Here is a 72,089-nt window from a genome sequence, read left to right on the forward strand (position 1 = left end):
AGAGATAAGATTCACACACACACACTTACACACACACACACACACACATGCACACACACACACACACACACACACACACATATATATGTATATGATACACATACACACACACCTGAGTCTGTCCAATCAGAGTCCCAGACAGACAGAGTCTCCCCATGTCAAGCGCCCACACATGTAACCTGGCACGCCCCATATAGTAACATGGGCTTCATTCAAGCACCCACACATGTAACACACACTCACACACACACACACACACACACACACACACACACACACACACAAACACACACACACACACATGTAACCTGGCACGCCCCATCTAGTAACATGGGCTTCATTCAAGCACCTGTAGACCCTTTTACTTCAAGGACTGGAATAGAACTGAACAAATGAACACCACACCCTTCTGGTAAGAGTGGACCGAGGCAGGCCAGTAGTAATGGACCACACCCTTCTGGTAAGAGTGGACCGAGGCGAGCCAGTAGTAATAAACCACACCCTTCTGGACCGAGGCGGGCCAGTAGCAATGGACCACACCCTTCTGGACCGAGGCGGGCCAGTAGTAATGGACCACACCCTTCTGGTAAGAGTGGACAGAGGCAGGCTAGTAGTAATGGACCACATCCTGAGCCAGCGACGCATAGTGTCATAGGGTTATAACGCATAGTGTCATAGGTTTATAACGCATAGTGTCATAGTGTCATAGGGTTCTAACGCATAGTGTCATAGGGTTCTAACGCATAGTGTCATAGGTTTATAACGCATAGTGTCATAGTGTCATAGGGTTGTAACGCATAGTGTCATAGGGTTCTAACGCATAGTGTCATAGGGTTCTAACGCATAGTGTCATAGGTTTATAACGCATAGTGTCATAGGTTTATAACGCATAGTGTCATAGGGTTCTAACGCATAGTGTCATAGGTTTATAACGCATAGTGTCATAGGTTTATAACGCATAGTGTCATAGGTTTATAACGCATAGTGTCATAGGGTTCTAACGCATAGTGTCATAGGGTTCTAACGCATAGTGTCATAGGGTTATAACGCATAGTGTCATAGGTTTATAACGCATAGTGTCATAGGTTTATAATGCATAGTGTCCCGCTCGGAATAAGTAGCCGGACATGCTTGGAAAGGGATGACACCATTCCGCTCGCCTAATCGGACATTAGAGAGACGGATGCCTCGATTGTGTTTTAGTGTTTATGAGTCGACTCCAGGGATTCATTAGGCCCCACACTCCCTTCAAAATGGAATCTATGGCTTAATTAAAGTTAGATAGGTTGGAAATGGGAACTGTGGCTCCGAGAGAGAGGGCTTTGTTGTTCCTTCATTAGGGGCGCTGTTTAATGAATGCGTGCCGCAGACCGCTCATCATTTCCATGTAATTAAGGTTGTTCCTAAACCGTTTCTGAGGCCTAGAACTGGCCGTCATGGACCATAAGTCAAGTTTGTTTCTCCTCAGTGGTGTGTGTGGCAGTAGTGTTGGAGTCTGGTGAGAGACAAAGATGCCTGAAAAAGATCTGAAAGTTGAAGAACAGAGATAAATGTGCTGATGGACATTGATTTGTGGTTCATGTTTGTGACCTGCTGGTTAGAGACAAATGAAGGCTTATTACTTCATAACGCTGAAAAAGCATTTACAAAACCTAATAATGTCCCTCTGTCAGAATATGCAATGTGTGAAATTGTGTTGAATGTAGGTTACAGAATTGTATTCATTTATTTTTCTTTCAGATGTAGAAAGTGCAATTAAGCATGTGTGTGTGTGTGTGTATGTGTGCACATGTTTGCAATGGCTGGGTGTTTTTGTGGAGAACTTTTTGTGAACAATTTTTGAGAAAAAACATGCTTGGTTCTATTGTGTGATAGAATCACAAACAGACAAACACACACACACACACACACACACACACACACACTGTCACGTCAGAGCCCGGACCTGCACCAGCCACGCCCCCGTTGGTTTCCACTCGCTCACTCTCACCGGAGTACTGATCACTTACACCTGTTCTCACTCACCTGCACCGCGTTTACACTCACCTGGTTCCTAATCACCCACACCTGTCACAGCCCCTATACCTCACTCTCCCTTCACACGGTGTCTGGTATCGCACTTCAAACGGAAGCACTCCCACTGGATTTCCCGCGGCCTGGCTTTTCGAAGGATTACGTTACCTGCAATCATTGTTAGTTTCAGTTTAGTTCCGCTCCTTAGTTCCTGTTTTGAGTACTACCTTAGTTATAGTTTAGTTAAGTGTCTTGCCGAGTGTGACTCGTGTTTTGTTTGCCGCAACGGCGTGTTCTGTTATAGTTTGTTCATTAAGAGGTTGCCTCTGCTTTATTTAGTTTGGCGATTAGATCGCGAGTGCCACCAGTACCCAGCAGTGCTACGCGCCTGCGCCCCTCCGAGGGTTGAGACTGTGTTGTTGAGGATTCTCCCGCAGCCTCTCTGTGTTTGTGTGTTTGTATCAGCATCTCTGTGTCTGCAACCTGTTGTCTGTCCTGTGTGTTCCTGGCTGTCTCCGTGTGCAATAAACTCTGTTCCAAGTATCCAAAACTTGAAGTCTGTTCGTTCCGTGACACAGACACACACACTCAAACACACACATTCACACACACACACACACACGCACATACTGAAGATGACCAGATAGCAGGCGATGCTGGAGCAGCCATGATTCCACCTTCTAGTGGTGGATCGGAGTCAGATCGGGCCAAATATGTCCAAGAATAAAGTCAAGATGGCGGAGGAAGACATTTGGATATGATCTAATGTTTGTGTACAAATTCAAGAGATGCTACACAACTTGTAAAGACACACACACACACATATTGTGGAGCTCTGGATAATACCTAAAGGTCATGTGTGCTTCTAGGTTTCTGTTCAATGCATCAATCCATGTATTAATATACTGTACGTGTGTCTGTGTGTGTGAGTGTCCTTATCCCTAAATAATTTACATTGCATTGATTTCCTCACTTCTGTTTGCAGTTCCCCCCCCCCCACTTTACCAGTGTCATCTTTCTGCAGTCTTCTCTCTCTCTCTCTCTCTCTCTCTCTCTGTGTGTGTGTGTGTGTGTGTGTGTGTGAAACCACCTTTCATGGTCAACAGACAAAGACATGGTCATGAACACGAGAGAACTTTTCAAATCAATTTTGAAGTTTAACATCTTTGTAGTTCCTATGAGGTGAGGCACAGTGGCATAGTAATGGTCGTAAAACATCATCATGTCTGTAGATTAAGTATATAGTTTAAATATAAGTATATTATTTTAAATGAGTTGGGCGAAGGTATTAGTATTCCGCTACTGTCAATATGCTGATCGGAGAAAGAAAGAGAAAAAACGTATCCTGCCATCAAATATTTATACCGTCTAAACTCTTAACTTGCTCAGAATTTAAATGATTCCAAAGAGTTCAAGTTTGCGACCTTTGATGGAAAAGGAAGGAAGAGAGAGAGAGAGTGCTTGTGTAAAAGAGTGTTTACTATATCAGAACATTTGGGAAAGCTGCTCTGGCAGAAAGCAGAGAGAGTGGTTATCCAATGTGGTATTTTCTGTTTATTTCATTTGAATTTTTTTAGAGAATAATGACATGATGGGGCTGTTATTTAGGCTGTGGTGTATTCTTCATGTTGTATTATAAAAGCCCCCCCCCCCCCCCCCCCCCCGAAAAAAATAGATAAATAACAAAGCACCCTATCGCTTTTGCTGTTATATAGACCTAGACAGCAATCACATCCAGACCAGATTTTCTTTTCTGCTGTTGGGACTTCAGCAATGCATCATGGTGTTGCTGCCATCTAGTGGACTGAAAGTAGAAGTTGTGCTGGATGTCCAAGGAATTATTTTATTCTCATGTGGAAAAATCACATTGTTATACTCAGATAGGTTGTCCTATTCTTCTCATTTGATCTCGGAAGGCATTTCCTTGTCTAAAGGAAAGTTTACGCTTTAGTAAATTTGACGAAAGGAAACTTTACACTATAGTAAACTTGACGAAAGGAAACTTTACACTATAGTAAACTTGACGAAAGGAAACTTTACACTATAGTAAACTTGACGAAAGGAAACTTTACACTATAGTAAACTTGACGAAAGGAAACTTTACACTATAGTAAACTTGACGAAAGGAAACTTTACACTATAGTAAACTTGACGAAAGGAAACGTTCCACTATAGTAAACTTTACTTAAGGAGATGTGTCCACAAAACCTTACACTACAGTAATTGCTACATCCTAAAATGCATTGCTGCCCACAAGCATGCGCCCATATGTGACATGAGGACAGACATAAGTGTATACAAGATGAGGGGGGCAGGTAACTAAATACACAAATGTGATATACAAGATGAGGGGGGCAGGTAACCATAAAGTCAAAGTCAAAGTGTTTATTATCGCATACATCAAATTTCTTCAGCGCAGCGAAATTCTTACGACTTGGCAGCCAACATCTACGCAGTAGACGGCATACAACAGGTAACAAAAATAACATATACCAACATAACATATACCAGAAATAACATATAACACTATAACATATAACATATAACAAGTAACAACAGTTTGAAATACAAGAAGGGCAGTTTCCAGGGTGGGGAATATTAAATTAAATAAGATAAAAAATATGTGCTTATATATATATGTAGCAAGTGTATTTGAATGGGTGTGAAGTACAAGGTGATGGCGACTGTTCAGTGTTGCTGATTCAGCAGCCTAACAGCCTGGGGGTAAAAACTGTTTGTGAGTCTGGTAGTCCGTGCTCGGATGCTCCGGTAGCATCTACCAGACGGCAGCAGTGTGAATAGACCATAGCCTGGGTGGCTGTGGTCCTTGACATTGTTCCGTGCTTTTCTCAGGCATCTACTGTTGTAGATGCCCTGCACGGAAGGGAGATGGCCGCCGATGATACGCTCCGCTGTCTTCACCACCCTCTGCAGGGCCTTGCGATCGGCAGCGGAGCAGCTACCATACCAGGCAGTGATGCAGCCAGAGAGGATGCTCTCAATGGTGCATCTATAAAAGTTTTTCAGAGTTTTAGAAGACATGCCAAACTTCTTGAGTCTCCTCAAGAAGTAAAGCCGCTTCTGTGCAGTTTTGACCGCCGAGTCCGCTTGCATGGACCAGGTGAGGTCATCCTTGATGTACACACAGAGGAATTTGAAGTTGGAGACTCTCTCCACTGCAGCTCCCTCGATGTGTATGGTGTTGTGACCCCCCCTCTGTAGCTTCCTGAAATCCACAATCATCTCCTTGGTTTTGCGGACGTTGAGAGACAAGTTCTTGTCTTGGCACCATGCTGCCAAGCCCCTTACCTCATCTCTATAGGCGGTCTCATCGTTGTTAGAGATGAGACCCAGGATGGTAGTGTCGTCTGCAAACTTCAGGATGATGTGGGAACTGTGTACTGAGTACTGGGGGCCCCCGGTACTCAGGGTCAGTGAGGAGGAGGTGTGCTTGCCCATTCTCACCACCTGGGGTCTGCTCGTCAGGAAGTCCAGGATCCAGTTGCACAGGGGTGTTTTAAGACCCACGCTCCGGAGCTTCGGGACGAGCTTGGCAGGCACAATGGTGTTGAATGCTGAGCTGTAATCCAAAAAACAGCATTCTCACATATGTGTTACCCTTTTCCAGGTGGGAGAGAGTGGTGTGTGTTGCAAGGGCGATGGCATCATCTGTTGATCTGTTTGTGCGGTATGCAAACTGAAAGGGGTCCAGGGTGTTTGGAAGGGTGGAGCAGATGTGGGTTCTGACCAGCCGCTCGAAGCACTTCATGATGGTGGAGGTCAGTGCTACGGGGCGGTAGTCATTTAAGCAGGTGATGGATGATTTCTTTGGTATGGGGATGATGGTTGCCTGCTTGAAGCAGGTGGGGACAGATGTAGTGAGAGGTTGAATATGGAGGTAAATACCTCCGCTAGCTGGTCGGCGCACCCCCTGAGGACGCGGCCAGGAACTCCATCGGGCCCGGATGACTTCCGAGGGTTCACCCTTTGGAGCTCTCGCCTCACGTCAGCCACAGTCAGGGACAGAGTGCAGTCGTCTCGGTCCTCGGCCAGTTTTGCAGAAGGAAGGGGGTTGGTTGCCTCAAACCTTGCGTAAAAGGTGTTGAGGTCATCAGGTAGAGAGGCGGCAGGCTGATCATCACTGCTATTTCTCCCTTTATAGCCAGTGATGTTCCGCAGGCCACCCCGCATGCGTCGGGGGTCGGAGCTAAGGTAGGTGGACTCCAGCTTGTCTCTGTATTCTCTCTTTCCATCTCTGATGGCCGTCCGTAGGTCACATCTGGACTTCCCCAAAGCCTCCGGATCACCAGAGTTGTAGGCAGAGGACCGTGCTCTGAGTTTGGCACGGACATTACCATTTACCCAGGGCTCTTGGTTTGGGAAAGATAGAATGTATCTGAAACACCTGAAAGCACCATAGGCTAAGTATTTGGTTCTGTCTATGAAACATGCATTAGGTATTTGTTTGTTTGTTCACTGAATAAATTACATGTGCTCTTGGCACAATTAGAAATTCAGTATAAACCCTCTTGACCTGTGAGTGAGCAGCCTGAGACTTATTCACTCCCATCTGCTGGTGACAAATGGTACTGCAGAACTTTTTTTGTGCTGGATGAGGACTTTTTTATTTGAAAATATTACAGATATCCAATTATACAATATCCAAAGTAGCAAAAGAATTTCATTACTTCCATCCACCCAATTATAATGTTGGACTTAAAAGCAAAACGTGGCAATTACCTGCATACAAAAACGATTTCACGTCTCTGAGTAAGACAATAATGGAATAAAACAAACATGATTTGTAGAAAGAGAATATTAAAAGCATGCAACCATATAACAGTAGTTGTGCATACCAAGAACATACAAAAACAATTTCACGTCTCTGAGTAAAATGATAATGGAATATAACAAACGTGATTTGTGAGAAGAGCATTAAAAGCATGCAAAATTAGTACAGAAGTTGTGCATACCAAGAAAATACGAATACAGAAAACAAAAGGCATAGCGAACTTTGCTTTTGCTCCCCACCATTAGCTTTGCAATTTTGCTGAAACTTTTCTACAGAAGTTTGGCCCTCCCTCAGGATGAGCTGCAAATGCCTACATGTGTCACTGCTGCTGAACCAGTCTTTCAGTTCCACCTCCATGGTCTTGGCTTGGTCCTTAAATGACAGAGTCATGCTGGTGTTTGTCTGTGTGCAGTGGAGAGATTCTGCAGACATGGAACGGAGGTACAGGACATCCGTGGCGTTGTCGTTAGCGCAGTTGTCAATGACAACGGTACCTCTGGGGAAAACCATCATGTACACGTCACTTCCGTCTCCACCAATTAAGTAGTCCCCTCCTGCTTGAGACACGAGGACATCATTGCCGTCTGATCCCTTGAGGAGAGCTGGTTCATAGCCTGAGACCAGTATGTCGGAGTAGATGGTGCCAACCACGTTCTCAACGTCTTTCAACACGTCCCCCTCTGCGTCAGCTTGCCGGCACTCACCAGTAAGCAGATTGACGTAGACCCCCTCGCCTCTGTTGTGGTCGCCCTGGTAAAACACTGTGTCTCTTCCTGCACCGCCATCCACTAAGTCTGCCCCTGGTCCTGGGATGAAGGCATCGGAGCCGAGCCCACCCATCATGGTGTCATCCCCTTGTTCGCCGTAAAGGGTGTCATCGCCACTGCCCCCTAGGAGGATGTCGTTTCCCTGGCCACCCATCAACGTGTCGTGCCCAGGGCCTCCATTAATTGCATCCGCCTTCACGCCACCAGTGAGAGCATTGTCCAGATCATTACCCTCTAAATTATTGGATTGCTGGGAGCATCCTTGGACTGTGTGAACAGCTGAGAGGTTTGTGTGTGCATTTAGATCTATTCGGCAATCGGTTCGTTTGTCTTCTAGCTTGATTTTGTAAGCCTTGATCGTATCATCCAGTCGAAGTCGAAAGTGTACTCCATCGGATGTCAGGAAAGACAGATGTTGGTATTGCTCCCCTATATGATAGTAAATCAGACGGACCTTTATGTTGTGACCCTTGTCTTTGGCACTGATCCATACATCATATCTTTCAGACAAAACTGTGATCGATCCACTGAAAAAGTCAGCCTCGAAGAGAACTGTGTCTTCCCTCTTATCCCTCGAAAAGTTGTTAATCTCGATATTTGTTCCATAATCAGATTTCACCACATAGGTGTCTTTTCCATCTAACCCCAACATCATTCCACCACCTGTGTAGGGGTCCAGTGTGTTGTCTTTTGCATTCCCAGTCATTTTCTCAAATCCTGAGGAGCCAAACAGTTCTAACACAGATACAAATTCTTTTTCATCCATAAACATGGGTGAGGCACTTTTCTTCAGTCTGTTGTCTGCTGTTTGTGGGTACTTTAAGTTCAACGTGTACTTGCATACCATTTTGTAAATCTCATTTTCTCTTGACATAGACCCTGAGTAGAACAAAGGCTGATCTGCGTAAGGACAGCCGTGATCCTGAAACTCTTCTGTGCCTGAGAAAGAATGAAACACCACGGTGGTTGGTTCGGCAAGACACATCACCTCCAGGACTCCGTCGTTCTCATCAACATCATAGAAACAAGGTCCTTCACGTATTGATTGTTTGAGACCACCATTTGCCATTGTATCAGACATCTTGTTAAACATTTGTGAATCCATCACTTCTTGGAAAGTTAAACTGTTTGGAAGTGAAATGAGTTGGCAAATACTTTTGCTGGATGGCAGTTTAAAAGTCACCCCATCAGATGATAGAATCTGAAGGTGTTGCGACATGATCGAAACAAACCACCCCTTAAGTAACACTTGCTGAGTGCCATTTATTAACACTTTGAGATTTTCTCCATCACACTTGCACTCGATGAACTCATATTGTTCTCTTATGTACAGTTTGTCTGCTGAAAGATCTGGAGAGTAATTGTCAATTGTTTTCAACCCATTACCTGGGGTAACAATGTACCAGTCTTCCCCTCCTCGTCCCTGAAGAAAATCTCTGCCTTCCCCTGGTACCATAACATTTTGCCGGCCGTTACCTTTGATATTGTCATTCAAATCTGACCCTCTCACCTCTGTGACACTTTGGTAAACCTTGTCCTCTTCCAGATCCACCAGAAGAGGATATTTAGATTTGCTGTAATCCAAACGTTGACTCAAGATGCACTTATTTGCAAAAGGGTTGGGCTTCATACAAGAGGACCGGTCTGCTGAAACAGTGAAGGTTATAAAATCCTCTGTGACGATGACCAGGTGCCGGTCCGCCGCTGAATGAAACCAGTTCACCAGAGTGATGTCAGAACGTTGATCGGCAAAGGGCAACAGTATCAAATCGTCACCATTTACCCTGACTTTGATATCATGAATCTTTGCCTCAAGGATCATCATGTCCTCTTTGTTGTCACTGGAGTAGTTTATAATCGACACAGCTGAGTTTGTTCGCTTTTTAACCATGTAGATATCCTCCCCTTCCATTCCCCTCAATCTGTCAATGCCTCCTCCACCATCAATGAAGTTATTCTCTGCATTTCCTGTCAGCTGGTCATTGTGGGTTGATCCAAGGATATTGATGACCGTGTGGAGAGGAGGTCTGGACGCGTCAACTGTTTGACCTTGAGTTTTAGACATCATATTTATACTCTGAGCAATTAGCTTGACAGAGGATACCACGACACTTGAAATCTCAAAAGAGACGCCATCCTCTGACATCATGTTAATGTGACGATAGTCCTCTCCAACAAACCAATTCAAGATTCTAACATTATGGCTCTTCGAGAAACTTAAAATCACATCATTCCCAGATTTGCTCACAGATAACTGATGGAAGTAAACGTTGAACACCAGCAGGTCCATTGTTTTCACAGGGTCATAGTTGTTAATGATGGTACTGCCTCCATCACTGGGAATAATGTAGGTGTCTCTACCCCCCTGACCTTCCACATAACTTCTCTGAGGCCCCAAAAAGAAGGTGTCATCACCATTCTGTCCATAAAGTTTGTAATAATAGCTGAGCATTAGCTCCATAATATACTTATCTTCATTAGTCTGAACAGCGAAGAAGTTATTGTCCAGACGGTTTCCTTTATAAGTTCCATATCTGGTGTTGGGGATGGCTTTATAACCAGAGATTTCGTCTTGTGAGCCAGCTGGTATGAAGAGTAATACTTTTCGATGTATGGTGCTGTACTGTAATTCTTGTGATTCCCCAATTCCAAGGATTATATCTTTTGTATCACTTGTGTCAATTTTCCAACATTTTAGACCAATGGTTCTTTCAGAGGAGACAAACTTTTCCATGCAAAATCCTGAAGACCTTTGGTCAGAGAGACAGAAGGTGATATTTCCTCCACTCCATGACATTTCTCCACCTGTGAAATCAATAGCTCTTCTTCCATCCTGTACATCTCTAAAAGAGTAGTATTTCCGGTAGTCAGATATTTCTCGCACAAGCCTTTGTCCTTCCTCGATCTCACGATGGGGTATGGTATAAAAAAAGCTAGCGAGATCGAAGACATATAACACGACCCCCTTTCTAAAGCCACGATTAAAGGCTACGATTTTGTCCAGCACTCCAGCATTTGGTGGAAGGCTGTTCAACTCAGACTCTATGCTTAAATAGACACCATCAAAGAGCATCCGTATGGCACTGATGGCCAAGTTAAGAGGAACTATTATTGGTGCTAGGTGTGGCACAGCAAATTCAATCACATCCAGTCCAATCATGACCAAATCAAATCCAGCACCAATGTATCCAAGGGTATCTTCTCTTTTTAAGTCTTCATAAAGGCTATATATTCCAAATCCGATTCCAACCAATGGCATTGCTCGTAATGCGACTTTTGAGAATGGGTTTCTCAATATTGTGTTGATGACTCTGAAAACCATTATGTTTTTAGTGACTGCCATTTGTTTCCCAAGCACTGCCAAGCTCAGTCCAGTGACTCCATGAGCTGTCTCCAGAGTTCCCATGACTCCGTGCTCTATGTCCCCTCTCTCAAAGGACTGCACAGCCCCCTGGGCCCCCAACATGAGTCCAATCACCCCTAGGGCCGTCCCTGTGCGTTCCAAGTGCCCAGAACCCTTCTGGACCTTTCCAGCCTCTGGAATCTCCATCTCTGAAATGCTCTGCATACTTTTTTTGATCGTACCCATGTGAAGTTGCCCCTCTTCTGGTAATTGAACTTTGGAACTGTACTTTTCGTGGGGGTTTTTCTTTGATATTACCTCGAAGAAGCAATCCCCATCCTTCATCTTGATACTGTCGGGTTTCACAACAAAGTCTCCCAGTGAGACTCCCAACTGCTTTTGCAGATGATCTTGAATCGTTTCAGACAGAACACTGGAGGAACGAGAGTAATGGGATGAGAGCTTTATCGTCTGCTCTATGTTTGCGTTCGCATGCAGATCCTGTGCTGTTACAGCTCCATCAGTTGATCCTCCTAAGCCTCCAGATAAATACTTGCTTTGCCCTTTGTTTGTTTCAATGAAATAATTATAATCTGTTGTGACTTTTTTTGACAATTTGTTTAAGTTGGGCATTTCTTTCAACAAGTGTGATATCATGTCTGGGGTAAACGTGTCTGTGCCATGGTGAGTCCGCCAGGCTTTGAAAACTTCACCTTCCCTCTGAATTAGATTCTTAAGTTTATTTCGCTGTCCATCATTTTCAGCACTGCTTGACCCGTAAAATCCTCGTTTCTTTGGGGATATCCAACTACCACCCTGTGCCATTGGGTTTTTGTCCAGGAGAAATTTAAGTCCCGTATGGTCAAAATTCTCACACATACTTAGTGCCATTAAGATGATTGGAAATGCACGGAAATTTCTGCTCGACTCTGAGACTATAGAGGCTAAGAAGTATGTGCTGCGCCAAGCTTCAGTTGATTTAGACATTTTCAACTTATATTCATCAGAACCCCTAAGAATGTTTCTGACAAACGAAACATATTCAGTTCCCTTTCCAATATTGGATCGCATAGCTGTATAACTTTCTTTCCCAACCTGTTCTGTAATACTTTTTGTGATTTCCTCTATTTTAGCTGAATTTCCTTTCTCATTATTATTAAGCCGTTTCCCAATAGGAAATACATAGAGTGCTTCATCTATTTTGAAAATCCAGTCATGCAACATAAGATATGAGACTTTTTCTTTAGATCTTGCATAATGATTGATTATATTCCTTACATCATTGATCGACTTAATCTCATAGCACTTTTTAAGAATGTTCTCAATGTGACTTTTACTTCTATGACTCTCTCCAAATCTTTCAGCACCTTTGTTGTTGTTTTGCTTTTTACTTTTGTTGTTGATTTTCTTTGTACCTTTGTTGTTATTTTTCTCTGTACTTACTGCACCATCTCTTTGGTCCCAGCTGGAAAGCCACTTTTCATTTTGTTTACTACTTTCTGGATGCTTCACAATGTACTCATCATTATTATTAAATACAATATTATTTAATCCAACTGCTTCAGGTTTTCCAAAAAAGCCCCATGCCAAACCCTCAAGGACATCAGTGTGGGACTTGCGCACATTTTGATCGACAAATCTCATTGGTTCAGATGGCTGGGTGTTTTGAGACTCACTACCAGCCAAAAAGTTGATCTCATTTGAAAAAATCTCCTTTCCTTTGCTGTTTGACTGAAATCGGGTGGCTATTTCCCCATTGTTATCCCGCCAAGCTATGACCTTTTTGCTGTCATCTTTATGCCTTCTGACCAGTCCACTGGGTGTGATCTCCACCGTCGTCTTCTCTCCTAAGTGACTCACTTCCAAAAGGGAGTTCCTCAAATGAAGCTCTGTGTCGACAGACCTGGCATGGAGCTCCTTCAGCAATGTCCTGATGAAGGATTCATCCGAGCCCACCTCACAGGCCACAACACTGGTGGTTTTAATCTCCCCTCCCACCCTTGGCATTCGCGAGGCGATCTCAGCCACTTCCTCTGACCGGTACCCAGCCAGTCTCATTTCTCCATCGCTGTGTTTCTCTCCGTGACCTACCAGAACCAGTCGGCTCTCAGGCGACAAACGTAAGGGATCTCCTTTGATTAATTTGGGACGACCGTTCTGATCCAACATGTAGACGGAGCTCACTGTGGGGTGTTTCTCGTACAGGAAGGTGGCAGCTTCTCGTACCACAGGGTCGTCTTGCATTATTAGGATGCTCTGTGCATCATACTGGGTTGTGCGATCCATTCCTCTATGTGAGATTTTGGAAGTGTACTTGACAGTTAAGTCAGCTCGATCAAGTATCTGGTAGTCATGTTTGTCAGTTTCCAAGACGGCACTAAGTTCATGCGTTTTAAATACTCTCATGAAGTTCCTCTGAAAAGAGATGCTCGTGTTGCCATCGATAGAGAAAAGAGATGCAGTCTTAAGCTCTGTCTGAAGCAGTATTGTGGCCAGTGTTGAACCATCATAATCAGAAACACTACTGCCGTTCTCCGAGGTCTGACCAAATATCCTCACTACTGTGTCCCTGTGAACCTTCGTGAGGCATGAGTCATTGCGTAGGCAGGCTTGGCCAACCTTCATGGAGTTCAAAGGGTCCTTTAAGTGTTCCTCTTCTGCTCTCTGTAGTGATTCTGCCTCCTCGTCCATCATGAGGAGAATTTTGTTTTGATAGTTGGATGACAATTCAGATGCAGACAGCAGTGTATCCTGAAGCTTCTGTCCCTCAACATATGCCAGAAAACCTTTGAAGTCCTGTGACAAATTTTTTAAAGAATGCAATTAAATCTATGTAATTTGAGGACACACATTACACTTATATTAAGCAGTTTTGTCATGAATGTAGGATACATACGTTTTTGTCCTTTTTAAAAACACTAAAATGTTATTTTATTAGACCGCTTCCGTAAATCAGATTGTGATCCACAATCATATTCTAATTGTGTTCCGAAACACTAATATTCTTTTGACTCCGGAGTCATAACTTGTGTGAATAACTTGTGTGAATTTTCACCTACACGTAACACTTTCTATAAAACCTGCATCTATAAGCCCATTATAAGGGCATTAATAATGTCTTATAAAGTAGCTATACGTCATTGCAGCACTCATTATAACTATGTACAATGACTCATAACCACCTTTATGATACATTATGTCAGTTAATTATTAATGGTTATAATTTAAGACAGAATAAATCAATCATAAATATGTGATCATTAGTCTGTTTAGCTGTCAAATGTCATAAAGCATCCTAGCTAACTTATGTAACTTAAGTTATGTAGAGATCTACATTGAGACTTGACTGCTATTTCTCAGTGTTAAACCATAAGACATAGCCATGAGTCATTGTAATACACTTTATAACCATGTACATAGGTCTTCACAGCACTGAATAACAACCTTTATGATACATTATGCATATTAATTTATGGTTATTAGCATGGCAGCATGATTCATTACAATAATACAACTCATCTCTCAAATCTCGGCGGTGGTAAGATGAGTGTTTGTTATGATCAGTTGATTTGATAGTTTATTGTGGTGATGTTTTGTAGACATTTATTAAGGATGTTTAATATTCAATCTACAAGGCCTATGAGGTTTTCAAGCGATACAAACAGGCTCAAACACGGTTCAAGTGAAACAAAGGTGTGTAATCCGTCCAATATTTAACTCTTCTCTACGTACGCCCTGTTGCATTTTCCTGTTACAACTTCCTACCATTTATATAGGATAGCCATGTTAACTATGTTGACAATTTATGGTTTTGCGATACAACTGAACGTTTAGCCCACTTCGTAGAAAATACAGATATATACTCTATAGTGTATCGTATTAAGCATAAAAATACAGGGACATGATTTTTGGTCCATATTTCCTAGCCCTCCCAGCCTCAATCCATTTTCAGTGCTGGATGGAATTCACGAAAGGACCTAGGTAAGTCTTTTTTTTTTGCCTTATTTGAGTGTTTCGGGAAACAATATGCACACAGTTTATGTCAGATTTGAATGTGTATTCATGTGATTTACTTTTAATGTCTGTTTGGCCATCTTATGTGGCCTGATCTTTCCCATTCATTTAGGTAGGAGCCTGATCTTTCCCATTCATTTAGATAAGAGCCTGATCTTTCCCATTAATTTAGATAGGAGCCTGGTCTTTCCTGTTTATTTAGATAGGAGCCTGATCTGTTAGTCATATACCGTATTTTCCGCACTATAAGGCGCACTTAAAAGCCTTTAATTTAAAAAAAACCCGACACTGCGCCTTATAATCGGGAGCGCCTTGTATATGGATTAATTCTGGTTGTGCTTACTGACCTCGAAGCGATTTTGTGTAACTACAAAGCCGCACCGCTTGCAGCATTACGGCTACCGTAGTCAGGAGCATTGCGAAGTAAGTGTGTGTGTAAAAGGACCCCAAAATGGCACCTGTCAAGAGACACGCGTACGACGCGGACTTCAAACTTAAGGCTATCAGTCACGCAGTAGAACATGGAAATAGAGCAGCTGCAAGAGAATTCCACATTAATGAATCAATGGTACGGAAGTGGAGGAAGCAAGAAGATGACCTGCGCCAGGTAAAGAAGACCACACAGAGTTTCCGAGGGAACAAAGCGAGATGGCCACAGTTAGAGGACAAAATTGAACAGTGGGTTATTGAACAGAGAGCAGCAGGTAGAAGCGTCTCTACAGTCACTATTCGACTGAAGGCAACAGCGTTAGCACGGGACATGAACATCAATGACTTTCGAGGCGCTCCTTCTTGGTGCTTTCGTTTTATGAAAAGACGTAATCTCTCCATCCGCACACGAACTACCGTCTCGCAGCAACTGCCAAAAGATTACCAAGAAAAGCTGGCCAATTTCCGCGCATACTGCAAAAAAAAGATCACTGAAAAGAAGATTCGGCCAGAGCACATCACCAACATGCACTGTAAACCCAAACAGTTCTACTAACTTATTAACATTATGTATTCAGTACTTAAAACCTGGTATTTAGTTGACCCAACTTTAAATGTATTAGTTTTCTGAGAAAGTGAAGACGTTTTAATTGTATTGGAATGTATTTGTTTGAGTAAACATTGCCTGATAACTCATATTTTTTTAGTTTCATTCAAACGTGACGTCTGACGTCATCAACGTCGTTGCAGGACTAGTTCAGAACAGAATCAGAGATCTTGTGATGAGAGACGGAGACAGCAGACTTAATAATTGTATAGTATCAGTTAGACTTCTATAAGCATGTTCCTCCTGTAGAAGAGGAGTCGACCAACTTCGTAGGGTGACCATATTTGAGTTTGTGAAAAAGAGGACACTTCGTCGCGGGGAGGGGCGTGGTAGTGTGTACAAGCATACAGATGACCCCGCCCCCGCCCCCTCCCCCCGCGACGGAATTTTGACACCTTTTCCGCATGCAGATGTCATGTGCTGTTGTAAACAATGCAACTAGTGGAAGCGGCACGGTGCTCAGTGTTGCCAGATTGGAAAAAGTATCGTATTAAATGCTCAAAATGATCGTCTTTGGAGGATAATTATCGTGCATCTGGCAACACTGAGAGGCCGGTCGACCAATGACAGTTCTCGCTACAGTTAGCGCTTGTGCTAGAAGGTGGAACGTAAAGGAGATACCCTTTCCTAAACTTGTAAGGGCGTAAAAACTAGTTTGTGAAGGACCCAGAGAAACACAAATATCCGACGAGGCAAAATCCTGGACGATTTTGAATCACTGCCGGACGCATGTCCGGGTAAAAGAGGACGTCTGGTCACCCCACCAAAGGAGATATTTTTGTAATCCTGTCGCTGCTAAGCGTCCTTATCTGGTAAGTAAACAGTGTTTTTTAGGTGTTTGTTGCGACAAAATTGCGGGAGCAAGTGAAATTTTGATAAGAAGTGGCGAATTTCCCTCTTTGTAATTATTATTGAGTAATCACGTTTTGGCTGTCAAGTAGCAAGTTCAGTTGCACGACTGTTGGCGCTGGCGGCTAGGAAGCTAAATAGCTAGTTAGTGGGTTATTGTTCATGTGCAAAGTAAATATATACAAATATATGTTCATGTGCAAAGTAAACAACAATCAATTGTTAATGTTGAAAACAACTCATGTTCTACAGAAACACCATATAATTCATATCAGCATGCTAAGGTTATATGTAACTTTTTAGCAGCTAGCTAGCTAGCTTCTATGTGTTTTAATGGATCTGATGGATAAAAGTGTTAGCAGCAAGCTATGATGTAGACATAAAAGAAGAGGAGTCAACCAAAGGAGATATTATTGTGTACAGGCATCACGGACTGGCAAGACAGCAGAGGTGCTACGGGTGATCCTCGAGGCTTATGACCTTCAGGTATGTCTAGGATTAACTGCACAACAGTGATGAAACTTTAATATTGGTTGATACTATGTATTATTAATTGCCAGTTTTTTTGTAAGTGTTTCCATTGAAACTCTCCTGGTAATTGTATTGATGGTGTTTTGCAGGAGGAAGAGAAGCCATATTTTGATGATGCTCCTGTTGCTCTCCTTACATCTGGTCCCGACCCCTTCAGCTGCGAGAACATCTTTGAATTGGGTGCAGAAGATTTCTGAGGCATTTATGTGGTTGTTTGGCCTGACATATGCTTTCAATTTAGAATATCCCCAAAAACTCACGCACACCTTCTCATACAGAACCTTTTTATGTGTCTGGATGACAACAAACCTCTGAAACCGTCCTTACTCACCTTAAAAAATTATTTGTTGAAATAAACGATTTGTTGTTGACTTGTTAACTTTGTAACGCTGTTCTTTAAAGCTTTGATGTAATCTTTTATTTTGTCAGTTGTTTCACAAGAAATATAAATGATGTGATACCTCTTAAGTTTTTCTCATCTCACTCTTTTTAATAGAAATCTTACATAGATTTGAATGTTTCTTGTAGAGTAACTTTCAGTTTAAAGTCAGTTTGTAAACAGAATCAGAAAATCAGTATATGTGGTCAATACTTGAAAATAAGTAGTGCTCACTTGAAAAAAGTTAGCTATTTAAGTATTACCTACTCAGAATAATCAAGCGGAGTTAACTTAAAAAAAGTAAGCTTATAAGGTATTATTTACTGAGAATAATTAAGTTGAACTCTTTCACCAATATTAAGTGCACTGAACTTGATTTTTAAGGCTTAAAACTTAATTTTATTTTGTGTTGTTGAGTGAAAATTATTTAGTACATAGAGGTTAAAAGATTTAAGTATAAAAATATTTGAATATAAGTTCAGAGAACTTAAAAATTAGGAAAACGATAACAAAATAAATCAGTATAGCCGATGTGTCGTTTTTAAGTTAAGTTTACTTAAAAATAATAATATATGTACTCAAATTTTATTATGTAATCGGTTACATCAAAAGTTTTAAGTACTCTGAACTTGTTCAGGTTTACAGTGTGGATGAGGTTCCCCTCACCTTTGATATCCCCGTGAACCGCACCGTGGAGAAAACAGGGACCAGAACGGTGTCTATACGCACCACAGGGAACGAGAAGTCATCCTTCACTGTAGTTCTCGGTTGCCAGGCTAATGGCCAGAAACTTTTACCCATGGTCATTTTCAAGAGGAAGACTTTGCCAAAAGAAAAGTTTCCAGCCGGCGTCATCATCAAAGCTAACCCGAAGGGCTGGATGGACGAGGAAAAGATGAGTGAGTGGCTGAGAGAAATTTACGTCAAGAGACCGGATGGCTTTTTCCACAAATCTCCGTCCCTATTGATCTGCGACTCCATGCGCGCCCATCTCACCGATGCTGTCAAAAACAAAGTGAAGCAAACTAATTCGGAGCTTGCCATCATTCCGGGAGGATTAACTAAAGAACTCCAGCCGCTAGATATTGGTGTCAACAGGGCGTTCAAAGTTAAACTGCGAGCTGCGTGGGAGCAGTGGATGACAGAAGGCGAACACACATTCACCAAGACAGGGAGACAGCGCCGGGCGACTTACGCTACTATCTGCCAATGGATCGTGGATGCCTGGGCTAAGATATCCGTCTCAACTGTTGTCCGAGCTTTCACGAAGGCCGGAATCATCACTGAACTGCCAGGTAACAGCAACGACACTGACTCTGACTCGGATAATGACGAGAGGGATCCGGGCATGCTGGATGCCGTAATCGCCCAACTGTTAAACTCGGACACTGAAGATGAAGAATTTGAGGGATTTGTGGATGAGGAATGAACTGAATGAACTGAAAAAGTTGTGTTGTATTTTGTATTTTACGTGTTATAACTGAACAATTTTGAGAGTTATTGCGAATACGCTAACGTTTGATTTAGCGGTATCAGACTTTTTTTTTTTTACGTGTTACAACTGAACAAGGTTGGGAGTTATTGTGAATAGGCTCATTAACGTTTGAACAATGTTGAGAGTTATTGTGAATACGCTAACGTTTGATTTAGCGGTATCAGACTGTTTTTTTTTTACATGTTACAACTAAACAAGTTTGGTAAATTTTGACTGACTGACTGTTTTGTTTCGCTTAATGCGCCTTATAGTCTGGTGCGCTTTATATATAAAAAAAGATCGAAAATAGACCATTAATTGACAGTGCGCCTTATAATCCAGGGCGCCCTATAGTGCGGAAAATACGGTAAATGTTTTCATGTTGACTCCACCTCCTCGGCCAAACCAGACAATTTTTAAATATTGGCAAATCCGGAAATCATTTAGCTCGCTAGCTGTCAAGTCAGGCTTACAAGACCTATGTAGAATATTAATACAATCAACATCGTATTCACCAACATATTTTTATTTTAATCAAATAAATAAAGAATATTACCTAACTATAACACTGTCGTCATTGTCTTGTTGTGTACAATCTTTTCATTAGGCTTAAAATATTACGCTACATAAAGTTTAACCACAGTAAGCCTACTCATTTTGGGATCCTCAAATTTAATGTGAATGTGGCTTGTTGAATACATCAGTATTCAAATATACACTTGGTGTAGCCCACTCATGGTGAAAAAAGATTGCGCTATTTGGATTCAGCATGTCTGTGAGAAGAGAAACCAGCCTACAGTTAAAGTTGTCCATGTAAAGCAAGCCTAGCATTTAGCCTAATTCACACCAAGAAGTCCTAAATGACACATAGGCCTAGATAAGTGAAAGAAATACATAGCCTACAGGCTGGCCATCTGTGTAATGGATGTAATATCGGTCTAATGCAAGGGGGAAATGTTCTAATCTTTCCTTAAAGGTGCTGTGTGTAAGATTAAGTGACATCTAGTGGTGAGGATGCTGAATTGCAACTAACCGAATACCCCTCCTTTTCCAAGCATGTAGGAAAACAAATTGTGACAGTTAAATGTGGTGTTTTGGGTTTTCCGTTCTTGGCTGCAGGAGAGACATGGCGGTGTCCGTGGAAGAGGACATGCTCCCTATATGAAGGGATCATTCTGAGCTAACAATAACGATTCATAGTTACAGGTGATTATACACTAATACAAACATAATTATGAATACTATATTCTATTTCTGCTAATAGATCACCCTAAATCCTGCACAATGCACCTTGAAACGATCAGGTGTATGTTAAAATCATTAAAAATAAATTGAGATTTCATTATGACACAGCACCTGAAATCATCCTGAACCTGAGCTACAGATTAAACAACAGGTGCTTATGACTCATTGATAGGGCTTAAGAAACTATGTGATTTCTTCCGCAACATGCCAGTTTAAAACTGTATTAAACTAAAACACAACTAAGCTTTCGACAGAGCAATTGCCACTGTGTTTTTGCCTCAGGGATTTTAAATTGCTTGTACCCGTGTTTATACCTGTACCTGTGTTTATTTATGAGCCGCCTGGATTTGGATTTTGACTCATGCCTTCTGTCTTAGACTGTTTATGTCCTGAGAGGCCTGCCTGGACTGAGTCCCTGCCTGTGCCGTGACAACATGTTTGGACCAATTAAACTGAAAGACATTTTTGCTGATGTTATTCTAAAGTATGTTGTAGAAACATACCATGAACTGGACAAAATCCATGTTCCTACAACTAAAATAGAGTGTCTCAGGAAATAATTAAAAATGGTTAGCTGGGTGGTTACTCATGACAACCACCCTCTTGTGTAGGTGTAGCCACTGTGGGTACTTGTTGTTTATGTTCCTACCTGTTCCTTTTGGAGAAGGCACTGTGGCAAATCCTGGCAACCTTTCAAATCTTCAAATATGTCCTTCTCTGTCGCTTTATACGACAAAACACTATAGAACACAAGCATACATGTTGAGTATTTAAAATCTGTAGTTACATCTCAACTTGTTGCACCATTTCCGAGAGCATCCAGTTTTACCTTTCAGGGGCTCCAATACGTCCCTGGAACTTTGCTGACCTGAACAAAGGGATGCTGTGGCAAAAGAAGAGAACAATTGTCACTATGCATTTTCCCTGAGTCGTATTCTTTTACCACTATTTACTGTTATGTTACATTGCTTTATTATAGCATTGCTTTCATTTATCAGAAGGAATGTCACTGAAGAGGCATTCAATGAAAATAATATGTGTGTATGATATCAATATACAGTATGTACGTGTATAGAAACGTTTGGTAAAGGTTTACTGTGTGTCAGGTGTGGCCTCATGGGTAAACTGGTCGGGCAGTCTCCTCAGCCTATGAAGAGAGACCAGGCTTGCAGGCAGCTCCTCCCAGTCCTCCTCTGTCAACTCTGTGGAGACCATGGAGGTAATGTATAGAAATTGAGAGTGACAGGCTACTACTCCCATTAATTTCCATGGACAATGCTAACCTAGCTATTTCAACTCAGGAAGTACGAAATTGACTGCCGACATGGTGGCTACACCACATTCCAACTAACGACTGGCTGACCTAGTCGCTAGATCCCTCCAAAGTATCTCCCTCGGCCTATCTCTTGTCTCTGCATCACAGCATCTTCATCTCAATATATGTCATGTCATACTTACAGTGTAATACAATAGTATTAATAGTTATGTGTTTTGGCGATGCATACTGGCCATTTTTGCTATAGAAGTACTAGATAGTTCCTGGTTAATGAGGACAGTTCCTTTTTCCAGCCATGTTGTGTTTAGTGAAAGCATTTTTTGTGCCTGTCTTTTATATCTCTTGCATCTGTTCGTCTTAGGCCTTGGAGAAGCTTTGCTTGTTATCAAAATCTCATAACCTTGTGTAGTTGTACATTATTGTTTTTATAGTATGGCAGATAAGCTGTGTTTTATGCTGTTTAAAACAAGCAGCTCCCCAATGCATTTGCCATGTTGTTGAACTAGCTAGTTGCAGGCGCTATATACTGTAGTCCATTAACTCATCATTCAATGTGATTTGTGCCTTTTATTTACATTATTTACAGTATTTACATGTGGCATAGTTAAAAGATGATCGTATTTACATTGACTATGTACTAGTTCAAAACTAAATATTATTTTATCGGTATTTCAGTTCCACAGATTCTCTAAGAGAAGCTGTATCAATGCTCCAGATACAAGTAAACAGCACCGCGTCTGGGTCTTCATTCAACTTCCCCTATTGACTGTTTAGTTATCTGTCAATGTGTGCTCAGTGACTCCACACAGTGTGCTCCACACTGGAGGACAGAATAATATGCCTTCCAGGCTAACAGCCCATTTTGATGGACTTGCTATTACACAATACTGTTTGAATTATCATATCGCTCCTTTATATTGATTCTATATTCATTTCGTGATTTTACATTTAAATATCCATTATAACAAGTTTAAGTCTTAAGAAGAAGACAATGATTAATCAAGATCAATCACAGCAAATTGTGCAATGAAGCAATTTTTCATCACTAGTTTAAACTCTTACACATCAACACATGATGTCACAGTACTGATTAACTCATAAATGAGTCAGTCCCAGCAGGAGCCATTTTGTTTCTTGGAACATACACTTATATAGTGCATAGTATGTACTTTAAGGATAATAATAATACATGACCCACAGAGAGAAGTGGTAAAGTATTGTGTAATAGGAGGAAAGAGCAGTGTCATGGTGTCTTACCAAACTCCACAGACTGGAGCGCGAGACACACAAACAGCAGTAGCCACAAAGCCCTCCAGCGCTCTGTCTGTCCAGCCATGGCTGCGTCTGTTTACCAAACAAGCACAGATTTACCACAGCAATATACTCCTACTTACTCCAAGGTCAGCAATTCACAGTACATCACTACACATTGATGTTGATAAATGTAGCAGCAGATATTGTACAAAATTATTTCTATTACAAACTTAGTTGCATACACTAAACATATTCATCAGTAAATGTGCTACTTGGGAATCAAATCTATGACCAATAAATGTTGCTAGCAGCTCACTCTGACTGAGTCACAGAAACACAAACAAGAATGCTACATTTCAAGACAATTATCTTTTAATTATGCCAACACACCACTCAATTTATAATTAAGCAATGTCACATTGTAATGTCAAGTTTTAGTGGTGAATGCAAGAATATACAATAATACATAATACAAAAAAATATATATATATATATATATATATTCATATACATTAATTATTGTGTAACATTAAATAGACCAGCGTATATAATCAAAGTATTTATTTACACAATGATAAAAAATAACACAATATGTAATCTAACTAAAGCCCAATGCAGACGGACTCTAGTTTGTCTGAACCTGGTGAACCCCGTCTCCAGGTAGCCCTATAGTGCAGACAAACGCACTGTATCCGCACACTGTATCCGCACTCCCTCGAATCGGGGGTCCAAAGTGAGTAACCTCTAAATCCGATTGCTGTTGGTGTTCGTCTGCACGCTATCCGCATACCTAATCGGATTGCCCCACGTGATCGCATCATTAAACCAGCCAGAACAACGGACACAACAGGCATTATTTAATGACTGAATGGGTTGCCATGGTGCAGTGAGTTTGGCAGCCAGTTATAACAGCTCTCCAGTTTAAAAAAAAAAATTCTTCCCATTACCTTGCTCCTTTTCCACGTGAATTTCCCTAAAGGGATTAATACAAATGTATCTATTTTAGGAAAGGGATGACATTAACAAGCCACACTTTAATCTATCACTGTTTAATCTATTTGCATCAGACCATTTTTCAAAAAACAGTTTTTAAAAGTGTCAGCAATAGCCTATATGAGCAAATCTGACGTGAAAAGATTTTTTATTATAGACGGAAGTTTCAAAACAGATGAATGTTACGTTAGCTTCAGAGGTAGCCTACAGTATGTGAAGGACAAAGCCCTCAACAATAGCCTACATTTGTTGTTAGTAATAAAACCATGAAATTGGAAGCAATTGTAAACCATGAAACATCCAGGATCCACAGCACTTGCATTGTGGTCTCTCGTGCTCAAGCTCAGCATCTCCATAAAGCACAGGCATTTAAACAACTCAGACATGTCATGTTGCACATTGCTTTGTTGCACTGTTCTAAACTCTTTATTATCAATAACAAATATAATTATTTTTCGCTTAACTACAGTCTGCTCCTACCACTGATTTTATAAACCACCATAATGTGTTACTGTGCAGATTAAATGTAGGCTATGCGGCTAAGCTAAACATTGCTAGTTGGAGTTCAACTACTGTCATATGTTACTTTGATAGCATGCTCCTGTCTTCTTCTCCGTTTTCTTCAGTTGTCTGTAGCACCAAAGCGCCACCAACAGGCGTGGGGGATGTACTACAGCTGAGTCAATCGGATTCGCTGGGTTCATGTGCACGCGATTTAAAAAGTTGATATGTGTGAAAAATGAACCCGGGTTCAGGCAAACTAGAGTCTGTCTGCATGGGGTCTAAATGTGACTAACTAATGAATTTAAGGAGTGTGTGTATGTGTAAGAGAGAGGGAGTGTGTGTGTGTGAGCTTGTGGACTCGGGGCTGCGCTTTTAGGAGCGCGCCAGAAAGAATGTGTGTGTGTTCCTTTGTTTGATCACCGCAGTTCCGCTTGCATATGTGTGCACGTTCACGACCATACATGTAATGTGAACAAGGACGAGCCTATGTGCAGCGCGAAGTTCGAGTATTCTCTTTGCGTGTGCGTCTATGTGAAGGACAATGTATATGTAATCATGTGTGATTACGATGCCATGTTAGAAGAGTGAAATGTTAGTGATGCATGCAAGACCCTATGTGTCTCAGAAGCGATCCTCTCTCCACTGGCTTCCAGGGCGGTTCAGGGTTGATTTTAAGGTGCTCCTGTTTGTTTTTAAAGCCCTGAATGGGCAGGCCCCTTCCTATATCGCAGTCCCCCAATCAAAGCTTGAATCCAGGGGTTACCGCGCCTTTGCTGCAGCCCCTACACTGTGGAACCTCATCCCCCTCTCTATAAGATCAGCCCCCTCTATTGACTCCTTCAAGTCCAGGCTTAAAACCCACTTTTATTCTTTAGCATTTGGATCCTCCTGATCTGAGTTGATAATTTGTATATTTGCTTTCTGTGTATATAAATGCTTAGTGAAATGTTCTTCGTACCCAGGTTCCTCTTTGAACACTGAGCTGCTACAAGGCCCAGATCTTACGAACACCTTGTTGGGTGTACTCCTTAAATTCAGACAGGAACCAGTAGCTGTGATGGGGGACATCGAGGGAATGTTCCACCAAGTGAAAATTCCTGTAAAGAATGTGGACTTCCTGAGGTTCTTATGGTGGCCAGGTGGTGACATTACACAACCGCTGAGAGAGTTCCGAATCTCCCAGCTGTGAAAATTTCACCCTCAAGCAGACTGCCAAGGATAATGAAGGAAAGACTGATGTCTCAGTACTCAACACCATTCGTCACAATTTCTATGTGGACGACTGACTGAAATCTGTCCCAGATGACAGCCAAGCCATTAGTCTGGTTCAGAACTTGAAGGACAGAACAGAACAGAATTTAAGAACGCTAGCTAGCAGTCGTAAATCGGCCAGATTGTTGTTAAGTGAGAAATTGTTGGTGATTGCGTTCACATCAATTTTACAGACATACATATCTCCTATAAATAATTATAATAATAATAAATACGAGAATATTTTTATGATTAACAATTATGTTTCACATTTATGTTTCTGTATGCAAATTCAGGTGCACGAGAACGCGCATTCAATTTAAGAATCAGCGCACAGCTAAAAACACTTTGGCGGTTTAAGAACACATATCCAGGCGTTCATGAATCTGGCGGAGATTCTATTTTAGGTTAGTCTTTCGAAGTTCGTAAGGAGATATTTAAGAAGAAACTTAAGAAAATTTTCGAGAATAGGTCCATTGACCATGACATGGACAAGCTTCCAGTAGAGAGAGCTCTGGGCATGCGGTGGGATGTTGAGTCGGACACTTTTTTCTTTGACATTACTCTGAAAGAACAACCTGTAAGCCAAAGGGAATCCTGTTTGAACTTAATTCTGTCTATGATCCTTTAGGATTCTTGTCACCAGTTATGCTGACAGGAAAATTGATACAGCAGGAGCTATGTAAGATCAACTGTGGGTGGGATGAAGAAATCCCAACTGCCCTTGCATCCAAATGGAAGGAGTGGCAGAACGATTTTCACATGATCTCCAAATTTAGAATTAAAATATGCTACAGGCCTGCGGATTTTGAAGTAAGTGGCGCCCAATTGCACAACTTCTGCGATGCCAGTGAGCGGGGCTATGGAACGTCAGCTATTTAAGACTTCTCCGCAGAAGTAGACCACCTCACATTGCATTTGTGATGGGGAAAGTGAGGGTTGCACCTCTGAAAGTAGTAACAATTCCTAGGATGGAGCTCACATCAGCAGTTTTGGCTGCCCGAATGGACAGCATGTTTAAGAAAGAACTGGAGCTTGCCATTTCAGACTCCTTCTTCTGGACAGATAGTATTTCTGTCATTAAGTACATCCTGAATGACACTCAGAGATTCAAGACTTTTGTGGCCAACAGGGTTACTGGGATCTGTGATCTGTCACAGAAAGCTCAGTGGTGTCACATTAAGATTGATCTCAATCCTGCAGATAGTGCGTCTCATGTAATGTGAGCTGAAGCTTTTATGAAAGATGGAAGTTGGCCTAATGGTCCAGATTTTCTATGAAACAGAAAATGGCTTGGACTATTTTGGGCCCATAGAAGTCAAGTGCAGCCGAAGCAAGATGAGGAGATAAGGAGCCTTTTTTACATGTCTTGCTAGTAGAGCTGTACACCTGGAGATGGCTTATTCCATGGATTCAGATTAATGTATCTAAGCCTTATGAAGATTCATCTGCAGGCATGGGACCAATTTTGTGGGGGCAGAGCGAGAACTAAAAGAAGCTCTTTCTCACTTGAACATGAGCAAGATTCGGAACTCATTGCACACAAAAGGTGTCAAATATGGTTCTCACCACGGAGTTCAGTGGAAGCGTCTAATTCGGATCATTAAGAAAATACTTTTACTCCATCACAAAAGAACAAAATCTGAATGATGAATGTCTTCAAACTGCCCTGTGCGAAGTGGAAGCAACTCTCAATGCACACCACTGCAGATGATCCAGAACACGGCGGTGCGTCTGGTGTTCAACCAACCAAAGAGGGCACACGTCACCCCGCTACTCATTGAGCCCCACTGGCTGCCTGTAGTTCAAGTCACTTATGCTTGCTTACAGAGTGATTGCTAGTTCTGCTCCCACCTACTTAAATGCTCTTGTAAGGGCAAATGTTACACCCAGGATTCTGCGCTCGTCTAGTGAGCGTCATTTAGCATTGCCGTCTGTGCAGTACGGCAATCCAGACTATTCTTATTTGTAGTTCCACGTTGGTGGAACGAACTGCCTAGCACTACCAGAGCAGGGGCGTCCCTCTCTACCGTTAAGAAGCTCTTGAAGACCAAACTCTTCAGAAAGCACCTCCCTTCCTAACTTGCACTTGACTAGTACTTAACTTGCACTTACAGCAGTTACATTCCTGCACTTCCTTTTTTCTTTTCTTTTTTTTTTACATTTCTTATGTAAAGTAGTATTTATTGTTACACTTGGTCTCTATTGCTCGTGCCTTGACTGTTCTCCCTTCTACGTCGCTTTGGCAAAATGACCAATTATAGTAACATCTGGAGACTGTAAAGATCCTGAACCCCTGAACCCAGATCACCTGCTGCTCTTAAAAGGGAAATCCATCCTTCCGCCTGGGCTCTTTGACAAGCAGAACTGCTACTCCAGAAGAAGGTGGAAACAGATTCAATACCTTTCAGACCTCTTCTGGTGGAAGAGATGGACATGGGAATATCTCCCTCTAATGCACAAAGATGGAATGAGGTCAAAAGAAATCTGAAACCCGGAAACATAGTTCTGATCATAGACAAGACCTCTCCTCGTAACTCCTGGCCATTGGGTCATTCAAATCATTGAAACCTTTCCTAATACGAAAGGGTTTGTACGTCGAGTCCATGTGAAGACTCAGACAGGCATCTTGGAGAGACCTATTTCCAAGTTGTGTCTTCTGAAACACATGTCCTGACTGACAACTGACCAGACTGACAAACTGACCAGTTGACCTTCTGATCAGTAAAAACACCACATCACACCACACACTACTGAAATCCCTTTTTATGACACCTTGAATGAGTATGAATATGAATCTATTGAACCCCTCATGTTGATGCTTCTGTGTGAAAAAAAGAAAAAAAAGGATTACAATGATGTGTAAATGTGAAATGATGTTGTTTTGAACTTTGAAATCCCGCACATTTTTCTTTTAAAGGGGTAATATTTTTTTAAAGAAAAACCTTTTTTGATGGACTTTATACGGACTATTATGTGAACTAAGAAGAAAAAAAAACTTTGAATTTGAATGCTGGCTGTCATAGATTTAAGTTGATGAATTGCCATGTAATGCTCAATTAGGGGCAGAGGAGTTGGAGCCGTTTTGTAATTTAAGTTTCTAAGTCCTGCCGACTGTCTGGCTTTGTAATTTACTGATGGATTGATGTCTAATTGTCGTGTGATATAGGGACGGGCCACGCCTAGCCAGGGAGAGCAGAAGTGGCAAACAATTTTTCAACCGCGTTAATGCGATGAAGAGCCTTTGTTTGAGTTAATTTAAGACAAATAAACCACTCTCAGAAGCGGCCGCAGAAAAGCTGCCACTACACTCACACTTCAGCCTAGCCACAATAACAACCACAACAACAACAACAATGTTTTTAGCATTGTAACAAAAACATACAGTAGTAGTTATTTTGCAGCTCTGTCAACAATGGGCCTCATTCTCGAACATTTTCTGAAGTTTCTTCTGAAATTTTTCTTACGGACTACGGAAAACTAACGTAAGAAAAAGATCTCCGCCTGATTCATGAACGCCTGAAAATGTGTTCTTACGCAGCCGAAGTGTTCTCAGCTGTGCTCCCCTGAATGAGGATTCTTAAATTGAACGCACGTTCTCGTGCACCTTGATTTGCATACTTACACTCCCCGCCAGCTCCTTATAAGGGCACTCAACCGTAGTGACATGTGCAGCGAGAATCGACCGAATCCACGTGAAAGCAACTCGAGGGCGAGTCATGTCAAAGCGGAAAGCGAGCACCAGTCGAGTAAACGCAGATTTAACTTCACCGGTGCAGGTGGAGGTGGAGGTACTGTTGCAGGATGTGTCCATTAGCCCAATAGTTGTCAATAGCTAATGGGCGGGTCGAAACCTCACTCAGAGCCTGAAATGTGCAAGGGATTAGTTATATTCTCCTTACAACGTGATTATTTATATTTTAGTTTCAAACTATACATATTTTTTACGGGGCAGCTTGGGGCTGGAAGAGTTAACCCTTAAGAGGCCCAGGCCTGTTTGACTTTTTTAGGAAGTCTCACATGCCTTGATGTTTTTGTATATTTCCCCTAACTAAAAGTATTGATGCACAAGTGGCATATATGATTATATTCTAGGAGACCTCAGCAATAATAAAATGAGAGTAAAAGGAATGTAGTTAAATAAAATGTTATTTAAATCAAGTGTAAACACACCCATACAAAAACCTTCATTCAGAGGTGCTCAGAATTTGTACAAAAAAACATTGTAAAGTTTTTGGAGCAAGACTTTTGAACTCTGAACCTTGTAAACATAGGTGTTAGCCATACATATGCGAGTTTAGCATTCAGAAAGTGTGTGTTGTTTCACTACTACATATTTATAATTTCAGAATGACCTGTTCCTCTCCAAAAAAAAGTGTCCCTATTCAATGCATATTGATGAGTTAGGTGTAAACAGCCTGGGACACCTCGGTCAAAGACAATGGCCATTACGTAATGGCCCTGGAATGTCTTTGTGGCCCTCTACCCCCTACAGGTTTTCTTGACACATCATGACCCAATAGTGATCACTGAATTACCATCCCCTTATCATATAAATAGTTGTCATTTGCTAATGGGCGTGTCGTAGGAGCTGAACCCTCACTCAGAGACTAAAATGTGCAAGGGATTAGTTATATTCTCCTTACAAAGTGATTATTTATATTTTAGTTTCAAATAGTATATATATTTTAAAAGTAAAGGGTTCAAGGTTGCTGTGGATATTCTTTTTATGTCTCTAGGACAAAAACTCGCGGAGCTTTAAGGGCTGAATTTGTGAGAAATCGTTGGTGATTGCATTCACATCAATTCTACAGACATCCTCGGATTTAAATATTTATAATAATAATAAATACGAGAATATTTGTATCATAAACAATTACGTTTCACATTTATAGTCATGATTCTTCGAGGCATCGTGATGTCCTAACATAAATAATACCCTTGAGTATCATTTGCTATGTGTCTAATATAATTGATGTACACTGTAATATTTGATTGAATTATGACCCCTGTCATTTTTTATTTGATCATCGAGCAGAGGAGCTTATGGCCACTAGAGGTCAGTTTTCACCATTTTGATCTGATACTTAAAGGTGGCATAGAATGCATTTATTCAGTATTTTAAATTGTTCTCTGAAGTCTACATATATGCTATGTGACTTTGGTCTGGGCCAAAAATGGCCAGATGTGCTTTTTCACGTCTATTTACAACACTGTGATTTGGCCCTAAAATTAAACAAGCTGTTTTCCCTTTTTTGGTGGGGTCATTAATAATGAGAATGAGCTTTGCTCTGATTGGCTGGTTTATAGTGAGGCACTGTGATGGCTTAGACAGGCAGCAAAATGAAATAACAATCTTCCACACACAAGTTAGCTGTAATACTCACACTTCAGCCTAGCCACAACAACAACAACAACATCAATGTTGTAAGCATTGTAACAAGAACATAGTAATTATTTTGCAGCTCTGTCAACAATGGTTTCACAATGCTAGCTTTGACATGCAGTTTTCATTAGGAACTCCAGACAGTATGTCATACCTCGAACCTCGGAGATGCCGCCAGAACCCACAAGCCCCTGAGATTTGGCCCAGGAAACCCCGGCACATGTCCCAAGCCCTTGCCAAACGGACTAAGACCCCATTCACACGGTTGCGTCCAAATGCGTTGATCCGTTAAGGGCGACGGATCCCCATTCACCGAACTGAATTGTGGCTCCGTTCAGTTCGGCAAAGGATGACGTCACCCCATTCAAAGTGAATGGGGATCAGTCGCCCTTAATGTTTGGTAATTGTTTGGTAGTTATCTGACTTCAACTTTATCAAGCCATGTGACCGTTGTGAGAGGAAGTGAACTATCATGTAGGCACCAGTTGTTGCAGTGACTCAAAAATAGTTCAGCTGAGCAGTAGCTGATGTAACACACACACACACACACACACACACACACACACACAATATCTGCTCTGATGTATGAAGATACATTTTCCCATCATTAAAGGTTCAGTGAAAAGAAAAGCTGATTGCTGTCACCGCAGCGCAGTGGAACAAGAGGCTCGCTCACAGAGCTGTCAACCAATCGGGCCAAACCTCTGCGAGAACAAAGCCAAGCCACCTCCCTGCTACCTCGCCAGCACCACCACAACTCCATAGAATCAGAGCCAGTCACTGACCTTACACTCCTCAGGTAGCCTCGAGTAACTGGGGCAAATAAATATTAAAGAGTGGCCTGAAAGCTCAAGCAGTGGACATGGTCTACAGAGGTGATCACCGAGAGGCACGGTGGCTCAGGTGCTTGCACTGCTGCCTCACAGCAAGAAGGTCCTGGGTTCGATTCCCGCATGGGCCGCTGTTGGTCCTGGGGGGTAAGTTCTCCCCAGGCCTCCAGTGCTCAGGTGGGCTATCTCCCGGGCCTTTCTGTGTGGAGTTTGCATGTTCTCCCCGTGTTCACAAGGGTTTCCTCCACATAGAACCACAACACAAAAACATGCAAAAGAACAGAAAAGATCGCTCCCTGTCCCTCCCTGACCACACACATGCGTTTGAACACTTGGCCTGGTCCCCGGGCGCCGAAAAAAAGGCTGCCCACTGCTCCTGGCTGCCTTGAGGAAGGACAAGGACTCCAGGATGGGTTAAAGGCAGAAGGCAAATTTCACCGGCAACCTCATTAGCATGTGTGTGTGTGTGTGTGTGTGTGTCCTGTGTCATCGTCAAACGCGTGTGTGGTGTTGTGTGACAATAAAACATGACTTTGACTTTGAGAGTTACACCATAGACATGTCAGGGCCGAAACACACCAAACACTTGGCCTGGTCCCCGGGCGCCGAAAAAAAGGCTGCCCACTGCTCCTGGCTGCCTTGAGGAAGGACAAGGACTCCAGGATGGGTTAAAGGCAGAAGGCAAATTTCACCGGCAACCTCATTAGCATGTGTGTGTGTCCTGTGTCGCCGTCAAACGCATGTGTGTGGTGTTGTGTGACAATAAAACATGACTTTGACTTTGAGAGTTACACCATAGACATGTCAGGGCCGAAACACACCAAATGCGTTTTTAAAAACTGGAGGCAAGCAAATGCATTGTTTCCTATGGTATGGCGCGCCTTGCGTGTACACCTTTTCTCCGCGACGCGTTGCGTCTTTCTAGCGTTTTTTAGGTGCGCTTAAAGGTTGAAATATTCTCAACTTTCCAGCGCAAGGCGCGGAGGCGCACTGCTCATCAATGTCACACTCGGCCCAGACAGGCTCCGCTTACTAGGCGCCGGGCAAAACAGCCTGGTGCCCCTGCGGCTGCTTTGCCCGCCACACTTTGCCAAGATGTTTTTGAAGCGTCTGCGGTTTTAAAAACGCGTTTGGTGTGTTTCAGCCCTCACTGTGTTGCATGCAAAGAAAGAAAGACAGAAAGCAACGATAGCGTTACAGTCTTGCGTGTGTGTTAGGGCCAAGGGCAGCTGGCAGTGTTGCTGCAGAGGAACTCCCACTAGATGCTTACCGTAGATCCAGGGACATATCTATGATTAGAGGAGTCATTTTAATATTAATATTTCCATACTCTACTTTTTTTTCTCTCCATTTTTTCTCATTATCCATAGCCACTCCTGTTCACTCTTCTTTCCTTTCTTTTTTCAATTACTCTGTCCATCAACTACTCTTTTTTTCAACTTTTTTGTCAGCCTTCTTTTACTTTACAGTCCTCTATCCTCCCTCACACTCCATTTTCTCTCCTTTCAAATGTTCCCTCTTCACTCTCTCTTTATTTCATTATCCATAGCCACTCCTCTTCACTCTTCTTTCCTTCCTTTTTCCAATTACTCTGTCTATCAATTCCTACTCTTTTTTCAACTTTTTTGTCAGCCTTCTTTGACTTAACAGCCCTCTATCCTCCCTTCCATTTCCATTACTTCCTCCATGCCATGTCTATATCTTCCACTTTATCCATCGATCATTCAAACATCTCCTTCCTCCAGTCCATTCTCTTTCCTGTTTTCACTCATTCTCTTTCTGTGTAAAACCTCCATCCACTTGTTTTTTCCTATCCCTTTCCAACTCCTTTTTCTCACAATCCATCTCTCTGCTTCACTCCCTTTTCTCTCCTTCTTTCAGTATTTTCCCTCTTCACTCTCTCTTTACTGTCTTTGTCCATAGCCATTCTTGTCCACTCTTCTTTCCTTTTTTTCTTCCTCTTCTTTTGCATTTCATGCACTGGTATTTCCTTCAGGAAATGCAAATTCTAGTTATTTTTACCGACTTCTGCGCTTAATTCAGTTCAAACCACTTAACGTAGAAACTTCGTTCGCGTAGATCTTGTAAAGCAGGGTTTCCCAACCCATGGGCCGCGGAGCACCATCCACTGGGCCGCGGAAATGTTTCAGGTTTTTTTTTTTTTTTTTCCTGTCTAGCTGCAGTCAGCTAGACAGGAGAGGCCGAGACGGTAGTGGAAGATGGAGAGAGCTGAGGGATTATTGGGCGGAAAGTTTCTGTTTAAGAGCCAAAATGACGGAACAATCGAGAAAACTAAAGTTGTATGTAGCATTTGTCAAGCTGAATTTAGCGATCACAGAAGCAGCTCGTCTAAGTTATCACCTTAATGCAAAGCACCCGACAGAAAGCAGTCCCAGGTTAGATGGTCGCCAACCCACACTCCACGACTTCTCTAGGAAAATAACTAGACCAGTCCGTGAAAAGGTTACCAACGCTGTAGCAGTTTGGGTTGCCGGTGAATGTCAGCCCATCAACATAGTTGAAGACGGTGGGCTGACTGAGGTGTTCCGAATTGTTTTAGGGTACAATTCTTACGATTTACCGTTGAGGGGCACCATTGTGTCTCGCATACATTCCTTGTATTACGGCGAGAGAGCACGACAAAAATACCATTAAACAACAGTGTCTAAAATACACGCTCTCTGAAGTGATTTCTCGTTAATTTATAAGATTTAGTCTTAGTCTAACAAACTTTTAAATCGCGATTAATCTAGATTAATGAATTTCAAAATGTGAGTTTAATTAGTTAATTTTTTTTTATCTATTGACAGCCCTAATATTAATACAATTTATGATTTAAATTGGATGTTTTAAACACAATATAAAATATATAAATAGGCATAACACACAGATCATGAAAATAATATCCTATCTTGTTCAAACTTTACAGCGTAATCAAGTTGAGGCGCTCAGTTAAGGTTTAGTCTGTGGCGATATTAGCGGAAAAGTTTCTTAAGCGAAAGAATGACAGCACTGGTAGTGTCATACTACCGAAAACTACTCAAATTCAGCGTAAATGCAACCCTGATTAATTTAGATTTGGTTTTGTGAATGGAGGTTGAACCCAGGGCGCAGTGTGTTGAGTGCGTTTTAAAGCTGTCTAATGAGGCGCTCAAACCTTCAAATCTGAATCGACATTTGGAGACACGACATCCACCACTCACGTACAGAACCAGGTCCTGGAAAGGATGAAAGGCAGCCCGTTCCTTTTAAAACAAGTTAGACGAGTCGACGGACATCAGTAAAGCTGCATTAGTGCTGTTTTTTGAGCGTTATCATGGGAGTGGTATTTTACAAGAGGACATGCTTTTCTGTGGAGAGCTACCGAACTCGAACTACTGCCCAGGAATGCTCGGTGCTATTTATTTTGATAATAGATTGCAGCCACAGCTTTAAATCATCATTTCAATTATTTGAATAATTATATTGACCTATTTGAACCTATTTATTTGAACATTATTTGAACCTATTTGTTTGCATGTCTGAAGCATCACCTATTTTAATTAGGCCTAGCTGAGTGGTCTTGTTTGCATGTTTCATCACTTGTTTTGAGTGCATGCTATCTTTTGGGTCTATTCTGGTTTTATTTCCTTGCTTGTTTGCTGTGCACAAATAGGCCTAGGCCTACTGCAATCAAGTTCTCTGTGTGGTTTTATGTTGTTTTCTGGTGCACAATACAATTTTGATGCAATATCTAGAGTTAGATTTTCATTCATTTCATTTCTAGGCTTCCACCTGTAGCAGGTGCTGATGTTGCTTTTTGTGACGCATAACAATCGCTTATTAATTTGAATTAATGGATTATAGATTAAATTAGCCTAATGGAATATAAATTAGCTGAAATAAGCGGGGTGTCTGTTGGGCCCCGACCTGTTACAAATACGAAAAGTTGGGCCTCGGAGTCGAAAAGGTTGGGAACCCCTGTTGCAAAGGACACTTATGCTATGTATTTTTCATTTTTCTTAACTTTATACTTTTTAAGATATTAAAGAAAAACTAATCAAATTTCTCCCATTGACCTACATTGGGCCATTGTGACATTATAATAGGGTCATTAAACTGGCTTGCACCTGTGCTTCACTGACACCTGCGCCAAGGTTCCAAGGCTCCTCTTCTCTTTGTCCCTCTCAGTTCAACTGTATAACTAGGAATATTAAGACACATCTTCCATACTCCACTTTTTTCTCTCTCCATCTCTATCTCTATCCCTCTCAGTCTACTTTATCCCACACTCCATCTCTCTGCTTCACTCCATTTTTCTCTCTTTCTTTCAATATTTTCCCTCTTTATCTCATTATCTCACTTTTGCATTTCATGCACTGGTATTTCCTTCAGGAAATTCATAGTTAGTTACTTCCTGTCTTTGTTTCCCAGCGTTTGACGCTGGGGATCTCAGTTCTGTTCGAAACCCCCTACTTTGTTTTTTCCGTTGTTGAGACACCGTGTACTATGGTTTAGTTTTCATTTGGCTTTTAACCCCAAGTTATTTAAGGTTAGACCCTGTGTCCTGTTTGTTATCTTAGTTTGTGTTGTCTTATTGTAGTGTTCCTGAGTGTGACTCAATGTTTACGTTTAGTTATTTGTAAATTTAGACTTCGGAGTGGCTTCCCTTGAGTTAATTAGTATTCCCTGTTTTTTTGTGTGCCTTGTTCCCTGGCTGTGTTCATATTAAACTCTGTTTCATTGTAATTCGTCCGTCTGAGCGACATGTTCCGTGACAGTATTAAGGTTCACTAGGATACAAACACATGCACTGTTATCAGTGTTTAAATGCATTTACCTTCTCAAGATTATTGCTCCTGTCTTGTGCCTGCTTCCGTTCAGCCTCCACTTTGGCAAAACTGAGCTTCAAGTTCTTATTGTCCTCTTGCAGACCATCTGTGCTGCGAAAACAGCACATTATAATCAACATCGCTACCTTTTGACCGACCCTAGCTCCAGTCTGCTGGGCCTGCGGTGCAAGCCATTCAACCGAACAGTGCTTAAAAAACAGTTTCAAACGGTTTCACCTCTGAGAAAATCTCTCCACCAACCTAGCAAAAAAGCACAATAAAAAAGTAACATGTGCAGCACTAGATATAAACTCTTTATCGCAAACAAATAAAATCCTTTTGTGCAGTCGCCACTTTCTTGTAAATGGCACATCACACTTGCATTCAATGAAGTATAAGAGTACCCAACACTGTCAGTCAGAAGCCGATCTTAATAACTTAATAACGACAACGAGTCAAATCATTTTTGGTCAATATTGCATAACTATGTTAATGTGCAAATAATAATCACATACAACTTACAGTGTGTGATGTTCACAGAAGTTGAAATGTGGTGTAAGACAGAGTAGATATCTGATCAGTCCTCCTCGCAATTTTGAAGGGTGTGTGTGATCAAAATGAGCCAAGATTACAGATTATATGTGCTACTTTTATGTTTGTTCTAAAGCACTTAAACCTGCCTGTATGAGATATCCTGTATAAACAATAGTACTCAATAGGCGGACTCCGGTCCGTATCCGGACCCAGACGCAATCAAATTTGGACCGAAACCAAAATCAAGATTTTAATTTAATCATGATCCAGAATCCTTGAACCGCTTAACGTAGAAACTTCGTTCGAACTTTGTCACGTAGGTCTTAAAGGACACTTATGCTATATGTTTTTCATTTTTCTGAACTTTATATTTTTTAAGACATTAAAGAAAAACGAATCAAAATTTCCCCATTGACTTACATTGGGCTATTGTGACATCATAATAGGGTCATTAAACTGGCTTGCACCTGTGCTTCACTGACGCCTGCGCCAAGGTTCCAAGGCACCTCATCTCTCTGTCCCTCTCCATTCAACTGTAGAACTAGGAATATTAAGAGACACCTTCCATACTCTACTTCTTTTTCTCTCCATCTTTCTCTTTATCTCTCTCAGTCTACTTTCTCTCACACTCCATCTCTCTGCTTCACTCAATTTTTCTCTCCTTCTTTCAATATTGTTCCTCTTCACTCTCTCTTTATCTCTATATCCATAGCCACTCCTGTTCACTCTTCTTTCCTTTCTTCTTTCAATTACTCTGTCCATCAACTCCTCTTTTTTTCAACTTTTTTGTCAGCCTTCTTTGCCTTTACAGTCCTCTATCCTCCCTCACACTTCATTTTCTCTCCTTTCAAATTTTCCCTCTTCACTCTCTCTTTATTTCATTATCCATAGTGTTACGACCCTGGCGGATCTAGGCCCCGCCCCATGATATTTGCATGCCTGTTCTGTCTCTGTCTCCTCAGCAGGTAATGGGGAGCAGGTGTACAACAGGTGTACCCCATGATTGGATGGCTACAAAAGCCTTGATCAGATGGCAGTCGGGAGAGCGTTGGATTGGTCGTTGGTGTTTGAATAGAGATTGGTTTTGGATTGTCGTTGGTTTTGGATTATCGTCGTCGTCGTTTGTTTATATTACCATTTAGCTGACTTTACATTACATCTTTTGTTTCTCCCCACAACCCTGACATTCACCACACGTTTTCCTATAATTATTAGATAAGTATATACTTGTAACCCTTAATAAATAACTTATTATTATTATTATATCATAAATTCTGCGTGGCCTCCCCTTTTATGTTTCGTGCCCGTGAGCTGGGTTCGTTACATGTGGGGGCTCGCCGAGATTGTTTTCGGAATCAGGTAAGGTAACTTTTCAGCCACTCATTGGGAAATAGTGGTGGTAAAGCTTCATTTAATTTTTTAGATCGGGATATTAGCCTTTGTTGCTGACGGGCACAAAACTGCCGGTGCAGCAGGAAGGGTATTGCAAATTGGGGGAGACACGCGGAAATTGTAAGTGTTAAACTTTTGTTGTTTTCGTTGGGTTGCCGTGGAGGAGGGAAGTCACTTTTGAAAGTGACGACAGCTGTGGGCTCTCGTTGGGAGAGAGACAGGCTGTGCATACTGGTTAAATTGGGTACAGGTGTTTGTAACTGGATGGTGATAGTAGGTGAGTACCTACTGAGCAAACGCAAACCCCTGCGCAGGTTAAGAGCGCTTACCGCTGTTTGTCGTTTTTGCCGTGCTTATAAGAGTTTGTTGTTTTCGTGGGTGTGTCGGACGCGCTGGGGTTGCTTAGCAGCTCAATTGCAGGTGGACACACGGAAGATTATAGGTTTGGAAATAGCGAGGACTGTGTTTTGGAGATAGATCGGGGAAGCTCTAGTCTAGTGGGTTTTTGTGAGTGGGTGGTTATACACATGTGCGTGATTACTGGGGTGCACAATCGCGTCAGGGCAATTTAATTAATTCTGACGATCGAAAAATTTGGCCCAGTTCAAAATGGGGTGGATGAGTATGTTAGATTGTGAGCAGCGTAGGAAGCTTCTGAAAATGCAGGCGGAATTGGAGAACGGGATGCAGCTGAAAAGAAATATGAAAGCTGAGTGGGACGCATTGGGGAGAGAAAAAGAACGTCTATTTGAAATCGTAAAACGGAGATTTAGGCAAGGAATGGTTGAACAGGATTATCTGTTGCAAAAAGAGCAGGTAAGATTAGTTGCCCAATGCAAGGTGATGGAGGACGATCTCATTCGTGGGGAGAGATTGGTTAAGGGAAATCGTGAGGAGGGTGTGTCTGATGTAAAGGCCTTACTGAGGGATCGGTCTGAAATAAAAACTGTGAATGAGAAATTAACGGTGGAAAACTGAGAGCTGCTTGCTCGAATTGCAGAAGCATCTGAGGAGTTGTCAGCCAGGGAACATGAAGCAAACAGGCGTGCGAATAGTTTGCAACTTCAGCTCAACGAGGCATTCCGGTTGAATAATTATTTGACGGCACAGATTGACGCACAAAACGCGGAAATGGTGGAACAACAAGAGAGGATTAAGGCAAGACAGAACGAGAAAGCAAGTGTCTCTGAAATGTTCCAACAACTGCAGAGTGATCATGAAACGGTCACCAGCAAGCTGAACAGGGCATTAGCTGGAGCTGAGGAAAAGGAAGCCCTCTCCAAGTATCAGTCAGAGCAGGAGGTCGCTGGTAAGCTGCACAAGGAGATGGAGGTGCAGAGAGAAGAGTTGGATACAGTACAAGCAACTATACAGGCTAAGTTTGTGCCACTGGCAGTCATGAAAGGGAAAGAATCCCTTGTGACACAGTTGAGAGAGGATATGGCTATGTTACAGAAGGTGACTAAAAGTGATGCTGCTTCCAGTGAACATAACAGGAAAAAGTATATTGAGAAAATTGCCACACTGGAAAAAGAAAGCAAAGACAGAGGGGAAAGGATGAACAAAATTAAAGCTGTCGCTGTGAAGGCCAAGAAAGAGTTGGATAATAGCAGAAAGGAGGTTGTTGCTTTGACCAAAGAGGTGGGGGCTTTAAAAACAGAGCGAGACATTGTTTCAGTCGCAATGAAGGACATTATCCACAGGGCTGCAGACTATGAGAAACTCAGGAAGGATTATGATGGGCAGACTGAGCAATTGAATGAAGGAGAGAAGCTTGAGGAGAAGGAGAGACCAATGAGAAAGTTGACCAAACGTCTGCAGACTGACACCCAGCAGCATGAGCAGTGTGCCTCAGAGAGAGAGGACCTGATGGTTGGACTGGACACTCTGCAGAATGATGTCAGGCAGATGGAGGAACTCCAGGGTCAGCTACACAAACCAGAGCAGCATCTCCAGCAGACTGCACAGGAGCTCAAGCAGCGTCACAGGGATGCTAATCAGAGCTCTCTCATGGACATGGAGTTGACAGAAAATGAGTGTCTGGTTAAAGAGCTCAACAACAAGGTAGCAGAAAAAGACACTCGGATTGAGGGTCTGAAAACGCAGCTACGGACCCAGAGAAAGAAGATTCTGGAGGGCGAGACCCAGTATCTATGTGAGAATGGCCGGACTAAACTGTTCCACAGTGGGTTTACACCTCACAAAGGAAAAGGAACTTTGGCATTTGCGTTGTCCCACACTACAGATGTGGGGATAGGTTATGCGGTGATTGTGCTTGCCTGCTTAATTAATTTATCTCCTCTCCTGTCTCCTCCCCTGTCCCTCTTAGACTGCTTTTCCAGGCCCACTGGAATTGCTGAGGGGAAAATAGGTTGTGTGACTGGTGAGCTGGATGGATGGTGAGCGTGTGAGTGAATAGGTGAATAGGTGAATACGTGAATACGTGAATAGGTGAATAGGATTGTTTAGGTAAATGGGGGTTTTGGATGGTGCAGAATCCCACTTAGGTGGGCTTCTGTCTTAAGGGGGGGGATGTTACGACCCTGGCGGATCTAGGCGCCGCCCCATGATATTTGCATGCCTGTTCTGTCTCTGTCTCCTCAGCAGGTAATGGGGAGCAGGTGTACAACAGGTGTACCCCATGATTGGATGACTACAAAAGCCTTGATCAGATGGCAGTCGGGAGAGCGTTGGATTGATCGTTGGTGTTTGAATAGAGATTGGTTTTGGATTGTCGTTGGTTTTGGATTATCGTCGGTTTTGGATTATCGTCGTCGTTTGTTTATATTACCATTTAGCTGACTTTACATTACATCTTTTGTTTCTCTCCACAACCCTGACATTCACCACACGTTTTCCTATAGTTATTAGATAAATATATACTTGTAACCCTTAATAAATAACTTTTTATTATTATATCATAAATTCTGCCTGGCCTCCCCTTTATGTTTCGTGCCCGTGAGCTGGGTTCGTTACAATAGCCATTCCTCTTCACGCTTCTTTCCTTTCTTCTTTCAATTCGGGGGCGGCTTCTCCATAAGGGCGATTGGGGCGACGCACTGCCTAGGGGAAAAATAAAAAAAATAAAAAAATAAAACCTCCTGATGTATAAACGCAATATCCTTGTTAGTTGCGTAAATGACAACATGTAAATTTAAATGTAATATTTTTTTTTCTGTCGGATTCTACCACTAGACCGTCTGATCTGCCTCTGTATGTCATTGTCGAATCAGGTAACAGTCATTCAGTCAGCCTAAAGTCGGGCTTCAAATGGCCCCGCCCCTTCTGGGGCGATTTGGGGCGAAATGAAAATCGCCCCAGACCTCTCCCATTGACTCCCATGTTAAATCCATTTTTTTCACAAAACAGAGCTCTCAATGCATTCTCTATGGCTTCCGGGAGGGCTCGCCCCTCCATGTCGTGTCATAAGTAATGGACGTAAAAGCCTATACGAACGTCATACAGGTCGACAGAGGCATATTCTGTCAAGATGGCGCCTGTTCAGTGCAATAACTCGATTCGCTCTTTGACAGAAACAAAGGGAGGGAAATCCTACATCCAAGAATTGGAAAGAAAGAAAATCGCGGTCGTGAAGTGGCTAACGAGGTCTGTATTTCATATACCACTGTCACTTTTCATAGGTTTCACAGTTCGCTTCTTGCACTAACACTGGATAATTTTCTATGTGATGACTTATTTTGCTTTTGTAAGCCAATACTTTCAAGATCAGTCAATAAATATTGTTGGTTTTGACTTATGTTACCCCTTCTTTATGTTGTTACTGGACATATCATGTGTCCTGTTAAACTATGTTATATCATACAACATTTGAGACACGTGGATAATGAAAAAGTGGGATAATTTAATGTGGAGCCACATCATGTTTGCTTATGAAGGCTCCTGGATGCAACTTTCTTCCATAGCTTTCCACCTGTAACTTGCTACTCTAGCCAGTGGCGGCTCCTGAAAAAATTCTCGGGGGGGGCAATTTTTTTGATAATGATTAAGGTGACCCATTCAGTAGGTACATTAAGTTAGCTGATTAACTCATACAGCAATACCTTTTTGTCCACTATTGGCAGCACACAACAGTAATATGTCCCCACGTGTGTGTGTGTGTGTGTGTGTGTGTGTGTGTGTGTGTGACACGCTCCTATGTTCCTCATCCCTAAATAATTTACATTGCATTGATTTCTGCACTTCTGTTTGCAGTTCCCCCACACTTTACCAGTATTGTCTTTCTGCAGTCTTGTATGTGTGTGTGTGTGTGTGTGTGTGAAACCACCTTTCATGGTCAACAAGCCCAGACATGGTCATGAACACGAGAAAACTTTTCAAATCAGTTTTGAAGTTTAACATCTGTGTAGTTCCTATGAGGTGAGGCACAGTGGCATAGTAATGGTTGTAAAACATCATCATGTTTGTAGATTAAGTATATAGTTTAAATATAAGTATATTGTTTTAAATGAGTTGGGCGAAGGTATTAGTATTCCGCTACTGTCAATATGCTGATCGGAGAAAGAACGAGAAAGAAACGTATCCTGCCATCAAATATTTGTACTGTCTAAACTGTACTGTCTAAACTTGCTCAGAATTTAAATGATTCCAAAAGTTTAAATTTGCGACCTTTGATGGAAAAGGAAGGAAGAGAGAGAGAGTCCTTGTGTAAAACAGTGTTTTCTATATCAGACCATTTGGGAAAGCTGCTCTGGCAGAAAGCAGAAAGAGTGGTTATCCAATGTGGTATTTTCTGTTTATTTCATTTTAATTTTTTTAGAAAATAATAACATGATGGGGCTGTTATTTAGGCTGTGGTGTATTCTACATGTTGTATTATAAAAGCCCCCCTCCCCCCCGCAAAAAAAATAGATAAATATAGCTGCAGGCAGCAATGGCGGGTTCCTCCTCAACATTCCAATCATTACAAAATTGACATGACACTGACATGTATTTCATACATGTACACAACATTGGACAGATAATTGGATCTATGGCTGATTTGAAGTCATTTTTTTTAAATTATTCACAAATTGTCACTGTCGAGAAATATCCATGCTGGTGACATTATGGGTTCTTGAGACTTTTTTGTTTCCCATGAGCAATAAGTCATGGGTACCAAGTTTTAGACATTTTGGACTGACAGGGTTAAAATGCCACCCTTTTGAAAGTGACAAGTTTGAAGCGTGTTCTGTCAGGCCACCTGTGCTCTGGTCAGGCCCTTAATGCAGAGATCCATTCTTTAAAAGCTTTGATTACAACAATAACTGTATGAAAGTGAGGATACACTTCACTAAAGGACGTTTGTAGGTTATGTACTACTACTGCTTGCTCTGCCCACACACTTTCCCCATCCATGCTGTTTCCCTCTTTCCCAGTGCAGGTCACGCCAAGGGATAAATGCGGCGGCCGCATGAGGATTAGAAGTAGCCCAAAAAACGTAGTCCCACACAATAACACTGTTTTCAAAATTTCCCAAAACTGGTTAAAAATCCATGGTTATAGGAACTCTCCCTGAATTGACATCTCTCTAGTCTCAGTCATACACAACTGACAAGAGGCATGCAGTGAACTGGACCAAGGTACAGCTAATGTCCAGCTGTTTGCAAGTGTACCTTGTGATGGTACAGCAGCTTGACAATACTTTATCATGGTCAGACTCTCTCATTCCATTTAACTACACAACATGCACAATCAGGGTGACCAACAGGATTATTAACATGAAAGCTTGTCTCGGGGGGTCATGCATCTCACTACAAGCTTTTGATTAAACGTGAGGACCCTGTTAGCAAGTTATTTCTATTCATGTTTTGTTTGTGATTGAATGGTAATGTCAGCTAGCTAAAAACAATGTTAGTTAGCTTGGCTAAAATGGTTTTTATAGCAACAGATAGCAACAAATCAGATCAATGGAACTTTATTCAGAAAGGGGGGGTGGATGGAACATATACAGTAAAGGTGAAATGGTAGGCATTGTTCTGCCTTGAAGCTGCATGCGCATCCTCATTGTTTGTAACCACCAACCCATCTAAATGTAAAGATAATATCCAAGCTAGCAATTTTGCCAAATTTGACTGCAACTTTTTAGCATTGTAGGGCAAACACACTCACTGCAAAGTGTACTAAAACGTGTCACCACAGAGCTGCCAACTTTTCAAAAAACCTTGGAGTGAGAAAATGTTGCCGCACTCGCAGCTACACACGTTGGGTGGCTCAGATATCAGGGAATTGGAATTAATTTGGCGTTGTACCCATGTTGTGCTCTGCATTCTGTTGGTTTTTGGGGCCCAAAGTCTGCCTACTGTGGGGCCTACTGGAAATGGACAACATTGGTTACATTCTGTGAAGCAAAGACATAGCTGAAGGTCCACCCCCAGGACATTTTGGTTTAAGTAGATGTTATTTCCTGCATTCTAGTGGATTTTTGGGTGGTATGCTAAAGATGTGCAATACCTGAACTTATTCTGATTCATGTTCATCTGATCATGACTTGTAGGGCCTTTTAGACTTGAGCTGAACATTCAACCAGAAAACTATTCTTGTGCCTCAATGACTGTCTATGTACCACAATATAGCCTAATTAATAGACCTGTGTTTAAGATTTTACCAAGGTAGGTTGATTGACATTTTGATTACAATGGTATTCAACTAATTCTTAACTGGAACCTAACCTATATTGTTAATAATTGTATTTAATGATTTATGAGCACTTAACGATTTATGAACAGCAAAAAATGACACAAGATTAGTTAGGGAGAAATATTTTTCACTATTCAAAGCCTCCCACCACACGTTCCATCAAACAAAAAAGTGCAACAAATAAAGTGCTTAAACAGTAGCCTTTTTAAGCAATAAAATAGATCAACACATGACAAAAATAACTAAAAATGAGGTATCAGGTGCAGATCAGAACCTGGTTAGTCATTTTCTAAGATCTGTGGGCAAGGTTGTACTGGCCTGTGGCCTTCTTGGAGGCCTTGATGACCTCTGAGGGGGGCTCCCATCTGAAACAGGGCTCCAGGTCGGCCATCTTTATGGCCATTATTGAAGACAGGGTGCCATCCAATGGCAGGCTATTTCTGGTCTTAGTTTTGTTCAGTCCCACTGAACACTGAAAACACCCTCTCAGCATCTGCATTCGAATGGGGCAACACCAGGACCAGCTTGGCGACGGCAACAAGCCTCTCAAATTCTTTGGTTCCTGCCACCTATTGAGAATGAACAAAGAACAAAATGGAAAAACATACCATATTTTGTTTTGAATAATACTGTAAGTACACTGTAACAAAGTTCAGATACAACATGCATAGTTTGCATCATGTATGACACGATATAGGCATGCATCAATAATAGCAACAGATGTAGCCAAGCCACACCTGCCAAAAAGAAAGCCAAAAAAAAGTATACCTTATGTTTCCGTGTTGCCATTCCAGCCCAGAAGCTTTCCATCTCAGTTTCGTCCTGAAGGGAGGTGGTTGGCATGGTCTGATAATTTAGAAACTCCTCACCCAGGTGGTCGTGCTCCTCTGGCCCATGGTATGGGAGGAGATGGGGAAACCTATTTATGAAAGTAGAGTTACAGGTTGTTAAGTTATAGGTATATTGTCATCGACCAGCAGCAGTTCATACACATGTCTGAGGAAAAGCCATATAAGAATAACTCAGGTGCAGTTTAGGAGTGAACATACCTCATCATTCCTGTCTTTATGTTAAATTCTTTGGAATACATCTTACCTGTTCAAAGTGTTGTTTGGAAAAGTCTTCAGAGTGAGTCCTTTTCTTTGGCCTGTTAATAAAAAGATAAATGCTATGTGAGCAGCCTAAATAAACAATGCTATGATGATTTGAGCATGCAGTATACCACGAGGTTAACAAGGTGCTCTCCTGCTGCTTGTAATGACAGCTGAGTTTACATTCACCACACAAAATCAAGTTCACACACACAAACACAAACAAATCATTTCTTTCAAGATTTAAAGTTTAAGAGAGTGAGTACTTAATTGAACCACATGTCATTAACATATCTAGTCTCTGCTCAGATTGGAAATGAAGATTTTCTTCAGCGATAGATTCTCTTTGCGAGTTTCTCCCGCAGTTGTCTCTCTTTGTAACTAACGGCACTTTTCTACCGTTACATATGTTTGAAGCACAACAACTACGACAATCCAAATCCTTATTTAAACACTTCCACAATATACAGTACCTAACGGCACTTTTCTACCGTTACAATTACTTAAAAACATTACTTCTTGTGGAAACCACTTGTAATGAACCGAAGTTTGTTCGAATTATTTACTTTGATGAATATGCTAATCGCTAACGCAGTCTCTATGGAATTTCACATATAAGTTAGCATTAAGCTAACGAAGTTTCTATCACAATTAAACATGCAATGCTAAGTGATTGTTTTTAGAAACGAATGTTACGAGATGAGATTACTAAAATGTATTCTGTATGTCTGCTCAGTTTTACAGTGCTTCCTAAGTAAAGGTTTGAAAAGAAAGCTTCAGACTTTCTCTTGGAGAAACAGTTATCTATCTGCCAAGCCAATGTAGCAGGTTGTCATGTTAACCCATTATTAAACTGAGCATATCGATTGTTACTGCATTTTTAAACTTATAATTTAGAGTGTTTAACAGAACAGCCGTTGTTTGACACTGTCCGGTAACTGACATAGCTATCTGCCGCCACCTGCCCCCGCTCGTCAAGCGAAACGTGTCCGATAAAAGTGAATCTTCTCGGACTGGCAAAAGGACCGTCAGTTAGCATACACGTAAATATTAGCCAGCTAGCTTAGCATAACTGTCATGCAGATCCAATGGCATCTAATGCTACCTAGCCTGGTATGCTAATTGTCGGTATACATCGCTAACTCCACCAAATACTCATGTCGCTAGCTTTAATCTGAGAATGGCATGTTAGTAGTGCATTTAATATCAGTAAATTGTTTAATTACCGCTGATACTTACATTTACGGTCTGCAGCCTCGTGAGCTATTGCTAGCCACCGTAGCCATCTCGTCCGCCATTGTTTTAGAAATGAATTGAAAAGCTGATGAGAGCTCCTCCTCTTTCGCGACGTAGCCAAGATGGCGCCCGTTTAGGGCAAATAGTGCCACATTTTTACACTGCAATATAAATGCTTTATATCAATCATTTTTGAAGATATGAAGTTGCATTTGCACATGGGAACATGTTGTAGAGTCTTCCACGTGCATACCAAGTTTGGTGTTGATATCTGAAAGATTTGCTGAGATATGACTTTACTTCCTGTTTGGCATCTTTTCTGCTGAATTTCAGTGGCTGTACCGGACAAACAGTTGTGAGGATCAAAATTCTGTTGAAGAACTTTTGTGAGGCTTGGTCTGAAGATCATCTCTGGTGATTTTGAAGAAGATTTGACAAAAATTGTAGGAGTTGATGCCTTTCAAAGGTTTTTGATAAAACCGGAAATTGCGGAAAATCTATATAACCGGAAATTGACGCCATAGGGTGTGTTGAATTCGTCTTGATCCAGGGAATCCAATGGTATCTCATTTTTGAAAATTGGTCAAACGGTTCAAAAGTTACAGTGTTAACAAAAGTCCAACTTTGACCCGTTGGTGGCGCTAGTGTGGTCTAGTGGGAGACATGAAACTTGGTGTGAGTGAAGAAGGCACTGTCCTTAATGAGTGTGCCAAATTTCAGAAAAAGTTACCATACGGTTCTAGGGGCTGCCATTGACTTCAATGGCACAAGAATAATAATAAATATAGCTGCAGGCAGCAATGGCGGGTTCCTCAACATTCCAATCATTACAAAATTGACATGACACTGACATGTATTTCATACATGTACACAACATTGGACAGATAATTGGATCAATGGCTGATTTGAAGTCATTTTTTAAAATTATTCACAAATTGTCACTGTCGAGAAATATCCATGCTGGTGACATTATGGGTTCTTGAGACTTTGTGAACCAGGGAAAAATGTATATTCTTCACAATTTGTCACTGTATAGAAAAATCCATGCTGCAGACTTACCAATGGGATATTCAATTTGAAATGCAATACTGTCAAGATCCACAAGCTTCAAGCTAAGGAGAGAGCGGGACCTTGGTCAGGCCACAATGTCATGAAATGGTGTGTGTGCGTCTTGCCAAGCGTTTGGTGTGTCAGGTGAAAGTTTGTGTCTGTGAGAATTGGGGCAAGCCGCACGGGGAGCGAAGGAGGAGAGAGGGAGACATTACATTGGAAATGGTGGTAGCAATTAGCCAAGCATGCATGTTTCAAATATTCACCAAAAATCTACTTTTCATCTTACAGTCAACTTTTTTTCAGATTTGTGTACTAAACATTCTCAAGTGTCTTCATATGAACTTGTGATTGAATCAGAGTATCACTTTTTGAATGAAAAATGTGTAAAACATTGTTTTAGCGTTAGCGATTAATGCAATTTGCTTTATATCAATCATTTTTGAAGATATGAAGTTGCCTTTGCACATGGGAACATGTTGTGGTGTCTCCCACGTGCTTACCAAGTTTGGTGTTGATATCTGAAAGATTTGCTGAGATATGACTTTACTTCCTGTTTGGCATCTTTTCTGCTGAATTTCAGTGGCTGTACCGGACAAACGGTTGTGAGGATCAAAATTCTGTTGAAGAACTTTTGTGAGGCTTGGTCTGAAGATCATCTCTGGTGATTTTGAAGAAGATTTGACAAAAATGGTAGGAGTTGATGCCTTTCAAAGGTTTTTGATAAAACCGGAAATTGCGGAAAATCTATATAACCGGAAATTGACGCCATAGGGTGTGTTGAATTCGTCTTGATCCAAGGAATCCAATGGTACCTCATTTTTGAAAATCGGTCAAACGGTTCAAAAGTTACAGTGTTAACAAAAGTCCAACTTTGACCCGTTGGTGGCGCTAGTGTGGTCTAGTGGGAGACATGAAACTTGGTGTGAGTGAAGAAGGGACTGTCCTTAATGAGTGTGCCAAATTTCAGAAAAAGTTACCATACGGTTCTAGGGGCTGCCATTGACTTCAATGGCACAAGAATAATAATAAATATAGCTGCAGGCAGCAATGGCGGGTTCCTCCTCAACATTCCAATCACTACAAAATTGACATGACACTGACATGTATTTCATACATGTACACAACATTGGACAGATAATTGGATCAATGGCTGATTTGAAGTAATTTTTTTTAAATTATTCACAAATTGTCACTGTCGAGAAATATCCATGCTGGTGACATTATGGGTTCTTGAGACTTTTTTGTTTCCCATGAGCAATAAGTCATGGGTACCAAGTTTTAGACATTTTGGACTGACAGGGTTAAAATGCCACCCTTTTGAAAGTGACAACTTTGAAGCGTGTTCTGTCAGGCCACCTGTGCTCTGGTCAGGCCCTTAATGCAGAGATCCATTCTTTAAAAGCTTTGATTACAACAATAACTGTATGAAAGTGAGGATACACTTCACTAAAGGACGTTTGTAGGTTATGTACTACTACTGCTTGCTCTGCCCACACACTTTCCCCATCCATGCTGTTTCCCTCTTTCCCAGTGCAGGTCACGCCAAGGGATAAATGCGGCGGCCGCATGAGGATTAGAAGTAGCCCAAAAAACGTAGTCCCACACAATAACACTGTTTTCAAAATTTCCCAAAACTGGTTAAAAATCCATGGTTATAGGAACTCTCCCTGAATTGACATCTCTCTAGTCTCAGTCATACACAACTGACAAGAGGCATGCAGTGAACTGGACCAAGGTACAGCTAATGTCCAGCTGTTTGCAAGTGTACCTTGTGATGGTACAGCAGCTTGACAATACTTTATCATGGTCAGACTCTCTCATTCCATTTAACTACACAACATGCACAATCAGGGTGACCAACAGGATTATTAACATGAAAGCTTGTCTCGGGGGGTCATGCATCTCACTACAAGCTTTTGATTAAACGTGAGGACCCTGTTAGCAAGTTATTTCTATTCATGTTTTGTTTGTGATTGAATGGTAATGTCAGCTAGCTAAAAACAATGTTAGTTAGCTTGGCTAAAATGGTTTTTATAGCAACAGATAGCAACAAATCAGATCAATGGAACTTTATTCAGAAAGGGGGGGTGGATGGAACATATACAGTAAAGGTGAAATGGTAGGCATTGTTCTGCCTTGAAGCTGCATGCGCATCCTCATTGTTTGTAACCACCAACCCATCTAAATGTAAAGATAATATCCAAGCTAGCAATTTTGCCAAATTTGACTGCAACTTTTTAGCATTGTAGGGCAAACACACTCACTGCAAAGTGTACTAAAACGTGTCACCACAGAGCTGCCAACTTTTCAAAAAACCTTGGAGTGAGAAAATGTTGCCGTGCACGCAGCTACACACGTTGGGTGGCTCAGATATCAGGGAATTGGAATTAATTTGGCGTTGTACCCATGTTGTGCTCTGCATTCTGTTGGTTTTTGGGGCCCAAAGTCTGCCTACTGTGGGGCCTACTGGAAATGGACAACATTGGTTACATTCTGTGAAGCAAAGACATAGCTGAAGGTCCACCCCCAGGACATTTTGGTTTAAGTAGATGTTATTTCCTGCATTCTAGTGGATTTTTGGGTGGTATGCTAAAGATGTGCAATACCTGAACTTATTCTGATTCATGTTCATCTGATCATGACTTGTAGGGCCTTTTAGACTTGAGCTGAACATTCAACCAGAAAACTATTCTTGTGCCTCAATGACTGTCTATGTACCACAATATAGCCTAATTAATAGACCTGTGTTTAAGATTTTACCAAGGTAGGTTGATTGACATTTTGATTACAATGGTATTCAACTAATTCTTAACTGGAACCTAACCTATATTGTTAATAATTGTATTTAATGATTTATGAGCACTTAACGATTTATGAACAGCAAAAAATGACACAAGATTAGTTAGGGAGAAATATTTTTCACTATTCAAAGCCTCCCACCACACGTTCCATCAAACAAAAAAGTGCAACAAATAAAGTGCTTAAACAGTAGCCTTTTTAAGCAATAAAATAGATCAACACATGACAAAAATAACTAAAAATGAGGTATCAGGTGCAGATCAGAACCTGGTTAGTCATTTTCTAAGATCTGTGGGCAAGGTTGTACTGGCCTGTGGCCTTCTTGGAGGCCTTGATGACCTCTGAGGGGGGCTCCCATCTGAAACAGGGCTCCAGGTCGGCCATCTTTATGGCCATTATTGAAGACAGGGTGCCATCCAATGCCAGGCTATTTCTGGTCTTAGTTTTGTTCAGTCCCACTGAACACTGAAAACACCCTCTCAGCATCTGCATTCGAATGGGGCAACACCAGGACCAGCTTGGCGACGGCAACAAGCCTCTCAAATTCTTTAGTTCCTGCCACCTATTGAGAATGAACAAAGAACAAAATGGAAAAACATACCATATTTTGTTTTGATTAATACTGTAAGTACACTGTAACAAAGTTCAGATACAACATGCATAGTTTGCATCATGTATGACACGATATAGGCATGCATCAATAATAGCAACAGATGTAGCCAAGCCACACCTGCCAAAAAGAAAGCCAAAAAAAAGTATACCTTATGTTTCCGTGTTGCCATTCCAGCCCAGAAGCTTTCCATCTCAGTTTCGTCCTGAAGGGAGGTGGTTGGCATGGTCTGATAATTCAGAAACTCCTCACCCAGGTGGTCGTGCTCCTCTGGCCCATGGTATGGGAGGAGATGGGGAAACCTATTTATGAAAGTAGAGTTACAGGTTGTTAAGTTATAGGTATATTTAGAACGCCGTCTCACAGAAGCAAAAACTATGTTCAAATTAGTACTACTGCTAACACTTCAATAGCTAATCGTATCAAACGAACAATTACAAAAATACTGTACTGTAGTTCTATATGTTTTCAATGGAGCTTCTAAACGATCAAACCTTGAACCGCTTAATACGTAGCAAGTACAACAACCATGGTAGTGTAGCTACCATTGCTACGAGTTTAATGGTAGGTAGCCTAACTATACAGCTAATTAAGGTAGCCTAGCTAACTAGCCAACTACAGTTTCGAAAAAAATTACTTGCGCTGTGGAGACCGTCAGAAAAACTTGGAACGCACTAATTAAAACAACACAATTACATCCACAATGACATGTAAATATACAATAACCCAACCGTACAGGTACGTAGAGTACGTTAATTTGAAACGCCGTCCACAGAAGCAAAAACTAGCCTATATGTTAAGGTTTGTAGTTATACTACTAGCTTGCTATGCTACCATACAACATACTTTCTACTAGCAAAGATGAATTATTTACTGTGTCGTCTCAGTTACACTATCAAACCTTGGAAATACTGTGACTTGCTCAAGTAACGAAATGGCTAATAGAACATCACATTTCATAATTATTTCAGTGAATGAAACAGCTCCAAGACCCAGTGAAATATTAAATACAGCTAACTTACATTAGATAGCTACAACAGCACGGAGTCACAAAGTGATACTGGAACAAGTCAATAAAACACTTAATTTGTATTCATCAACGCAAACGAACTGTGTTAAACTTCTGGCCTTTGGTTAAATCACTTTCTGAACACAATTCCTCAAAATGTACCTATCGGTACCAAAGTTGCCTTCTCCCTAATGCTAGATAACTATCCAGCTAACTAAGCTAGCTACCATTTCGACCCAAAACATCTGCGCTACCTCAAATACACTAACCAAGAATAAAAACAGAATAAAATCGTCTTGCAGTTATCATACGAATTAAACAGTAATAAGTATGCTTTTATTACTTACGGTCAAATGTAGACGAAAATCTTCTCCACACCAGAAATCGTCCTCTTCTCTCGTATCCACAAAATAGTCTCAATAAAATTGTGTCTGTCCGTCTCGTGCATGTCGCGCGCGTGTCAGGCAGCATTCATAACAGCACGTCAACCATTGGCTGCCTATAAACTCCTGGGTCCTAAAGCTACCCGGTTACATATTCACCATTCGCGTTAGCGATTAATGCAATTTGCTTTATATCAATCATTTTTGAAGATATGAAGTTGCCTTTGCACACGGGGACATGTTGTAGTGTCTTCCACGTGCATACCAAGTTTGATGTTGATATCTGAAAGATTTGCTGAGATATGACTTCACTTCCTGTTTGAAAGCTTTTCTGCTGCATTTGAGTGGCTGTGTCGGACAAACGGTTGTGAGGATCAAAATTCGGTTGGAGAATTTTTGTGAGGCTTGGTCTGAAGATCATCTCTGGTGATTTTGAAGAAGATTTGACAAAAATTGTAGGAGTTGATGCCTTTCAAAGGTTTTTGATAAAACCGGAAATTGCAGAAAATCTATATAACCGGAAATTGACGCCATATGGTGTGTTTCATTCGTCTTGATCCAAGGAATCCAATGGTACCTCATTTTTGAAAATCGGCCAAACAGTTCAAAAGTTACAGTGTTAACAAAAGTCCAACTTTGACCCGTTGGTGGCGCTAGTGTGGTCTAGTGGGAGACATGAAACTTGGTGTGAGTGGAGAAGGGACTGTCCTTAATGAGTGTGCCAAATTTCACAAAAAGTTACCATACGGTTCTAGGGGCTGCCATTGACTTCAATGGCACAAGAATAATAATAATACCTACAATAACAATAGGTTTCCTCCTGACGGAGGAACCCTAAATATAGCTGCAGGCAGCAATGGCGGGTTCCTCCTCAACATTCCAATCATTACAAAATTGACATGACACTGACATGTATTTCATACATGTACACAACATTGGACAGATAATTGGATCAATGGCTGATTTGAAGTCATTTTTTTAAATTATTCACAAATTGTCACTGTCGAGAAATATCCATGCTGGTGACATTATGGGTTCTTGAGACTTTTTTGTTTCCCATGAGCAATAAGTGATGGGTACCAAGTTTTAGACATTTTGGACTGACAGGGTTAAAATGCCACCCTTTTGAAAGTGACAAGTTTGAAGCGTGTTCTGTCAGGCCACCTGTGCTCTGGTCAGGCCCTTAATGCAGAGATCCATTCTTTAAAAGCTTTGATTACAACAATAACTGTATGAAAGTGAGGATACACTTCACTAAAGGACGTTTGTAGGTTATGTACTACTACTGCTTGCTCTGCCCACACACTTTCCCCATCCATGCTGTTTCCCTCTTTCCCAGTGCAGGTCACGCCAAGGGATAAATGCGGCGGCCGCATGAGGATTAGAAGTAGCCTAAAAAACATAGTCCCACACAATAACACTGTTTTCAAAATTTCCCAAAACTGGTTAAAAATCCATGGTTATAGGAACTCTCCCTGAATTGACATCTCTCTAGTCTCAGTCATACACAACTGACAAGAGGCATGCAGTGAACTGGACCAAGGTACAGCTAATGTCCAGCTGTTTGCAAGTGTACCTTGTGATGGTACAGCAGCTTGACAATACTTTATCATGGTCAGACTCTCTCATCCCATTTAACTACACAACATGCACAATCAGGGTGACCAACAGTATTATTAACATGAAAGCTTGTCTCGGGGGGTCATGCATCTCACTACAAGCTTTTGATTAAACGTGAGGACCCTGTTAGCAAGTTATTTCTATTCATGTTTTGTTTGTGATTGAATGGTAATGTCAGCTAGCTAAAAACAATGTTAGTTAGCTTGGCTAAAATGGTTTTTATAGCAACACATCAGATCAATGGAACTTTATTCAGAAAGGGGGGTTGGATGGAACATATACAGTAAAGGTGAAATGGTAGGCATTGTTCTGCCTTGAAGCTGCATGCGCATTCTCATTGTTTGTAACCACCAACCCATCTAAATGTAAAGATAATATCCAAGCTAGCAATTTTGCCAAATTTGACTGCAACTTTTTAGCATTGTAGGGCAAACACACTCACTGCAAAGTGTACTAAAACGTGTCACCAGGTTAGCAAGCCTAGCATAACCAAGGCTCAAAATACAGATATAACTCCAAAATAATAACGCACACAAAACAGGCCCTTAAGCTAAACAAAACAGAGAACAGAAAGAAATAAAACAATGAGAAACTAATGTGGGAAAAACAGTGGCAGTTGCTGGACACTACCTGTGGTAGAAATGCCCGTATTAGTTACACAATAGCAACAGCATCATTATATAAATGTTCTTAACTTATGTAACAAAACATACCGAGGGCTGTTGAATTGTAACCTCGCTGCTCAACACTCGTCCACAGTCACGTCAACGGCTGAGGAGTCTGTCGCTATGTGGTAAAAACATTAGGCTACAGCTCACCAGGTTGAACACCATGCAAATATGCTAGCTACTATGGATGTAGTAAGAGAGTTGCCAGCCTACCTGAAGTACACGTAGCTAATGCCTAAAGCATTCAGTAAACCTCGCAGCAAATAATTGACTCCATTACAACACGGCAATTTAAACTATTGCAGGTCTTATTAAAGTAGCATAACGGAACAATTGCTAACGATATGCTAGCGGCTAAAACTAACGAAATCTCTTGAAATGTGCTGACTTTGACATTATGACAAACTAGTTAGTCAACAACTGTCCTAACACAGTCAAACACCAAGCAAGTGCAACATACAAGACGGCAAATAAGCTACTTACTAGTTCAGCAGACAGTAGAAATTGGGCGGCTTCAGGCAAACCTACATTTAGCAGTAATATGCCTACGGACCCTGGTATGGCAATGGCACGCAGGCGATTCTCCATAAGCTAGCAATTTTGCCAAATTTGACTGCAACTTTTTAGCATTGTAGGGCAAACACACTCACTGCAAAGTAGGGCTGTCAAAATTGCTCAAAAATGACGTTCGAATATTCCCTTTAAAAAAACACATATATTCAAACATATTCGAATATCTGGTTGCGCATTAAGGCACGTGAATAACAGGATAAATTAATACAACGAGACATAACTACTTGTATAGGTAATTTATTTAAGTTTTAACATATTTAACAACATATTACCTACACAAAAATAAGTAAATTAACTAATGGCCAAGACCGTAGACCTTGGCCTCTCGCTCGCTCGCACACACACACACGCACTCTTTCTTTCTCTCTCTCTCCCTCCCTTATCGTCGCGCCCTCTGCATCGGTTTAAATGAACGACAACAATAAACAAATGCTGAGTGCTGATCAAGAGTTTCGTGCAAGCAATTTAAGGTCGCGATTCTTGTCCCAAATATGGCAGGCTTCATTCAGTGATTGAAACTAATATTATTAACATTAATTGAAGTTTTACAGTATAGAACCGACATTGAACGCTCCGAGCGAGCTGGGCTGTGGTAAACATGACACTTTTCCTTGGCATGAAACGGCAAATAATCAAACCAGTGCATGAAGCTGTTGCAGCCTATCTAATCTATTTTATTCGTGCAATATACAGTCAGTACAGTAGCGACTAGCTCACACATTGAACGCTCCGAGCGAGCTGGGCTGTGGTAAACATGAAACTTTTCCTTGGCATGAAACGGCAAATAATCAAACCAGTGCATGAAGCTGTTGCAGCCTATCTAATCTATTTTATTCATGCAATATACAGTCAGTACAGTAGCGACTAGCTCACACAAGTAATGTTTCTGTTAACGTAAAATAAAATGAGATACGGTACCTTGGTTCCAGTGCTTCACAGAACTCCATGAAGCCTATCCCATCCACCACAGTGATCGGCCTCATGTCCTTGCATATGAACGAAATCATTTTTTGCGTGCAGGCCTCCTGTCGTGCCGCAGACAACGAACTTGTGGCGGACGGCGCAAAATATGTATCCAGTCGTGGCTGTTTCGCTGAAGTTCCACATATTAGGCCATATTCACTTGGGTGCACATTTTGGAGATGTAGCCTCAAGTTGCTAGTTGTTGAATGGTTAGCTAACTCTAGCTTGACTTAGCTTACACACTAGTTTAGCTGTAGGCTCAACAAGTTTACAATCAACTGACCAAAATCCGAAACATTTCCAGACATAAGTCTTTAGATTTTTGGGGGTTACAATCACTTTCTCTGCTGCGGTCAAGCTGGGTTCTGCACCTCCAACTCCAAAAAGGAGGACAAATATGCGTCCGGCTTGATGCTGCGCCGAACAGTGCATTAAAAATCCGGACGTCTGGTCACCCTAAGCATAACTGGGTCCTAAAGCTACCCGGTTACATTACATTTGAAATTAGCCAAGCATGCCTGTTTCAAATATTCACCAAAAATCTACTTTTCATCTTACAGTCAACTTTTTTTCAGATTTGTGTACTAAACATTCTCAAGTGTCTTCATATGAACTTGTGATTGAATCAGAGTATCACTTTTTGAATGAAAAATGTGTAAAGCATTATTTTAGCGTTAGCGATTAATGCAATTTGCTTTATATCAATCATTTTTGAAGATATGAAGTTGCCTTTGCACATGGGGACATGTTGTAGTGTCTTCCACGTGCATACCAAGTTTGGTGTTGATATCTGAAAGATTTGCTGAGATGACAATTTGTCACTGTATAGAAAAATCCATGCTGCAGACTTACCAATGGGATATTCAATTTGAAATGCAATACTGTCAAGATCCACAAGGGCCTTGGCTTCAAGCTAAGGGGTGAGTTGGGGCTTGGTCAGGCCACAATGTCATGAAATAGTGTGTGTGCGTCTCGAGAAGCTTGCGCGTGTGTCAGTGTCTGTGAGAATTGGCACGGGAGCGAAGGAGGAGAGAGGGAGACATTACTTTGGAAATGGTGGTAGCAATTAGCCAAGCATGCATGTTTCAAATATTCACCAAAAATCTACTTTTCATCTTACAGTCAACTTTTTTTCAGATTTGTGTACTAAACATTCTCAAGTGTCTTCATATGAACTTGTGATTGAATCAGAGTATCACTTTTTGAATGAAAAATGTGTAAAGCATTGTTTTAGCGTTAGCGATTAATGCAATTTGCTTTATATCAATCATTTTTGAAGATATGAAGTTGCCTTTGCACATGGGAACATATTGTAGTGTCTCCCACGTGCTTACCAAGTTTGGTGTTGATATCTGAAAGATTTGCTGAGATATGACTTTACTTCCTGTTTGGCATCTTTTCTGCTGAATTTCAGTGGCTGTACCGGACAAACGGTTGTGAGGATCAAAATTCGGTTGAAGAACTTTTGTGAGGCTTGGTCTGAAGATCATCTCTGGTGATTTTGAAGAAGATTTGACAAAAATTGTAGGAGTTGATGCCTTTCAAAGGTTTTTGATAAAACCGGAAATTGCGGAAAATCTATATAACCGGAAATTGACGCCATAGGGTGTGTTGAATTCGTCTTGATCCAAGGAATCCAATGGTACCTCATTTTTGAAAATCGGTCAAATGGTTCAAAAGTTACAGTGTTAACAAAAGTCCAACTTTGACCCGTTGGTGGCGCTAGTGTGGTCTAGTGGGAGACATGAAACTTGGTGTGAGTGAAGAAGGGACTGTCCTTAATGAGTGTGCCAAATTTCAGAAAAAGTTACCATACGGTTCTAGGGGCTGCCATTGACTTCAATGGCACAAGAATAATAATAATAATACCTACAATAACAATAGGTTTCCTCCTGACGGAGGAACCCTAAATAACAAAGCACCCTATCACTTTTGCTGTTATATAGACCTAGACAGCAATCACATCCAGACCAGGTTTTCTTTACAGACATTCCCAGCTGTTGGTGTTGCTGCCATCTAGTGGACAGAAAGTAGAAGTTGTGCTGGATGTCCAAGGAATTATTGTATTCTCATGTGGAAAAATCACATTGTTTTACTCAGATAGGCTGTCCTATTCTCCTCATTTGATCTCGGAAAGGCATTTCCTTGTCTAAAGGAAACTTTACACTATAGTGAACTTGACGAAAGGAAACGTTCCACTATAGTAAACTTTACTTAAGGAGATGTGTCCACAAAACCTTACACTACATTAAGTGCTACATCCTAAAATGCATTGCTGCACACAAACATGCACCCATATGTGACAGGAAGACATACATAACCGTATACAAGATGAGGGAGGCTGGTAACTAAATGCACAAATGTGATATACAAGATGAGGGGGGCAGGTAACCATAGAATGTGTCTTACACGTCTGAAAGCACCATAGGCTAGGTATTTGGTTATATGTATGAAACATGCATTAGGTATTTATTGACTTGTTTGTTTGTTTGCTTTTTGTTTGTTTACTCAAACTGAATACATTACACGTGCTCTTGGCACAATTAGAAATTCAGTGTAAACCTTCTTGACCTGTGAGTGAGAAGCCTGAGACTTAAGTGAATATTCTCTCCCATCTGCTAGTGTTGTTTCTTGTGCAGGATGGGGACTTTTTTATTTGAAAGATAACAGATATCCAATTATACAATATCCAGTTGTATAGCCAAAGAATGTCATTACTTCCATCCACCCAATTATAATGTTGAACTTAAAAAGCAAAACATGGCAATTACCTGCATACAAAAACTATTTCACATCTCTGAGTAAAATGATAATGGGATATACTGTAACAAACGTGATTTGTGAAATGAGCATTAAAAGCATGCAAAATGAATACAGAAGTTGTGCATACCAAGAACATACAAAAACTATTTTAAGTGTCTGAGTTATACTACAATTCACGAGTACAGTTATTTGGGATTGGAGAACAGCCTTGAATTAGAATAACTAAATTAAACAGAAGCTAATCTGGCAAGGATATTTTTTACAAGTAAAGTCCGTGTAGCTGTAAATGATCAGAAGCTGAGAGACTATCTGTCATTCAGTAGAACGTGTCATTTATCTCTACTTCATTTTCCTCTGTAAAACAGTTTATCTTCCAGCGACAGGTTCTCATTACTCATTAACTAAGAAATACAATGCGAGGAGGCTGAGGGCAATCAGGACTGTTGTTGTATGGAGACGTTTACAGGCAATTTAGGGCTCAGTCATTGCTATATGGCTCATCCACTGACAATCAGCACTCACTAATCTTATCGTTAGTTGGGAGATGTGGGTTATGTAGACTGTCTCAATCATATTGACTTCTATTCCTTTTACTGCAGTAGTTCTAAAGACACACTGTGTCACCTAAGTGCATATAACCCTAATCTGCAAATCTATGTCATAAATGTTTACATTCCGGCTAGTCAGTAGTTGCTGCTTATCGTTATCTGATAGGTCGTCTAGCCATGTAGCATAGGATACACAAGCACTGAATACAAGGGCTAAAATGCATTTATTATTTCAAATTTGAAAGACATGAGAGATAATATTTGCCTTAATTAGCTGAGCTTTATCATTGAGGTAGTGTTCACAAAGGCTAAAGCTTTATTTGTGCCAGACTCATGAAAAGAAGACTTCCTGTCTCTTGAGGTATAAAATATTTCTTGTAAAGAAAGTAAAGATACCTCAATCCTTTCTTTAGTAAGCAGTAAACCGACAGATATCTATATAGGCAATCTGATTTTTCAGGAACAGTGCTATTTGGCAAACCCAGAGAGTTGACATAAAAGTCCTTCCTCTCTTTGGGATTTCTCCATTTCTCTGTCTGCTTCTGGGGTTCGAAAGGTGATGATTGATATGCTCATTAAACATTTTTTAGGCCATAGTATATTTAACTTCATATAAATCTATGTAGCCTTCTTTAACTGGTCTCGATTAAAGATGACATCCCATAGCCTGGTAACCTCTGGCTAGTGTAATCTGCATGTCTGCAAGATGGGGACATAATTTAGTATACACATGATTTATGACCATTAAGACCCCGTCACACCATGACGTTCTGGTCAACGTTCTCTGAACTTTCTAATCGTTCAATTTCGAGCGTTGTAGGGCGATGTGGACACATTTGGCGTGTTACTAATGAAAGAATAGCGTAGGACTGACACATGACTAGCGTGAGACTGACGCATGAGGAGTGTGTAACTGTCGCTACGCGATGGTAGTCCTTTGGGGGATAGTAGTCCCTCACATTGCGCATGCTCAGACACAAACGGTTTACAGCATAAGGCTCAACATCAACATCAACATATCTGGCTTGTCTTAACGCATAATGTAGGTTTATTTAACGTAATATTTAATAATGTTGTAAACAGTTTAAACGTCAACATATGGGGCTTGTCTTAAAGCATAATGTGGGTATATTTAATTATGTTGTAAACGGCTAACAGCATAAGGCTCTACGTCAACATATGAAACGAAACTGGGGAGAGACTTTTTGATCCTCCACCTCATCTGTTTTGTCCACTGTGACATCTTCTTTGTTTTTAAATAAATGGTCATGTTTTCAAAAAACTGGCTTTCGTCGCTTTTCTCCATGATTGAAAACGGATCTGTCGTTGTGACGCATGCGCGCGCGGCTTCGCTGTCGACAGCAGTCTACAGTGTCGCAAAATGACGCATGCGCAATGTGAGGGACTACTATCCCCCAAAGGACTACCATCGTGTAGCGACAGTAACACCGACCAAGTGACGTGTCACTGGTCCGCGACAAACGTGTGCTGACGTGTCACTCCAGCGCGACAAACGATAAGTCAACCTTAGAAGAGCGTGTGAAGTGTGTAATTATCGTGTGAATAATGACAGAAAAGCGTTTTGCTGGCGTGTGGGTTTTATGGTCAAACGGGTATAAAACGCTGGAAAATCATAGTGGATTCAGTTGATCTGAACAGTGAACATCATGCCTCCAAGACCACGAAAAGGTGTGAGGGGGGCTTCTGCTACTAGCGCTGTTGCAAGTAAGAAGATGATAAATGCTGCTGAAAGTAAGAAGAATACAAAGCCTCTTTCACTAGCAATGTCTTCGGACGAAGATTTACTGTTATTATTACTGTGATTTACGAAATAACCGGCGTTATTCCTGGGGTTTTATGTTATTGAAATAAATTATTTAAATTTGACACTGAATTTGTGTTTCTCAATGTTTATTATTAGAAAACATCAACACATCCACACACATTGTCCATGTCACAAGAGTCTTCATATCATATCCATCTGCCATGGAACAGCACCAGCTATAACAGTGCTCAGCTATGTTCAAGTTCAGTAGCCTACATCTACTTCATGCTGGCTCAAGCAAGCATATACCCTCCACTCCGCTTTTTGCTAGAATGCAATGACCTTGCATGACATGATAGCATTGAATATGTAGATGTATAGTGCACAGAATACACCTAGGGTTAGTAAGTTGCGTTTGTTGATCACCTATGGTTAATAACATATTAATTGTAGAAGGGACATGATAAAATCAAGATCTTCCCTTGGTGAAAAAACTTCCTACGAGAGATGGTTTAGGTGCTCAAATTTCCCTGGATCAAAGAGGACGTTAGTAGGCATGTCCAAACTAAAAATCACGTCTCAGGATTGCTGCGCACATAAGTTATTTCGGGTGCATCTACTGTAGGTACTCAGTCTACCCTACCCAATGACTGACTACGATAGCCAAACGCGTGCAAAGTTAATAAAACATTCCACGAAAGTTCTCCAGCGTTTAAATTAAACGTTGAAGAACGCTGATCTCCATGAGAACTTTTGTGCATGTTCAAAACTTTTTTTTTTGTCCAGAGTCCTCCTCCGATCACCGACGATTACTGACGATTACAGCGTTCACCAGCTTTCACACAAAGCTCTTCTGGCGCAATACCAGCGACCATGGACGATTACCAACGTTTCCTCTAAAATCATAGAACGTTGACCAGAACGTCATGGTGTGACGGGGCCTTTAAAATGAATCGCTTTGCAGAGGTATGGCACATGTCCTTATCTATTACTGTGTCATGGTTTGTTCCTCTGAATAGTTGAGTAATGAACAATATGGGAAAGAGAGTGCTTGGGTTCTGTCCAGGTGTGGTTCTGTCCAGATGTGGTTCTGTCCTTTCAGGATATCTGAATAATTAGGCAGTGTAGGTTAGTTTGTGTGTGTGCACGCCTTTAGGGAGTGCTTGACTGTGTTGACAAAACAGGAGCAATACTCCTTGGTAAAATCATCCCATGGTCCACTGGCGCCTTCCAGTGTCGTACAGAAGTAACTCCCTGTCTGACCACAGTGAGAGTAGCCCTTTTGCACGTGCCTTTCCAGTGAACTTTGCTGGGTTGACTTTTCCAGCGTGGCGGATGGTGTCTGAGGTCAACGCGGAGCACTGCGGACAGTGAGGTCACTGTCTAGAGAGGAAGAGGAGGCGTGAAAGAAAAGATCAGAAGTACAGCTGAAGGACCAGACTGCAAACACCAAAGAGGAACACACATCGTCCCCTTGGGCCAGAGACCTCAGACAGGGAAAAAAGCAAGTCAATATTTCACCACTATTTTTCCCCTTGGAAGTATTCTCTGCCAGGCATGTAACAAGAAGACAATTTGCTAAACTGCTTGATGCCTTGTGGCAGGTCAATACATGTGAAGATACATACGTGCGTGTGTGTGTGTGTTTGTGTGTGTGTGTGTGTGTGTGTGTGAGAGAGAGAGAGGGTTATTCATTTATTTTATAGACACCATCCTGGAGCCTGTTCAGAGATAGTAAAAATTGTAAACTAGACTCCATAAAGTAGCTTTAAGGCATGCCTGGACCTTTAAGCCGAAGAAACCTGACTGTTCAGAGAATCATGCTTAAGATAACCTGACCTTGAATATAACTGTCATTTCATCCTAGTAACCTATGGTTACCATAGTATGTTCGGCAAAGGAAATCTTTTTCCATGCTCAGTAGAAAAAAATTAGCCAAGCATATAAGCACATAAGATAAAAAATTAAAAAAAAACGATAATTGTAAATATCTGTATATATCTTGCATATCTTGCATGTACTTAAAGTAGACATTTACAGTGGGCCAAAAGAGCATGCTCTCAGAATCATGATATACCTTTTTTGTATTGTATTGTCCCTCAGATATCCACAACCAGACGTGAAGTAAAGTGAAGTGACATTCATGGAGGCAATATGAGGTGACTGACTGCTGTTAAAAGTTGTGTTTGCAATAACATTTTATGATCATGATCATAGATCATCACCCTCAAAGAGGGTCCATCCACACTTCTGCTATGAGCAAGTTATCTTGCACCTGTGATAAGGATAAGGAGAGGGAAAGAGAAAGCGACTCGGTAAAGTTTCACTCTGACACACTTTCAAGAGTACAAAAGCAGCGGATATGTTTATTTGCCTATTATATATATTTATTGTGGCTGTCATTGCAAAGTGTGTGCAAGTGAGTTTGAGAGTCAACAAATGAGGGCAAGAGGGCATTTGTGCTACCCAGAATGGCACTAGTGCATGATTTTAAAAACAATAAAACAGAAGAGTGTTTTTAGTAAGAGATATTTAGGATTATTTTTTCACTCTATGAAGTGAACAGGCAACTGTCAGAACAGCAGCATTTTCTGAACTGGCAGCGAGTTGATTACTTAAACTTTATTGCACTTAATTGTACAACTCTCAGAGGTGGGTCCATCCATACTTGTCTGCTACCTGTTGTCCCTGACTGAATCTGACTGAATCTGCTGGCAAATCACTGGCTTTGGCCTTGCACTTGCACTTGCTATGATCTCTTTGATAAGCCCATTTGATGAGCTTGACAAGAAGGTTTTACATATTACAGTTTGTGTAGCAAAGGACTTTGTGCTACCTAGAGTAGAAGGACAATTTATAACACAATCAGAAGTTATTTTCATATGCATAGATCATGGCTATTAGATATCGTAGATTGAAGTTTTCATTTATCAGATTTTTACATTCAGGATTCTTTTCTAAACTGAAAGGGAGTGAGTTGATTGAAAAGGTCTATTTCCCACTGGTGGGAAGTCAAGTTTTTTGTTCTTGTTTTCAATATGCCTTTAAAGCTACGCAAGTTTTTGTCCTAGCAGATTGACCACAAACATAAAATGTATGTGTACATGTATGTAAATGTGGCAAACAGAACAGCAGTAGCTATTTCATACGTGGTGAAAAGGATTACAATTTTCATCAATGTCAGATGTTGACATCTGGGACAATGTTGACAAACTGGTAATGGAATAAATTAACTCTTGCTCTTATTAACAAAGTAACAACCTAACTTCTGAACCAGCAGTGAGTTGCTTATATTATTTTAAGTCATTGATCATCACCCTCAAAGTGGGTCCATCCCCACTTGTCTGCTATGTGATCTCTATCCTAACTAGACTGAAGCTGACATCACTGGTGAATTACTATCTGGGGCGTCTGATAGGAATAAAAAGAGTGATAGAAAGCTCAACTCGTCACACAGTGCTGGCTCAGTAGGCCACAAACTGTTGTACTTAGTAGGCAAGTGCAAAGGCATATGAAACTGCAGATTAGGAATGTACCCAACATTATTCAGGAAAGCACAAATAATGCAATGGAAGCAACTTTTTGTTTGATCCGAATTTACCTTTTATAATTTGGGGGTTTGGTTGGGGGGCAGCTCCATGATTGTCATGTCTGTGCGTCAGCCATTATGTTTCTCAAAATCGATTAATGTGTTTGTTCCATCGTCACAAGCAAAAAATTGACCATTCTCTTTTGATCGTAGGACTTTATTTTTAGTAATTAGACCCCCCCCCCCCCCCACACACACACACACACACACACACACACACACACACACACAAACACACACTGAGAGGGAAACAGGGATGGAGGGAAATACAGAGAAATAGAGAGATTCACATTGTGGTTTGAAATGTACCTTCATTACTAGCATTTATATTTAGGTGTGATTTAGTGGAGTACTGGTGCTTTGAATTCATGCAAGAAAATGTGGTGCCTGAGATGGACTGCAGAAAGCGCGGAGTATTCTAAAGAGAGTTGCCTTCGCCTTGAACAGAGAGAGAGAGAGAGAGAGAGAGCGAGAAAGAGAGATTGTATATATATATATATCTTGCATGTCTCAAATATACATGTACTTGAAGTAGACATTTACAATGGGCCACTTTGAAAAGGGCATGCTCTCAGAATCATGATATACCTTTTTTGTATTGTATCGTCCCTCAGATGTCCACAACCCGACGTGAAGTAATGAGTGACATATATGGAGGCAATATGAGGTGACTGACTGCTGTTAAAAGTTGTGTTTGCAATAACATTTTATGATCATGATCATAGATCATCACCCTCAAAGAGGGTCCATCCACACTTCTGCTATGAGCTAGTTATCTTGCACCTGTGATAAGGAGAGGGAAAGAGAAAGCGACTCGGTAAAGTTTCACTCTGACACACTTATCAGAGTACAAAAGCAGCGGATATGTTTATTTGCCTATTATATATATTTATTGTGGCTGTCATTGCAAAGTGTGTGCAAGTGAGTTTGAGAGTCAACAAATGAGGGCAAGAGGGCATTTGTGCTACCCAGAATGGCACTAGTGCATGATTTTAAAAACAATAAAACAGAAGAGTGTTTTTAGTAAGAGATATTTAGGATTATTTTTTCACTCTATGAAGTGAACAGGCAACTGTCAGAACAGCAGCATTTTCTGAACTGGCAGCGAGTTGATTACTAAACTTTATTGCACTTAATTGTACAACTCTCAGAGGTGGGTCCATCCATACTTGTCTGCTACCTGTTGTCCCTGACTGAATCTGACTGAATCTGCTGGCAAATCACTGGCTTTGGCCTTGCACTTGCACTTGCTATGATCTCTTTGATAAGCCCATTTGATGAGCTTGACAAGAAGGTTTTACATATTACAGTTTGTGTAGCAAAGGACTTTGTGCTACCTAGAGTAGAAGGACAATTTATAACACAATCAGAGTTAGAGTTATTTTCATATGCATAGATCATGGCTATTAGATATCATAGTTTGAAGTTTTTATTTATCGATTTTTACATTTATGATTATTTTCTAAACTGAAAGGTGTTTTTTATCTTAACCGGCAGTGAGTTTATTCAGATACAGATTGTTGTACTAAGTAGGCAAGAGCAAAGGGGATATGATACTGCAGAGTATACAGATGTAACATTATTCAGGAAAGTACAAATAATGCAATGGAAAAAAAAAAATTTGACCAAAATGTGCTCTTTATTATACATGGGGGGGGGGGGGGGGGGGGAAACAGCTTCATGATTGACATGTCTGTGCATCAGCCATTATGCTTACATTTACATTTACATTTAGTCATTTAGCAGACGCTTTTGTCCAAAGCGACGTACAAGGGAGAGAACAGTCAAGCTAAGAGCAATAAAAAGCATGGTGTAACAATAAATACTACTTTACATGAGAATTAGAAAACAACTAGGTACAGGTAGACTTGCATGTCTTTACCCAAAAAGGCCTTCACACGAAAAGGGCTGAACACGAGGGCTGACACTTCCGCTGACGCTTCAGCACCAGTCCTTCTGTCCAGTGAAAGAGGTACTCCCAGATCTTGATTACACAAACGTGGCTGATTGCTGTAGGTGTGGCTTGACAAACCAGCAAGTGAGTGAAACTAACTTGGCAAACAGGGTAATTGCCAAGATAGTACAAATTCAGAGTAATCTAAGTACAATTTAACTAGCAGAGCAGTACAAAATACACACACACAGTCCTTAAAGCCCTCTAGCTTTCTCTGAAGTAATTAAGACTGTAGTAAGCATGTATGTACCTTCTGTCCAGTGAAAGAGGCACTCCCAGATCTTGATTACACAAAAGTGGCTGATTGCTGTAGGTGTGGCTTGACAAACCAGCAAGTGAGTGAAACTAACTTGGCAAACAGGGTAATTGCCAAGATAGTACAAATTCAGAGTAATCTAAGTACAATTTAACTAGCAGAGCAGTACAAAATACATACACACAGTCCTTAAAGCCCTCTAGCTTTCTCTGGTTTATTATGTTTATTAAAATAGATTTAAAATATATTTTCAAGCTAAAAATGCAACCTAGTTGAAAGTAATCTAGTCATTTCGGTTATTAGCCCCTCCTCCTGGACATACACGATGGAAACAAGGATGGAGGGAAACACAGAGAACTAGAGAGATTCACATTGTGGTTTGAAATGTACCGTCATTAGAAGAATGTCTATTTATGGTTGATTTAGTGGAGTACTTGTTCTTTCGAGAAAATGTGGAGTCTGAGATGGACTGCACCAAACGAGAAGTGTTCTTTCTAAAGAGAGTTGCCTTCGCCGTGAACAATAAGAATAAAAGCACACCCTGAGAGAGAGAGAGAGAGAGAGAGAGAGAGAATATTGAGTCTGTGTTTGGGATTTTACTGAAAGCAAACAGAACCTTTTCAAGTCTGTTTTCCACAAACCTGAGTGGAGATCAGCAGACAGAAGGCAATGTTGAGGAAGATGAAGAGTTCCTGTTCATCTGTGTTAGAAAAGGCAAGGACCAGGTAGCCCAACACCCAGGACAGTCCCAGAACCAATCCCAGAGAGAAGTTTCTCACAACTTTTCCCTTCAAATCAGCTATACGAGACGTGACACTGTGAATGTGAACAGACCAGGAAATATATATATATAACAATAAATGTTTTTACCAGATAAATCCAGAATCTATGTATGCTATGCAATTGTCCTAATACCTAAAATGAAGACACAACAATGTGTGTGCTATAGGTATTTTTCACCAAAGTTCAAATAATAGATTCAGGACTTCGAGACAATGTGTTCATATCTACAGGAACAGAAATCAGAGCCCCTGCTTCATTTTATGACAGCAAACACATCAACCATCTGTAAATTATGAATTAGCCACACTCTAATTCAAACCCATGTAAACATTTCTGCTGATGTTGCCATTACATATAACATAACATACCACATTAACTTCCCTCTTCGGATTCACTATCTTATCTCTGTCTTTATTCAAGATGAACTGCAGCACACACATCTCCTTTAGATTTCCAATTACTGGACCTCAACATTTTGTAGTGAGATAGTTGTGTTTTAGAGAAGCCTGGAATAAAAAAAATGTTTTACCCCTTTGCGTCAGAAGTCTTGGATGTTTGAACCACAACGTATATTAGCACAGAAGTGTTGAAAAGGAGCATTGCTGACATAGGCACCAGAAATCCCCACAGCATTGGCTTCTTAAAGTCAAAATTATCGTTGTCATCCACAGCAGCTAGCCAACAGCTGCAAGTAAAACAGCAGAAAAAAAACTGAACATAGTGTATGCTGAGAAACTGAAATGAGAACTTATCAATGCCCTAAAACATAATGGGTGACAAGCTCAAAGATCTCTCTGGTGTTTTGAGAGAAATGTGTTTTGCGTGATAAATGTGAGGTTGCATGGCCTGACTAATACTTATAGAGGAATGTCACTGGCTAAATAATAGTTCTTTATGAGGAATTTTATTTATTTTATTTCATTAAGCAATTCCTGGACAAAACAAGTCCACATTTATTTACTTCGGTTTTGACTGGGAAGCTACATACTTTAGTAAATACTTTGTCTTCAAGAAGCCATGGTAAGCTTTTGCAAACCCAGTTTTTCTGCAGTCTAAACAAGTCTGTAAACAGTAACCAGGTCTTGTCCTAAGAAATACTCACAATTCCTCACGTCGGTAGCCCAGTGGTTCCTCTACACTGTAGGTCGCTGCTAAAGAGATGGCGACCATGACAGCAGGAAAGGCTGTAAGGAAAAACCAAATACTGCTTAAATTCAAAACAAATTTTCTCTAATAAGAGTGTGTGAAGGTAAAGCAAACAGGGACAAAATGGTGGTGGGAAAGACGGTAGAATGTTCCAAATGTTAAGGGGTAATAGTTCATGTAATAATCTTTATTTATACAGATTTCACTTTAAGATCACTTGAGATGTCACTCGCTAACTCCTCATTTTCATGTCAAGCACTCAAATAATTTTGCTTATCTGTCACCCACAAAGTTTCTTTGCTGTGTGTCTGTGTTGTTTGAAATAACTTACCCCAGCCTATTATAGTGTATATAATACTGACATATCCTGCTGTATGACGTTTCCTGAACATCACCAAAAGGTCAGCAGCATAGAGTGTGTTCCAGGTGAAGGTGGCTAACAGGAAGTACTGCATCAGGGCAGTGAACGCAGTGCAGGGCCCTTCGTCAGGATCCTGGTGGAGGTCAGAGAACTGCATGAGGTTTGCAAACCACGAAGATGTTTTCTCCTCTGACGCTTTGGAATTCTTTTGTGGGTTATCAAGTCCAAAGAGGAAGAGGAGGTTGTAGATGATCATTGATGCACAGATGCTCAATAGGGTGACCGTTTGAGCACTCCTCCTGGCCTCCCTGTGATGGACATACAGTAGTAGTGTTCAGTCTGAAAATCATACGCATTACTGCACATGGCCTAAGAAACAATGAATAGACACTAATTGATTCATCAACCCTGCCTTTTTTATTGACCGAACTACTTCAAAATAATAGCTATTGCTTCAGCATCTTCCAGGATGAACAATATAATTTGCACAAGGTTTCAACCTTTACAACATGCAATACAATAAAGATGATCGTGCTATCACCATGACAAATGTATCTATTCACTTGTTGTCTTTTATCATTTATTGCCCTGGTGTTGTGTCCTTTCATGTCACTGTGACAGTTCCTTAGAAAGGAAGGAATATGAGGGTATGTAGAAAGAGATATCAGGAAACCCATCAACACTTACCTGGTTATGAACTGATATGCAACTGTTATAGAAAGGCAAATGATAGACAATGCACATCCAAGAACACTGATCCAATTCAAAGCCTCGGCATACTGAAAATCTGTTGCAAAAGACTAAACATACACATAGTGTATAATTAATGTTCCTACACAGTATCACAAACTGTTTAAATAAATCATTTTGTCTTCTTATGTTGTGATCTAAAATAGACTTGCTGCAGTACTAACCATCAGCACAGCAAAGTTAGTAGTGTGGTTGCAGCGACACTGGAGACTCCCAGAGTTGTTCACTTTGGAGCAGCCCTTGGTGCTCCAGTCATTCAGGTCGTAGTCCCAGAACACACAGGCAAAGTCATGCAGGACTTTGTTAGATACATTCTGAAAAGAAGGGAAACAATTTGTCAGTTTCTAATAGAAATGCTGTCTCACTGATAGACATAATGAAACATCAGAGACAAAGTGAGATAGTGAATTGGGAACTGTTTTGTTTGAAATGAAGTTATGATTAATTGGTTAATAATGAATAAGGTAATGCATGGTATGTCTGTCTGCAGTACCAATGGCCTGAAGCTTAGTGTCACGTATTCAGCTTTAACACCAGTCGTGCTGCCTGAGATCACCCTCCTGCTGGTGCCCAGTCTTGACTTAAAGGACTTAGATTGGAAGAGGACGTCATTGTCATAGAGAACAAAACCAACGGTAACGTTTGTTTTTCGTTCTGAGGCTGTGAAAGAGAAGGGGGTCTGTGTTACCATTCAAGTTTAGCAATTTCACTTCATGCCTGTATGTTTAAAAAAAATACACATGTAGATACATCCATACATACATAGAGTACATACATACAATCATATAAACATGCATACAAACAGAGAGAGACATACATACCATGAGGTAATTTAATGAAAATATCAACTTCAGAAGGA

This window comes from Clupea harengus, chromosome 21, assembly GCF_900700415.2.
Source record: "Clupea harengus chromosome 21, Ch_v2.0.2, whole genome shotgun sequence".
NCBI lineage: Eukaryota > Metazoa > Chordata > Actinopteri > Clupeiformes > Clupeidae > Clupea > Clupea harengus.